General features: G+C 47.2%; 1 protein-coding gene across 2 annotated transcripts; it reads right to left on the reverse strand.

Annotated features, from left to right (window-relative positions):
* Nucleotides 1–8,616: 8,616 nt before the first annotated feature.
* Nucleotides 8,617–57,772, reverse strand: GYPC (glycophorin C (Gerbich blood group)). 2 transcript variants are annotated; one of them, XM_086366996.1, is made up of 4 exons: nucleotides 57,661–57,772; nucleotides 26,054–26,098; nucleotides 11,577–11,627; nucleotides 8,617–9,301 (listed from the first exon to the last, which is right to left on the reverse strand). In XM_086366996.1, the coding sequence occupies exons 1-4, from the start codon at nucleotides 57,695–57,697 to the stop codon at nucleotides 9,105–9,107; spliced, it is 330 nt and encodes a 109-aa protein (XP_086223122.1). In that variant the 5' UTR covers nucleotides 57,698–57,772; the 3' UTR covers nucleotides 8,617–9,104. The 2 variants fall into 2 exon arrangements, with proteins under 2 accessions (XP_086223122.1, XP_086223133.1); XM_086367007.1 differs by lacking the exon at nucleotides 26,054–26,098.
* Nucleotides 57,773–71,735: the final 13,963 nt, after the last annotated feature.

Raw genomic sequence — 71,735 nt, forward strand, 5'->3', positions numbered from 1 at the left:
AGAAGGTGAATGTAGAGCTCTTCCCTAAGTCTTTTTTGACTTAGAAAAAGAAGTCAATTTAGTTGAAAGATAAGAGTTGGCGAAAGTGTTTGGTTTGAAGTTAGAGACTGGGAGGTCTGCATACCTTGTCCTTGGAGATTTATCATGTTGGCAAGAGAGTCACTTTCATCACAGGACAACCTCAGAAACAGAGGCTGGCAAATTCCATCCAATCTCATTGCCAAGGCTCTGGATTTATGAATTCACCCATGAACTTGAGACTCCCCACAGTGTCTCCTCTGTTTGTGATAGCAAAGCAGCAAATATACCACACCTGCAGCTACCTCTCTCATATACATCTCCCTCATATACACCTCCATACAAAGAGGGGCAGAAAAGTCTTCTACGTTAAACTCCCTTAAGTGTCTCAAGAAGCAGAAGATGCTCTCTGGGAATTCCCTGTCTGTCCAGTGGTTGGGACTCTGTGCTTTCACTGGCTGGATTCCCTGATCAGGGAACTAGGATCCTACCAGCCATGCAACACAGTCAAAAAGAAGAAGTGGAAGCTGCTTTCTGATTTGCTGGTGAGAAGGGGGAGGTCTGAAGCACCAATACTTTGGCCACCTGATGCGAACAGCCAACTCATTGGGGAAAAACCCTGATGCTAGGAAAGCTTGAAGACAGAAGGAAAAGGGTATGGCAGAGGATGAGATGGTTGGAACGCACCACTGACTCAATGGACATGAACTTGGGCAAACTCTGGGAGATGGTAAAGGACAGTGAAACCTGGCATGCTGCAGTCCATAGGGTTGCAAAGAGTTGGACATGACTTGGTGACTGAACAACAACAACACAGGTGAAGGTCTAGTTATTTAGTTCATTGTTAGGGGATTGTGGATATGCACGTTTACTCAACAGATAGCATTTACTGAAACCCTCTGTCCCAGGCATGGGGTTAGGCAGTGCCTACCTAACTAGGAGATAGTTCTTAGTGGGCCTCTCTCATTTGTCACATCTTGTGAGTGAGGCACAGGCTGCCATTTGTTCTGGACAATCTTTGCAAGGACGTTTATAGAGCAAACAGCTTCAGAGGATGGAGATAGTGCCTCCCTCCAGAGTAGAGGGTGGGTATGCATATTGTCCATTTTAAGGGATTTAGCCCAGTATTTACATTCAGAACTTAATTCACTCGTGTGGACACACAGCTGTTTGGGACTACCCACATCGCCAGTCAGGACTTGGGGACAAAGAGAATGGATGTTCATGTCCTAGCTGTGTTCTAAGTGATGAAGCTCTTTGTCTCTGACCAAGGACTCCTATGCCTTCTGTCTGCACCTGCAGAGTTTTTATAGGCTGCCTCTTAACTCAAAAGAGGTAAAATTTCAGTGCCTTCGTGGTTGCCAAGAAGTTTATTTCCTTATTGAATTTTATATTCAAAACACCATAAAATTCAACTGTCTTTATCTTCATTTAATTCATTGAACAAAAACAGAGAAGTTAAGTAACTCTTCCTGGGTCACAGAGCTAGTTCATATCACAGGGGAGATTTTTGTTCAACTCTGTCTGATTCCAGAACCATATTCTCTCTGCAATGTGTGGAGCTAATACACAGCAAACATTGATTTGCCTGTAGTTTCACTGTGGCCCTAGGCCAGTTAAAATCCTGTTGGCACTTTAAATCACCCCTGTTGCCATGATGATAAAATATATGCAGCAAGAAGGCAAAGAATTGAGCAGCCTCTCCTCCAAAGGGACATAAACAAGATAAAACATCAGTTCCTCCCACTGCAGAAGAAGTTCTCTAATATTTACACAATTGGCTCCAAGCCTTGACCTACTGCCCTTTCTTCTAGGGAGCGGATGAGATCCATTTCCCACCGACAGGATGGGTTGAGTCATGTGAAATCCAGACTAAACACCAGTGTAGCTGGCTCGATGGGTGTGCTCAGGGTGCGGAATGTCTCGGCCCTTGGGCCGTGTCCAGACCTTGATATGAGCTTAGAACCCTTGTACATTTCCACAGTGCACTGTACTTGTGTCCTGTTGAATCTGCTCATTGCCACATCGCTATGATGGAGACTGACCTATTCCTTCATGGTTCTCTATTGCCCATGGGACAAAGGCCAGATTGCTTAGCCTGGGTCCGAAGGCCCTTGCTGATCCATTCTTGGTCTGCTGTATGATTGACCTAAGCCCCGCTTCCCCTTTGAAGCCATGCTATCCCCCAGGTGGAACCGGCCCCTCCCTACCTGGTGTCCACACTGTCTGTATCACTTCTCTTACAGCATCACTAACACTTTTCCATGTACACGTAGGTGCTTACCTCCTCCACCAAGCCATGTAGCCCTTGAGGCAGGACCTATTATATCCAGCTATGTCTCCCCCGCACTTTGATAGGTACCTCGTGCATGCTTGTAGGTTGCAGCTATACTCTCAGACTTACACATACACATATGATCCATCTGTCTCTGGGTCTGAAACATTATCATTAAATATGCTGATTTCAGAATTGAATACTTTTTAAAAGCACAAATCATCCAAGCAGGGAGGGTATGAATAACATGATGTCATCTAGCTGACCATTTTCCTCTTGATAAGAGTGACTTGGGTTCAAGCTTCTGGGGTGGTTGAGGTGTAGGTGAGGTGTGATGGGCCTGAAAACACTGACTGTCTCTATCTTGTTAATTATCCCACCCAGGACCAGCTCCCGTGGCTCAGAGCTGCTTCTGGCCTCAGCCAGTCCTCAGGAAGAATGAAGATGTTGACACAGGAGCCCAGGCCATGGCTGGCCATGCCCGTTGGGTGGCAGAGAGCTGGCCTGAGTGCCCCAACTCCCTGGCATTCCTGAATCCTGCTGCTGCCTGCTTTGCTCCCAGGAAGAGCACCTGCTGATTCGCCTCAGCCTGTGGAGGGCAGGACCTCCCTTTCCCAGCCTGCTGGTGAGACAGGCCTGTATTCAGATGCTTCCTTGGCTGTTAGAAGCTGTGTGACCTGCAGCAAGCCCTTCCTCAGTCTCCACAGGTGGAGAGAGAGGATGAGGCCATACTCCCGTGGTGTTATTGTGAGGATGAAGGAGGACTATGTGCAATGAAGCTAGGGTTCACACGGAGTATGAACCCTAGCTCTTCTAGCTCTCTCCTCCACCCTTCCAACACCCTTCTCTTCCTCCTTCTGACTGAACAGCCCTTGGAGACTTGGGGTGTGCATACTTTCTCTTATTTGCCATGATAACATCTATTGCAGGCCCAGTGCAAGGATGCTCCAGTCCCTCATAGGAGAAGGAATCAAAGATAAAGCAAGCACGCTCCCTGCCCAGTGGGAACACTATTCATTTGCACACCCATATGTATTGGATGTCACCTGCCCGTGCATGTGACCTTTCTCTCCCTAAATTGCTCTGTCCTTGTGTGGTTGCTTCACCTCTGCAGTCAACCTGTGACTGCTCCCTCCCAGATGGCATCTACACAGAGCCTCGTTGGCTAACCCAGCCTTGCAGCTTCCATGTCACTGACATAGGAGGACTGGGAACAATCTCTAAAAGAATGACATAACCCTTAAGGACACGACATAAACTGGTTAGAGCCAGGTAGCTCCAAGATGGTGGCAGATTTGACTTCTAGTTGACTGTGAACCTCATTATATGCTCATTGTAATACATTAGCTAAATGACACAGCCACAGGCATCATGACAGGTCTGAGGCTGACCATAAAAGGCCAAAAGGTGGGTGTTGGCCCAATTCCTGGAAATCTTTGCCTCTTTCCCAAAACAGTTGGAACAACCCTCCTATTCATTAACCTATGAAATTACCCAGCCCATAAAAACTAACTCCTCTATTTATGGGCCTCCCACCTTCTAAGGAGGGGCTTCCCAGGTGGGGCTAGTGGTAGAGAACCTGCCTGCCAATTCAGGAGACATAAGAGACACGGGTTTGACCTCTGGGTTGGGAGGATCCCCTGGAAGAGGGCGTGGCAACCCAATCCAGTATTCTTGCCTGGAGAATCCCATAGACAGAGGAGCCTGGTGGGCTATGGACCACCTGAGTCCACAGGGTCACAAAAAGTCAGAAATGCTGAAGGAACTTAGCACACACACACCTTTTAAGGTGGCCCATACTCTGTGGAGTGTATTTCTCCCAAGGCTGCTCTCACCTTTTGAGATGGACCATATTCTGTCTATGGGATGTGTATTTCTCTAAATAAATCCACTTCTTGCCTACCATGTTGTCTCTCACTGAATTCTTTCTGTGATGAGACATTAAGAACCTAAGCTTCATTAAGTTCTGAGACCATTGGGCTGGGGAGCAAGATGTTCTTCCATAAAGTTTTCCAGGACACTAGGTAGGCCAGGAGGATGAGGCTGAGGGGAGGGGATTGAGGAAATGAGGGGATAGGAACCCAGGTCCGATGGGCCAGTTCACGAAGTTGCAGTCAGTATAGGCTTCCTGGGGCTGTGGAATGAGGGGTGATGAGCATTCCTCTTCCACAGGCATCAGCCCTCATGGAGACCCAAGGGCTCATTTTTTCCCTGGAGCCTTTTTAAAGGAAGGCACTTCTGAAACTGAGCAGGACCCTGTGGGGTTCCTGAGCACAGATGCCTTTATGTGTCCCCCATTTCTTGTTTATAGGGAACACACTCCAGGCTCCATGACATTTCCTGAGTTCCAAAAAGCAGGTTCAAATAGTTACTGATCAGGGGAGGGAAGAAATGTGGTGACAAAGAAAGAGCAGCCAAGAGACAATAGTGCAGCCTTGGGGCAGGGTCCTGGTGCACCTCAAGGGATACACACAACAATATTTTTGAGCAGCAATATTTTGTTGAGCAGCAGCAGCAACTGTCTTGAATCATTTCTATAAAACTCCTCACTAAATCCCTCTGGATTGGGACACACAGTTTTCGAGGGCACAAGCCTGCTGTGTCCCCCTTTGCCTGGCAAAATAATAAAACTATTCTTTTCTGCTGCTGCTGCTAAGTCACTCAGTTGTGTCCGACTCTGTGCGACCCCAGAGACGGCAGCCCACCAGGCTCCCCCTTCCCTGGGATTCTCCAGGCAAGAACACTGGAGTGGGTTGCCATTTCCTTCTCCAATGCATGAAAGTGAAAAAATAAAGTGAAGTCGCTCAGTCGTGTCCGACTCCTAGCGACCCCATGGACTACAGCCTACCAGGCTCCTCCGTCCATGGGATTTTCCAGGCAAGAGTACTGGAGTGGGGCGCCATCGCCTTTTCTACTTCACCCAAATTTTGTCTCTGAGATTCAATCTGGCACTGGTGCACAGGGCCCAGGTTTTTGGCATCACTTGTATGTGTGGGCTCTGGGTGCTTTTTCTGTGCCCACTGAATGGTGATCTATGTTCACATTCTTTAAAGATGAGGCCATGTGCCCACATATTCTCAAAATCCTAAAGTGATGACACAACAGGAAGGGATATAAGAAGTCATTTAGTGTTTCCTAAAAGTGTTCTAAGGAATTCTTGGTCCACAGTTTGCAAGAGGTATTCTGGGAAGAAATGGGGTTTCTGGCCAAATATATTTGGGCAGTGCTGCCTGACTCTCCCCGCCTGTCATGCATAGGCTGGAATACTGGAGATGACAAGAGGACTTGCACTGGTTTAGCTTTCTTTAAATAGACTATTTTCCAAACCTATCTGTGCACAGAACAGCTTTTTGGTTTGGGCTATTTATAGCCACTTTGCCAAGGTGGTGTTTGGGACATGGATACAGCCAAACCCTTTATTATACAGAAGAGATGTGCAGGGCCAGTGAGCTTGGGTCACCCAGGGAAAGGCCTCAATTTCGGATCAAGTCTCTCCCATCTCTGCTTCTTTCTGTTGTGACTTCCAGCTTCCTTAGATGGTGGCCATTCCTGCCTGAGCTTGGGTCCCATTATTTCCCTAGGGAGAATCCTGCAAGATCTTTTTGCTGACTCCCTGTACAGATGACTCAGCCTTAAGAAACTTGAGCTCTGGGGAGTTCCTGGTTGCCTGGGCTGCAATCTTTTATCTTGGAGCTTCTAGTCTCTAAATGAGTGATTGCTGAGCTGCTGGGACTCTTAGAAAGACCCTCATGCAAGAGGATGGTTAGTAAGTTCACTTTAACTCATGGTTACTTCTGAGGAGCCACATCTACTTCTGCTTCATTGACTACCCTAAAGCCTTTGACTGTGTGGCTCACAAAACTATGGAAAATTCTTAAAGAGATGGGAATACCAGACCACCTTTACCTGTCTCCTGAGGAATCTGTATGCAGGTCAAGAAGCAGTAATTAGAACCAGACATGGGACAACTGACTGATTCAAAATTGGGAAAGGAGTACATCAAGGCTGTATATTGTCACCCTGCTTATTTAACTTCTATGCTGAGTACATCATGCGAAATGCCGGGCTAGATGAAGCACAAGCTGGAATCAGATTGCTGGGAGAAATATCAATGACCTCAGATACGCAGATGACATCACCCTTATGGCAGAAAGTGAAGAGGAACTAAACAGCCTCTTGATGAAGGTGAAAGGGGCAAATGAAAAAGCTGGCTTAAAACTCAACATTCATAAAACTAAGATCATGGCATCTGATCCCATCACTTCATGGCAAATAGATGGGGAAACAGTGGAAACAGTGACCGACTTTACCTTCTTGGGCTCCAAAATCACTGCAGATGGCGACTGCAGCCATGAAATTAAAAGATGCTTGCTCCTTGGAAGAAAACTTATGACCAACCTAGACAGCATATTAAAAAGCAGAGCATTACTTTGCAAAAAAATGTCCATCTAGTCAAAGTTATGGTATTTACAGTAGTCATGTATGGATGTGAGAGTTGGACCATAAAGAAAGCTGAGTAACAAAGAATTGATGCTTTTGAACCATGGTGTTGGAGAAGACTCTTGAGAGTTCCTTGGACTGCAAGGAGATCCAACCAGTCAATCCTAAAGGAAATCAATCCTGAATATTCATTGGAAGGACTGATGCTGAAGCTGAAGCTCCAATACTTTGGTCACCAGATTCGAAGAGGCTACTCAGTAGAAAAGACCCTAATGCTGGGAAAGATTAAGGGCGTGAGGAGAAGGGGACAACAGAGGACGAGATGGTTGGATGGCATCACCGACTCGATGGACATGAGTTTGAGCAAGCTCCAGGAGATGGTGAAAGACAGGGAAGCCTGGTGTGCCGCAGTCTGTGGGGTCGCTAAGAGTCAGAAATGACTGAGCGACTGAATAACAACAATGCTCATGAGGAACCATTGAGAAGTGATGCACTGAGGAACTTTCATTGACTGATACACACCAATTATATAAAATTACTTTTGAGCACCCAACACATTTGTTCCTGCCATTGACCCCGAGAGTCCACCAGGGAGGTCAAGTGAGTTGCTCAAGAACCCAGGACCAGGAAAAGAGTAGCCAGGTCCCAAACCCAGGGAACGGACACTCTGCCACCTGCACTCCAGCCACTGGAAGCCATCATCATCAATTGTTATCATGGGAAGGATGATGTGACACTGTGATTTATAATAAATATATATTTGGTCATTCAGATAACCAAAATGTATTTCTCATATATTTTGGTCTTTGTCCACTGTTCCTGGCTTAGAGCTCCCCAAACCCTCAGAATTTCTTAAGTGTTGAGAGTGATAAAGGTGTCTTTTGTTGGTTGAATAAGGTGACTTTTGGAAGCCCCTAAGGTTGTAGGCTGGTTGCCAGGGGAACCAACCATACAATTAGAGGTTTGTAACTTTTAGTATCACCCCCTTGATTTCTGGAATGGGAATGTGTCTCAAGGTTGATGGTCAGTCACCACTGATGGATTTTTTAAAATCTATGGTCAATGGACTTTTTAAAATTGAAGTTTAGTTGATTTACAATGTTTTGTTAATTTCTGCTGTACAGTAAAATGATTCAGTTTTATATATATATATATACATTCTTTTTCATATTCTTTTCCATTATGGTTTATCATAGGATAGTGAATATAGTTTCCTGTGCTATTATGAGGATCTTGTTACTTATCCATCCTATATAATAGTTTGCAATGTGGGTTCAGTAACCTTTTATAATAAATCAGTAATCTGAGTAAATCATGGGTAAACTGATTTTCCCAAGTTCTGTGAGCCCTTCTAGCACATTAATGGAACCCAGGGAGGGAGTGGTTGGCACCTCCAGTTTGTAGCCGGCTGGTGGGAAGCACAGGTGACATCTGAGATGAGGGTGATCCTGTAGGACTGAGTCCTTTACCTGTGAAGTCTGATTCCATCTCTGGGTAGACAGTGTCAAAATTGAGTTGAGTTGCCTGTTGCTGTGGGGAAGCCTTTCCCACACATGTTGGAATTGGGCTTGGGAATGCTTTTCTGATGAGTTTCACTCATATTTTTAGTAGGTCCATTCTTTGTAATACTAGGAATTTGGGAACCAACACTTCAGCCAGTGCCATGGGGTATTTCTAGAGGGACACTGCACCCCTATATTTGTTTCCTGAAGCTGTGCTCATGTGGGGAAGATGCCTGCTGGTCACTGGTCCCTCCCTCCCTCATGGGGCCCAGAAGCCACCTCTATAGACTGTTCTCTGACGCCTGCCCGGTGGAGCCCAGAGCTGTGTCCCAGCATCAGCTCATGGAGTTCATCAGAGAATACAACAATCACAGTCATGTCTTTTGACTCTGAATGCTCTGTTACATTTCAAATTTATTTCCAATCAGAGCTGCATCTACGGGAGACAAAGGTGCCTTGGAGCTCTGGCACCTGCTGTTCCCCCCAAATGTCAAGGGCTGACGTTTGATACCATTGTCCCCAGTCAGCATGATGACAACTCACTCCTTGCTCCCCCAGGCCACCACCCCACTCACACCCAGCGAGGACTTCCACCCCCACGCAGGTGGTAACCTGTACAGCCCAGGAGGACTCAGACCTCCTCCGTCCGGCTGAGCACCCTTGGGTCCTGGGAGAGGACTCTCCAGCTGGATTCCTCCTTCGATCCTTGCCCCCACGCCGGGTGGCACACGGTGTCCCAGGTGAGGTGCGTGTCTTGGGCTGTAGGGGGCGCTCGAGGGCTGCCCAGTGCTGCAGGTGATGGGGCAGGTGGTGGGGCTCTCTTTCCTGGACTGGGAGGCATGGGGGGAGCTGAGTCCTGGTAAAGTCCTTCAGATAAAGTACTCCTTTTTGCTGTTGCCACCGTTGTCCTGGAAGGACGGGTCGTCCTGCAGGGCCACGTCCGCGCTCTCGGCGAACTCCGTGCCCTTGGCCTCGTTGGTGTGGTATGTGCCCTTGTGCCGGTACATGTAGTGCAGCATGAGCAGGAGGAGGCCGACCAGCACGAAGGCCATAGCCGCGATCACGCCTGAAGGAGGGGAAGCACACAACTCAGTGTGGGGGGCAGGGGCTGGACTGGGGTGCGGGCGGGGCAGGCATGCCCACAGGGGTGTGCCAGGACAGACATGCTGCTGGACAAACACCAAGCCTAGACAGGCTGACTCCTTCCTGCCTTACTGTTGCCCTGCCAAGTGCACTTGCCCCTCCCCATGCCCGTCTAAGTGACCCCTGACTTCCCCACTCCCTCCACTCAGCACCCTCAGACTGAGGCTGGAATCATCTCAGAACTGACCCTGTTCTGAGGCCCTCCTGGTCCACTGAGGAAGGCAGACCTCCAAGCATCATCCACAGAATTCAACTCATGCTTTTGCCTAAAACTGAGAAGTTCATGGGACTTGAAACTTTTAATTTTAAATAAGTTTAATTCCAAAGAATTAGGTATTTTACATATAGATATTAAAAGAGTGAAAAATTTTATTTTATAAAGTCACGCTCGTTTTGTAAAACCTGGCAAATATAGAGAAATATAAATGGAAATGAAAATGTCCTTAATCCTTCTACTCAGAAATCACCAGTTAACAACCTGATGTTTTCCCCTTCCAAAAAGCATTCATGTTTAATCAAAGTTCTCCTTCAATCTTCAGATGAATGCATGCGTGCTGTCACTTTAGTCGTGTCTGACTCTATGTAACTCAATGGACCATAGCCTGCCAGGCTCCTCTGTCCGTGGGATTCTCCAGGCAATAACACTGGAGTGGGTTGCCATGCCCTTCTCCAGAGGATCCTCCCGACTCAGGGATTGAACCTGCGTCTATCTCCTGCATTGGCAGGCGGGTTCTTTACCACTAGTACCTCATATGAATGGCCCCCTCTAAAACTCTGTGACACTTTGGTATTAAGAACTTGCAATCATTTTCAAACTCTTCTTACCGGAGTCCATCTGGCTGATTTGTAATTCTCCAAACACTTTTTATTTGACCGTTTTTCCATGTCTTTGCAAATGTTCTGTCTGCTGAAAATATTTTCCCCTCTTATCTTCCTGGTAAACTTGGATGCTCCCTTCTGAATCATGAGTCTCTACCACTTCCTCTAAGATTATCCTTTCCCTGCAGAGTGCATCACTCCATCCCTCAGTATTTCTCTTATACTTTACCAATCTGAGCTTTCTCAGTTTTAAAAGCTGGACAGTCCCAACCGGGCATGGGACTTAAAGTGCATGGTGTTGGGAAGACCAGTTGAACTGGCTGTCCTCTGGGTAGGAGGAAGGAGAGGAGGCGAGGGCTGTCCACAGGGTTGGGGGCAGGTTGGGTGAAATGTGGTCTGTGCTCCTCAGCCCAGTCCAGTTCCCCTATGCTCCTGGGAGGCAGGTTCTGCGGCAGGGGTCTGGTGGTGCAGTGCCTGGGCTGGTCAGAAGGACCAGGTCACTCAGGGTCTTGGAGAGAGAGGATGAGTGGGAAGGATGGAAGAGTTAGGGTAGGATTAATGGGTGGCACTCTCACAACTTGGGAAGGGGTTCAAGCTCAGGTGTTTGCTTTAAAGTGCAGAAGAAACTCTCTGCCTTGACTTAGAAGGTAGGTTTACTGAGGGAGGGGCTGGTGGAGAATACGTATAGGCTATAGCTGAAGCCAGTCTCAGCTTTGTGGTACAATTTCCTCAACTTCCCGTTGCCGTTAGGCATTCCTGTCTGCATGATGTGAATGATATTATCTAAAAAAAAGAAGGTTCAGCTGTCCAGTGAGTAGGAGAACACCAGAGTGATTGTCTGCTTTTATCTATTTATATTTAATCATGAAGTTCCCTGAGATATGAATGAACTATGGGAGATGTGTGAATCTCAGGACACCAAAAGCTGTATCTCACAGACTTAGTGGGTCCTGAAACAGTTTGGGGTCATAGCCATGACCAACAAGGGCCAGTATGGGGTTCAAAGCAAGGCTGGGGCAGGCTTAGAATGGAGGGACAGGAGTGTAAGACATCGGAAGGAAGAGTGTGGCTGGAGGGAGCTGGGGAAGAAGTCAGGAGCCTTGGTCAGCCCCTCAAGCCCACCCAGCCCTGCACATTCCTCACTGGAGTGGCTGTCCCTCCAGACTCCAACCCTGTGGATCTAGGGCCTGACAGGCCCTGATTCGGCTGTATTGGCCCCTCGTCCACCAGGATGCTGTGTTGGACATTCTTACAGAGACCGAGTCCCTGGCCCACCTTCTAACCACCTTTGAGGGAAGGAAGTTGAGGCCATGGCAGGCCCTCCCGTGAGTCTTTCCTCTGACTCTCCTGCCTACTTGCAGGGCCCCAGGACCGCATACCTGCAATGACAGCGATGTTGATCTCACTCGAGGCCATCCCCGGGTTGGGCTCTGTAGACAGAACAGAAGAGCCTGAGATGAGAAAGGATGGCTACCCACACCCTGCAATGTCTCCAATGAGCTTATACCCTCTGCTCGCAGGTGCACTGGCCCAGGGTGCACAGGAAACTGCATGGTACATGGACAGGCCTCTGGCTGGGAGCACAGAGCAGGGCCCAGGCTCTGCTTGGCTGCTGACCATTGCTGGAGAGCGCTGTGTGAACCCTAGGGCTGTCAGACACCATTATGGCATCTCCAGGACGTGAGGGACCCCTGCTGCATCCCTATCGCCCCTCTGACCTAGAGCTCTCCCTGTACCTGCTCACCAGACACCTGTGCAGGGTGTGATGACAGGTCCAGTTGTGTTTAGTGCAGCATCACCTGCCCCTGCAGGCCTTAGCTTTTCTCGTGATGATGGTAAAAACAGACCACGTGTGGGGTGTCCGCATATGTCAGTTGTTGGTTTAGCTGCTGTCCATCTAGTATACCATGTGCATGGTGTACTGGGGGCTTCCCAAGTGGTGCAGTGGGAAAGAGTCTGCCTGCTAATGCAGGAGATGAACAGGAGATGAGGAGGATGAACAGGAGATGAACAGGAGATTTGATCCCTGGGTTGGGAAGATCCCCTGCAGGAGGAAATGGCAACCCAGTCCAGTATTCTTGCCTGGAGAATGCCATGGATAGGAGCCTGGAGGGCTACAGTCATGGGGTTGCAAAGCATAGGACATGACTGAGCGACAGCACCACCGCTTTTATTATCCCATTTCACAGGTGGGCCACTGAGGCTCAGAGAGTGATGTGCCCACCATCACATAGCTTGTCGGTGGTCAGGCTTGAGACCGGGACTTAGTCTGCCTTCTCTGAGGGGCCCTGTGTCTCATCTCTCTTGAAGATGCCCCTCCCAGAGATCCCTGTCTGAGACCCTACACAGGCCTCTGCATTCTTCTTCTATGGGAGAGGCACTCTGTGGGACTATCTAAGTTACTGAGTGTGTTTTTCCAAAGCTCAGTGATCTAGACAGAAGGCTAGGATGTGCAGGAGAGCAGGAACCTCCCCTCTGGGAGATGGGTGAGAGGAAGGATTTATTAGAGCATGGAAACTTCAGTGTTCACATGGAAATCCCATTGTCCCATTACAAGGGTGCCTCCTATTAAAACAGAGAAGAATGCTTCATAATAGTCATTTCCATTCAGAGAGTCACTTTAATTATAGTGTGATGAGGTCATTCTCCCCAGCGAAGCTGCCAGATGCCTCTTTATGATAAGAAGCTGGCTGGTGGTGGGAGGAAGTGGGGGTTCCAGGTTTGAGGCCCCCAGAGGAGGGAGGGTCAGGCTGAGGGCTCTGGGGCCAGCATAGAGCCTGGAGGTGGGGGAGAGGAGAAAACAAAGCCTCAAGTCAGCAAAAAGACAGAGCAGGTGTCAGGCACAAGACAGAGCAGCAGGAGGCACAGACAAGGGAAGGTCAAGTGGATGCTGGACACCTCAATCCAGGGTGATCAAATGCAGCTTGGGACTTAGTATCTAGCACATCAGTTCAGTTCAGTTCAGTCACTCAGTTGTGTCCGACTCTTTGCGACCCCATGATTCACAGCACGCCAGGCCTCCCTGTCCATCACCAGCTCCTGGAGTTCATCCAGACTCATGTCCATCGAGTCAGTGATGCCATCCAGCCATCTCATCCTCTGTCGTCCCCTTCTCCTCCTGCCCCCAATCCCTCCCAGCATCAGAGTCTTTTCCAATGAGTCAACTCTTTGCATGAGGTGGCCAAAGTACTGGAATTTCAGCTTCAGCATCATTCCCTCCAAAGAAATCCCAGGGCTGATCTCCTTCAGAATGGACTGGTTGGATCTCGTTGCAGTCCAAGGGACTCTCAAGAGTCTTCTCCAACACCACAGTTCAAAGGCATCAATTCTTCGGTGCTCAGCCTTCTTCACAGTCCAACTCTCACATCCATACGTGACCACAGGAAAAACCATAGCCTTGACTAGATGGACCTTTGTTGGCAAAGTAATGTCTGCTTTTGAATATGCTATCTAGGTTGGTCATAACTTTCCTTCCAAGGAGTAAGCGTCTTTTAATTTCATGGCTGCAGTCACCATCTGCAGTGATTTTGGAGCTCCCAAAAATAAAGTCTGACACTGTTTCCATTGTTTCCCCATCCATTTCCCATGAAGTGATGGGACTGGATGCCATAATCTTCATTTTCTGAATGTTGAGCTTTAAGCCAACTTTTTCACTGTCTACTTTCATTTTCATCAAGAGGCTTTTTAGTTCCTCTTCACTTTCTGCTATAAGCGTGGTGTCATCTGCATATCTGAGGTTATTGATATTTCTCCCAGCAATCTTGATTCCAGCTTGTGTTTCCTCCAGTCCAGCGTCTCGTGATGTACTCTGCATATAAGTTAAATAAGCAGGGTGACAATATACAGCCTTGATGTACTCCTTTTCCTATTTGGAACCAGTCTGTTGTTCCATGTCTAGTTCATAGTAGGCATTTAATAAACATTTACTGAATGCATGATTCCTAGGATAAAAGCATGCATACAAATGAATGCATTTAGAGGCCAGCATTCTAGAACTTCCTAGATTACTGAGCCCCTCAGAGTTAAGTAAGAAAGGACAGAACCTTCCTTAAGTCAGCATGGATGGGTATAGAAGCTCAAATACCCAAGATTGCTGTGAGGAATTTTCCAGGTGAAGGCAAGCCTTTCTTAAGTCAAATTTGTCCAATGCAGCCAGGATTAGAAAGGACTGTTATTTCTCTTTTAAAAACAATTGGCAATTGCTTGCCATTTGCCAGGTACCATTCTTAACACTTAAGGTATTTTAATTCAAATAGTCCCAGCGACAATCCCATTCAGTACTAGTTACTATTATTCCCTTATCACAGATTTGGAAGCTAAGCTCCAGAAAAGTGTAACTGATTTCCCTGGGTTGGAGTCTCTCCTGTGTGTGCCTGAGCAGCCTCGGGTCGGCACACTTAACCCTGCAGGTCCTGCCCAATGATGAGCCTAGGTGAGCTGGGTGAGGACCAGAGGTAAGGGCTTGGATCACTTGAGGGTGAATTTCTTGGCTTATGTGTAGAGACCAGATATTAATTTGTTCAAGTCACACCATGTGACTGACTCCATGGTAGTGACACTTCAGCCTGGCCAGACCTGCCACATAGGTCAGAACAGGCATAGAAGAAGATGCCTGGGCATGTCTGGGAAGGTGCGGATGGTGTAAGATGGTGGTTCTCAAAGTGTGGTCCCTAAAACAACAGGATTTCCTGGTAGCCTGTTAGAAATGCACATTCCTGGGCTCTACATTTTTGTACCAGAAATGCTGGAGTTGGGGCCCAGGTGATTCTGACGCACATTCAGGGTTGAGAACTGCTGGTGTAAGAGAAGGGTTTCCAGAAAGGGTTTATCAAGATGGGTTTATGAAGGATGAATAGGAGTTTGCTGCACAGACAAGAGTATAAGCATTCCAGGCAGAGAGCTTAGCCCCTATAACAATGCTCACTTCTCTCTAGTTCTCAGTTTTCTCCCCAAATAACTGCTTGCCATCCATGGCACCAAGGGTCCTAAAACCTGGGCTTTGATCTCTTGCCTCTGGAGATGCTTCAGTGAGAGTCACTGGCTACACCACCCTGTGCTGTTTCAGCTGGCAGCAAGGACATGGGATATCTGCAGAAGGCTAGTTGGAATAAGCTCAGACCCTGTGCAGGAAGTTGACAGGTTAGTATGCAACTGGATTAAGAGCCTGGAATGAAAGGTCACACATTGCTGAGGTTCAAGGGTACATATGAGCTTGGAATTACGGTCACTGTGAGCTCAGGATCTGGGATGGGGGTTGATGGGTAACTTAAGGTAGCAGGGTGGGGTGTTTATGGCAAAGCAAAATGTTATTTATGGTCAGATGTGGGTCTGAGATCGGAAGCAGACAACAGTCTAGTCCTGAGACTGGACAAGTATGAGTGGCCTCCCCGCTTTCTGTAGAGACCCAAAGTACCCTGTGTTTTTCCTTCCTAGCTCTCCTTGAGACTGCAACACCCTCACCAGAGATGAGGGGCTTCCCTGGTGGCTGAGCAGTAAAGAATACTCCTGCCAGTGCAGGAGATGTGGATTCAATCTCTGAGTTGGGAAGATCCCCTGGAGAAGGAAATGGCAACCTGCTCCAGTATTCATGCCTGGGAAATTCCAAGAACAGAGGAGCCTGAGGACTACAGTCCATAGGGTCGCAAAGAGTCAGACGACTGACCAACTAACACACGTATGTGGTACCTAGCTCAGAATAGGTATTTATCAGTTGTAGCCACTGGCTTGATTCTGAGTCTTATTGTTGATATTACTCTGGGTCCATCACCTTCAGCTGGGATACTGTTTAGGGAGCTCTGACTTCTTGTGCACACACACACCGTGAGCATATTGATCTGAGTCACAGTGTAAAGTGGGTTTCTTACTGAGGGTATCATTCACCATGATGTTTACAGACCGTGATTTAGACAACTAAAGAGTCTCTTGATGAGGATGAAAGAGGAGAGTGAAAAAGCTGGCTTAAAATTCAACATATAAAAAACTAAGATCATGGCATCTGATCCCATCACTTCATGGCAAATAGATGGGGAAAAAGTGGAAAGAGTGACAGATTTTATTTTCTTGGACTTGAAAATCACTGCAGATGGTGACTACAGCCATGGAATTAAAAGATGTTTGCTCCTTGGAATGAAAGCTATGACAAACCTAAACAATGTATTAAAAAGCAGAGCTATCACTTTGCCAACAAAAGGTGCATATAGTCAAAGCTATGATTTTTCCAGTAGTCGTGTATGGATGTGAGAGCTAGACCATAAAGAAGGCTGAGTGCCAGAGAATTGATGCTTTTGAATTGTGGTACTGGAGAAGATTCTTGAGAGTCCCTTGAAGTGCAAGGAGATCAAGCCAACCAATCCTAAAGGAGATCAAATCAATCAATTCTAAAGGACATCAACCCTGAATGTTCATTGGATGGACTTATGCTGAAGCTGAAGCTCCAGTACTTTGGCCACCTAAATCAAAGAGGTGACTCACTGGAAAAGACCCAGATGCTGGAAACGACTGAGGGGAGGAGGAGAAGGGGGTGACTGAGGATGAGATGGTTGGATGGCATTACTGACCCAATGAACATGAATTTGAGCAAACTTCGAGAGATAGTGAAGGACAGGGAAGCCTGGAGTGCTGCAGTACATGGAGTCACAAAGAGTTAGACACGACTTAGCAACTAAACAACAATGACAGAAAAGAATAAACTAAACCCTTTTTTCTATAGTGTCGGGTTCAAGGGCAGCCTGATCAAGAGATCAAGCGAGAAGCTGACAGAAGGAGAACAAAGTACGGCTGATTTCTACTTCACTTGCATCATACCTGTGAAAGCTCTTGTGGGTGGGTGATGGCTGAGGAATGGCCAAGCAGTCTGATACCTCTGGGCTTCTGAACCCTCTGTGTGGTCACCCAGCTGCAGAACTTGCCAGAGGGGGGCCAGGTCAAGGGTGGGGACATCAGGTGTTTCCTGTAGCTGTGGATCCAGAGAGGAAGGGAAGGGCTGCTCCTGCCCCAGCTCTCATGTGGGGATGTCACCACCTCCCATGGAGGTGGGGTATGGGGGTAGGTGCCAGGGGAGGCTGATGCTCCAGTGAATCTTGGGAATTTTCAGGGGTGGGCACAATATTCTAGGACTAGAGAAGTGCTGACACAGGTCCTGGGGGTTCAGCCTTGGGGTGGGGGGTGGGGATCAGGGGGAGGATGTCTTAGTAGGCAGAAGGCCCTGGGTGAAGTTGCCTCTTAGCTCTGAACAGCAAGCCAGCAAAAAGGAAGCCTTTGCCCCTTTTTGTGAATTACAGATAATAAAATGCATGCCCAGAGAGCTCAAGTAAGAGGTCAAAGTCTCACAGATGGAAGGAGCAGCGCCTGTGTTGTAACCTGGGATGCCACAGCTCTAAAATGTGTTCTCTCCTCAGCGCCAGCTGCTGAAGTTGGAAATGGCCTTGCTCCTGCACTATATGTCATTTGGCTGCAGCCAACTCCCTGCTGATTTCCCAGGTCTGCAGGGTGGTCAGTCGCCTGTCCCCTGGTCGAAGGCAGCAGCCCTGGGGGGCAGCAGGGTGTAGAGGTGCTGCTCCTCCACGTAGGCGACATTCTCCGTTCCACCTGGCAGCTTGGACACAACTAACAGGACACAGCCTTAAGCAGCAGCTGGATTCTCAGGGGTCTAGTAGTGTTTCTCAGATGTCGCAATGCTTAGGCACTGGCCCCAGAGACACAAGTTGACCCTCCTGTCACCAGCAAGGGCCTCACTTTTCTTGTATTTTCCGATAAAGCTGTGCTGGGAAGTTCTTTTTCCTGCAAGGCTCGGTCTTCCTACCTCCCCACCCACTTCTAATGATTTTTCCTCCTGCTTCAGAGGTCCTGGAAGAAGCACCCCATTCCTGTTTCCCATTGCCCACCTGGTCCAGCCAAGAAAAGAATTCGCACACAGGGCGGAGGACTCTGGGAAAAGGAAGATTATTTTAGTCTTAGAATCCTGAAGGGAAACTCGGTGTGTCACGAAGTCTTGGGTGAATTCAAGCCATGACAACGGTGTGGATGTCAGAAATGCAGTGGCAGCCACGTCTGTTGCTTGATGGTATTGGGTCAGAAAAGTCACTTTACCCAGCGAATCCAGGGGAAGGGGGCAATGGCTTTGTGTGAGTCTGACTTGGGTCCAGGGGAGGGACAGGAACCTTTGTGGCTATAGATAATTCTCCTTTGCTTGCACTGGAGTTTCTCCTTCCTTTTCTACATTCTGGCCTCAAAGGCCTGATGCAAGTAAAGTAGAAATTAGCTGACAACTGATGTTTACTAACTGACTTTCCTTTGGGGTAATAAAAAGGTCAAAGACATTTATTTTTCTTTGGTCTGTTGTTAATCTTGCTCTGAAAGGGTGTAGTCTCAAGCTAAAGCACTCCAAGGAAAGAAATGGATAGCTTGTTATACAATTTCTGTTTCTTGCAAACCAGCATTTGCCCAGCCCCAGGCTTCATGGTATGTGGAAAGGATGAGATCTGTCCCCAAGACACTTATGACATGGTTGAGACCAGATACATTTATGTGAAAGTTAGACCCTGTGTCTTCGAGTGTCAATATGAGCAATAAAGACGTGCCTCGGAAACAGAGTCACAGATGCAGAGAAAAAACTTATGGTTGCCAAGGGGGAAGATGGGGGAGGGGAAATGGGGAGAAGGAAACATTGGGAGATTAGGATTGACTGGAGTGGGGTGCCGTTGCCTTCTCCAATTAGGATTGACACACACACATTATTATATATAAAACTGATAACTGATAAGAATCTACTGCATAGCACAGGCAACTTGACTCAACATTCTGTAATGACTGTAAGGGAAAGGAATCTGAAAAAGAGTGAATATTTGTATATGCATAACTGATTCACTTTGTTGTATACCTGAAACTAATACCACACTGTAAATCAATGATACTCCAATAAAAATTAATAATAAAATAAAAGATGTGCCTGGGGCTGCTCTAGAGGGAACTCAACCATCAGACTCAGCCCCAGGATGCCCAGGTTCTAGGACAGTGAGGAAACTCAGGATTTTGTTTATTCGTTCTTTCCTTTGGCAAACTCTCTTTAGCACCTACTACATCCCAGCAATGTGGCAGAGAGTTAGGGCAAGGTCCCTGCCTTCAAGGAACAGATCTTACAGTAGAGACAAGGATGTCTATGGGAAACTTCAGAAAGGGTAATTCTCTGGGTTCTCATGAAGGCTTTATAGAGGAGGTGGTCCCCAAGACTGGCCTTCTGAGACGCTGAGTGGGCAATGCCAGCAGCGGTGGTAAGAGAAGGATGCAAATGGAAAGGTTGTGATGGGAGGTGACACAGGAGGATCTCCAGGTGGGTCTACCTGTTGGGATACCTGGTCGTCATGGGTCAGGGTCTGGGCTCCCAGGAGCTGCTGGTTGTATGCTGGAGGAGGGGAGTTATCTGCCTGCAACTGCCAGCAGGTCACCCTTCCTATCTGTGCAGAGAGCCTGTGTCCACTTACCCCCCAGATCAAATTCTAAGGACAAAGTACCTGGGCAGGTAAGGCCCACGTGAATCTGATGTGCCTTGGTGAGAATGTGTCTGCTAGTCTCAAGGTCAAAATGATTGCCCTCATGGTCCCTTGTGTTCAGGTCAGTTCAGTCTCTCAGTCGTGTCCAACTCTTTGCGACCCATGACTGCAGAACACCAGACTTCCCTGTCCGTTACCAACTACCGGAATCTACTCAGACTCAACCATCTCATTCTCTATCATCCCCTTCTCCTCCCACCTTCAATCTTTCTCAGCATCAGGGTCTTTCCTAATGAGTCGGTTCTTCAAATCAAGTGGCCAAGTATTGGAGTTTCAGCTTCAGCATCAGTCCTTCCAATGACTATTCAGGACTGATTTCCTTGAGGATGGACTGATTGGATCTCCTTGCAGTCCAAGGAACTCTCAAGAGTCTTCTCCAACACCACAGTTCAAAAGCATCAATTCTTCAGTGCTCAGTTTTCTTTATAGTCCAACTCTCACATCCATACATGACTACTGGAAAAACCATAGCTTTGACTAGACAGACCTTTGTTGGTAAAGTAATGTCTCTGCTTTTTAATATGCTGCCTAGGTTGGTCATAGCTTTTCTTCCAAGGAGCAAGTGTCTTTTAATTTCATGGCTGCAGTCACCATCTGCAGTCCCTTGTGTGTCGCCTTATAAATAATCTCCCCAATCCCAGGGCAGCCAAATCGCCGTGCAATGTCATCACATTGCTCTGAAACCCCATCCAAAGATTCAGCCTTATTTGCCTCCTCCTGGCTGTGATCCAGCTTTCCCTGTTGCCCCGGTGCCTGCTTATACTGTATAAAAACAGGGACAGGTGTCTGGTGGGTACCGAAGCCTTGCATGCTGCAACACACCAGCCATATCACTACACATGGGTGAAGCACTGGGACTTGGGATGGGGAGAAGAGAGGTGGGCTCCCTACTCTGGAGAATAGAGCCATTCCTGACATTGATAAACTGGCAGATAAGGGAGCTGGAAAGGGGGTCTTCGTGCCTCTGGATCCTTACTCAGGGAGTTTTCATATCCAGGCATTGCTATTTGAGGGATGTGCTCAATAGAGGGGAACTGAAAGTTGAGGATGCTGTAACTCACAGCCCAGAGTATCTGCTTTCCTCCAGCTATATTTCCCTGCTATTATTCCTGAGGTTTTTTTTTTTTTTTAATACAGTCTTATTCCAATACAGAAGTCACCACTGTCCATACGTGGATGTTCCTCTGAAAGAGGGGCCTCGTCAGCTTTGGGTTGTGTGGAGTTTGGGATTTATTAAGAGGGCAGTAAATAGCCTCAAGGCACACTCAAGGAACCACTCTTTCCTCTCCACACCCTACCCTTCTTCCTCCTGAAGATCTGAGGATTTCTAAGAAAATGGAATTCAAAAGAGACCGGAAGAAGGGGAGGAAAAGATCCCAGTCTGGCTGCTGTGTGTGGTCCTGGGGAGGAGCCTGGAACTTGGTCTCCATCTGCTGCTTGGGCGGGGGCAGGGCCAGAGAAGTGTCTGGTCTAGAATCTCAGATAAGACAACACTAATACCACCAAAAAGAGCTCAGAAGGTTTGCTCTTTGTGGCAGAGCAGCTGGTGTTGAAACAGCTGGTGTGGCTTTAGCACACTGGAAAAGGAGAGAGGAGAACCAACCATATTATTAATATATGCATATTGTTGTTCAGTTGTGTCTGACTCTTTGCGACCCCATGGACTGCCACACACCAGGCTTCCCAGTCCTTCACCATCTTCTGGAGCTTGCTCAAACTCACGCCCATTGAGGCAGTGATGCCATCCAACCATCTCATTCTCTGTCGTTCCCTTCTCCTGCCTTTAATCTTTTCCAGTATCAGGGTCTTTTCCAATGAGTTGGCTCGTCACAGCAGGTGGCCAAAGTATTGGAGTTTCAGCATCAGCATCAGTCCTTCCAATGAATATTTAGGATTGCTTTCCTTTAGGATTGACTGGTTTGATCACCTTGCAGTCCAAGGGACTCTCAAGAGTCTTCTCCAACACCACAATATATTGGCTGCACCTCATCCGCATGATGGAATCTTAGTTCTCCAGCCAAGGATGGATTCCCCACCCACTCCCAGCCCCACTGCAGTAGAAGCCAGATTTTTAACTAACAGATCACCATGGAAGTCCTTTTTTTTGGTCCTCAACTATAATATTTATTTATTGTTAGGACTTCCCTGGTGGCTCAGACGGTAAAGCGTCTGTCTACAATGTTGGAGACCTGGGTTCGAGCCCTGGGTTGGGAAGATCCCCTGGAGAAGGAAATGGAATTCCACTCCAGTACTATTGCCTGGAAAATCCCATGGACAGAGGAGCCTGGTAGGCTACAGTCTATGGGGTTGCAAAGAGTCGGACACGACTGAGTGACTTCATTTTCATAATATTTATAGGCTTCCCAGGTAGCGCTAGTGGTAAAGAATCTGCCTGCCAATGCAGGAGACACAAGAGATGCGGGTTCCATCCCTGGGTTGGGAAGATACCCTGGAGAAGGGCATGGCAACCCCCTTCAGTATTTTTGCCTGGGAAATCCCATGGACAGAAGAGCCTAGTGGACTACAGTCCACGGGGTCACAAGAGTCAGACGCAACTTGGCGACTAAAGCACTACCATACATACATACATATATGTATACACACACACACACATATATATACATACACATATACATACATATATACACACACTTATACATACATATACATATGTATGTATGTATATACTATTTAAGTTCTGATTTGCACAAGTCCCTTCATCAAGCCCAGTGATCTTCATGTTGAAAGAAGAGAAGGTGGATTCTGTCTGACAGAGAGACAGGGTCCCTGCTCTGACCAAGGTCAGGATCAGGCTCCAGAGCCCAGCAGCAATTGGAAGGAATTTGCCGAGTTGTGGATAAAGAGGGAACAGATAAATGTACTCACCATACACTGAGTACAAGAAACAAGGCCCTAAAGAGGGGAGGCAGTAAATACCCTTAGGAATTGTACTAGTCTCCTCAAATGGTATGGTACTCCACCCTTCTCATCTCGAGGGATGATGACACCTGTGGTGTAGGAAAGAATTTTGGAGGCAAGCCCCTCCATGTCTCATAGCCCCCTTTACTTATCTGTAACACAGAGATAGTAAATCCCCAGCCTAAAAGACTGACAGCTGAGGCCCTGGTTCTCACAGTTGAGTGTCCATGGGAAGTGCCTGGGGCAGGGGATTTGTCACACCCCAACTCCGTGGGTCACTGCCCCCACCACCCAGATTCTGATCAGCAGGGCCGGGTTGGACCTGAAAGCCCGCATTTCTCACCTGTGCAGGTGATGCTGCTCTAGTCCAGGGGCTTCCCTCTGCAAACCACTGAACTCATGACCGTAAGTGCTACTGACAGCGCACGAGGCTCTGTTCAAACACTGTTACAGTCCTTTGACAGGGGGACGGGGGGTGGGGGGCTGGGACCCTCTCAGCAATGCAAACAAGCAGCTACAGCCACAGCTGCCTGGGCTACAGCCTCAGCGCCCTTTCTTTCAGGACCAGCTGATGGAGCTGGAGACCTGGCACAGTGACACAGTCTGAGCATTTGTCACCTCTGCTGGCTCCCCTGCCTGTCTGGGCAAGGGGACAGGGGACAATGTACCGAGGTCTGGTCGCTACGCATACCCTCTGACCAATGACCAGGGAGGAGGCTGCAGCGTTGTTCTCTGGAAATTCTGGAAGGTCCTCAGCTGGCCCTGGATGCCCATGTGTGCCCTGAGTGAGCGTGGTGACACCCAGGGAAGGAATGAGAGCCAAGGCTGATTCAGCTAAGTACACCCGGGCCCCGATGATGTAGCGGGCAAGGGCTTCTCCAGAGAAAGTTGTCAGGGGCACCAAAATGTCAAAGCAAGTGGGTTCTTGGAGATGCTCTGAGGAGCCAGAAAGTGACTGTGTGTCTCAATTAGCATGGCCTGGCTTCCCAACTCCCCACTCCCCCAGAGCCAGCTGGAGCCCGAAAGGCTCTGGACCTACTTTTTCCAGCCCTAGCTACATCTAGCCATGGGGATGATGAGGGTGCAAGAAAGCCCCACCTGCTAGATGGGAGCCCCCTGGGTACCTGTGAGCTGAGCATGATGACCTGGCATGGAGTGGACAGGGGACAACATGAAGGGTGGTCCCACAGGGTGACGTGAGCCCCCACTCACCACCTAGACCACCTTGGGGAGTGCCGCAGCCTCTCCAACCCATTTCCTTGGTGTTGGTTGCAATGGTGCTGCTCTGTAGTCACCATCCATAGACCTCTTATGAGTTAGACTAGCTATTTGAGTATCACTTATTATCCTTGTCCACAGTGTTGACACAGATTCAGTCAAAGTGGGGTTCTCACAGTGCCTCAGGATTTAATGAATCATGCCTGTGCAATGAAGTCTCCATAAAAATCTTAAAAGGAGAGATTTCAGAGAGCTTCCAGGTTGGTGAAGCAGAATGCCTCCATGTGCCGCCATGCTGGGTTCCAAACGCACAGAGGACTGAAGTTCCTTTGTTTGGGAACTTGCCCTGTGAATCTCTTCACTGGCTGTTGATCCCTTCCTTGTCTTCCTCTTTACCCTGGGGAGGCTGACCCTACTCTGCATCTCCCGAGCTTCCAGGCAGCTGCTTTCCATTTAAGTTGGGAGATGGCAGCAGGAAACTGCAGTTTTGGAGGACAGAGAGGGATGGTTATGTTTTCTTTGCTGCCTCCATGATGACGGCTCTTAACCAGATGATCTTCCTTTTACAACTTCCGCTGTTTAACTCCAAACACACCATCCCCACCCTTGCTCCATCAGCCTCTTTTACTATGGCTGAGAGAGACTAACAAGACCAGATTTACATGGCAGCGCTTGATCTCCTGCTGAAGCTTGAGCTCTTAACCACTTGAAACTGAATCTGCTTCTTTTCAAGAACAGAACAACTTCACGCAATGGAAGAAGTGGGTTGCCAACTCAGAAAACCAGGGGCTGAACTACTTTTGTTCTAGATACCAGTATATAGAATAATGCACTATTTTAAACTTGTTGTGAAGAAAAATTAAGAATGTACTTTATAAAACATAAAGCGCTACAAAAATTTTCATTATATTTCATGTATTTACACGCTATTATCTAAAATATATGCTGTCTAGATTGCTCAAAAAATGTGGGATTCTCAAAAATGGGTACCTTTCCTTCTCTCACACCTTCTTTGGTAAATATATCACCCCAAATATCAAACTCCATTTCTAGTCATTGATCCTGGAGAAATCACCTGAAACAGCAACAAAAATTCATGTTTGGCAAAGTATATTGCCATTGGGTTTAAGATGGAAAATAAGAGAGGACTAGCTAAATGTTTTGCGTCAAGAAATTGGTCCTGTAAATTATGATACATCCACAGGACAGACAGTTCTGCCTCACTTACTGAGGGACACATGGGAATTCTTAGTGACAGGGGGAAACGCTCATAGTATGATTTAATGGAGAGGAACAAGACTCTAAATATAAACTATGTTAAACATTCTAGAAAAGAGTCAGTAAAAGGAAAGAAAGGAAATACACTTTCTTGAGATGGTAGCTTTTGGGGCGTTATAGGTTAGGGGGTAGGTTTTGGGGGTATCGTTTTCTCCTAATATATAGATTTCACACACAACCTTATCCACATATATGTTCATGCATGCACCTGCAGCTGTATCACTGAGCTCCCTGGGCTGATGCAAGTGCTTCTCTAAGTCACGGTCCCCAGCCTTCACTGGTGGTGACGGTTATGCCCCAGCCAGGGCCAAGCACATGGATAGTGAGTGGATCCAGTTATGATGGGGAAGACAGCTCTATAAGGAGCAGCTGAACTGTGGAGGCCCAGGGAATGGGCCAGCGATGCTCCTCCCAGCCCTGATTTCAGGCTGGGGGACCAATGTGGGGACCAAGGACCTGACCTCTCCAGCTTAGAAAAGAGCAGAGGCCAGGGTTATAAAGCCTCTCTTTGCTGGGGGGTGGGGGAGAAACATCTGGCTGCTCTGAAGATTTATCTGAAGATTTATCTCCTCCCGCAGATCCGGCAAAAGCAGAACCAGGCCCCCCTGCCCCCCACCCCCACCCCGTGGCTCTGTGTGGCCAGTGTTTGTTCTCCCATTCACACCCTGAGGTTGCTGCTATTATGTGTCTGCCTGGCCTGTGAGTTAGATTTGGTCATAGACTTTCTTATCACAGGAAAGTCAGGCAGTAGGTGGAAGAACTTCCGTATCCTCACTTCTCCTTTCCTCCCCCTTTCTGAAGACAGTGTGGCCCCATGGGGAGGATCAGGGGCATCCATGGACCACCTTGGGCGTGTGAGGACCTAAAGACCCAGATGTAGAGGGAGCACTCACCTGGGGACCAAAGGGGAATCTCCATCACTGCTGCCGTCTCTGTCCCTGTAGAAACAATGGCATGAGACAGGTGTGGGCATCCTTATTTTAGAAATGTGGAGAGTGAGCCCAGGGAACTCCTGGATCTTATCCAAGGCCTCGCAGCTAGAGAGCAGCAGGGCCAAGACCCCAGCCCAGCTAGGCCCTGGCTCTCCCCCTGCCCCAGCGGCACTCAGAATGCCTCTCTCCTACCCCGACATCACCACCACCAGCAGCAAAGGCAAGGTATTTGGTTGGCTAAAAAGTTCCTTCAGGTTCCCGCTATACTCTAGCTCCACTCCCCCCAGTGACTATTGTCTCTCTTCCCACTCGAAAGCCCTCCTTTCTAGATATGTATAATGATATAATCACCACCACTTAGGGGCTCACTTTATAAGTTCGTATATTGGTGCAATTTCTCAGGAGAACCACTGAATTGGATGCAACAATGCCCATCACTTTTCAGTGGGGCAAACTACAACCCGCCTGAGGTCACACAACAGCAACATGGGGGGTGGGAAAGGGGTCTGATTCCAAAGCTTCTGCCAGAACCATCCCTTCAGAGAAGGTTCACTGAGGGCCCATCACATTCCCTTTATTAGAGGCTGAAGGTCTAACAGTGAACTGCGCTAAGACCCTCCCTTGGGGTTTTCTTTTCCATTCTAGGGTAGGGAGAGACAATAGGGAGTTAAAAATAGGGATTCAAGATTTACGGCCAGGGAGGTGATAAATCCTGAAGACACAAAAAAGGGGGAAAGGGAAAAAGAATAACTGAGGAGGTGATCAGGGAGGTCACCCAGAGGAGGCAACTTTTGGGCTGTGCTAGACTAAATGCTTTTGTCCCCTCCACCCCCCACCCTCCCCTGCTGCTGCTACTGCTGCTAAGTCACTTCAGTCCTGTCCGACTCTGTGTGACCCCATAGACGGCAGCCCACCAGGCTCCCTCGTCCCTGGGATTCTCCAGGCAAGAACACTGGAGTGGGTTGCCATTTCCTTCTCCAATGCATGAAAGTGAAAAGTCAAAATGAAGTCGCTCAGTCGTGTCCGACCCTCAGCGACCCCATGGACTGCAGCCTATCAGGCTCCTCATTCCATGGGATTTTCCAGGCAGGAGTACTAGAGTGGGATGCCATTGCCACCCTCCCCACCCCTACCCAATTTCATATGTTGAAACCTAACCTCCAGTGTGGTGGAATTAGGAGGCCATTGGAAGGTGACTAGGTCATGAAGGTGGAGTCCTCGTGAATGGGATTAGTGCCATTATAAAACAGACCCCAGAGGGCTCCCTCAGTCCTTCTGCCACTTGAGGACACAGAGAGAAAATGCCTGGCTATGAACCAGGAGGTGGCCCCCACCAGACATCAGACCTGCTGGCACTTTGATCTTGAACTTACTTCTCAGTGCCCAGAACTGTCAGAAATACATATCTGTTGCTTTAGCCCAGATATGTGGTAGCAACTGAACAACAACAACTGTGGCCTTCATTATAGTAGCCACAAAGGACTAATGCAGGCCGAAATACTGGAGCCTGTGAGCCCTACAGACATTGGAATGAGGAATATCTCAAGGAGACACTCGCCAGGCAATGTGTTCCCAGGTGAGCCAGGGACCATGTGGCCACTGCAGAGTGAGTGAGGGCCAGAGTGCTAGGAGGTGCAGTGATGACAGGACAGGTTGGACCCCGCAGCACTCGGTGAGGGGTGGGAGGCCAGAGCAGGGGTCCAGCAGGAGCCATATGAACTGTGTATGAGAGAGAATTATCATTTCAACTGCTGTGCTGAGGACAGACCCTGAGTAAAGATGGGAGAGGCTGCAGCCATGGTTTAGGCAAGCGCCTGGATAAGAACCATGGTGCCACAGGTGATGAGGGATAGAGACATTTGGGGTGTATCTGGAATGTGGGGCAAATAAAACTTGCCAATGGATTAGATGTGGAGTGTGCAAAGAAAGAAAGAAAGAAAAAAGAGTCAGACTTTTGGCCTGAGCAGGGAGGATGGAGTTTACTACAAGGGGCGTGTGGTGTGGGGCAGGGAGGGGGGCAGAAATCAGCGCTAGATGAGGATGTGTTAAGCTCGGGGATGTATTAGATGTGAAGCACAGGTGCAGGGCAGGCCATCGGAGAGAGGAGTCTGGAGCTCGGGGAAAGGTGAGGGCTGAAGGTGTAGCTGGAGGTAGGGGGTTGCTCCAGCATCATGACGGTGCTCACAGACATGGGCTGGGGCCACATCCCAGCAAATGTAGATTAAGGAGAGGAGCCAGAACTGAGCCCTGGGCCTTGGACTCATGTGGCAGCACTGGAGCCCAGGACGAAGCAGGCAGTGAGCCAGGAGAAGCCCGGGGTGAGGGGCGAGCCATACCTGGGAGACTGGGCCAGGCTCCCCTGCAGTGGCTGGGCAGCCCTGTCACGACTTTCCTCCTGCTCAGTCTATGGCTGCCCTGTGCTCCCCAGGGCCTGAGTGTGTATGAGACTCCACATCCCCACACACGATAAATGTCACCACTGAGACCTCCCCTCTCTCACCTGCATCACAAAATTGGCCCCTGCCAGCAGGTCACCCCTGACAGCAACACTGTTCTGCAAACTGAAGAAAAGATAAAGCTCCCTTCTTCACACCTTGTCTCCCTCCCACTCCTGGGCCCTTCCTCTGCTCCCCCTTATAGCAAAACTCCTCAAAAGGATTTCTATACCTTCTTTTGATGTTTCAGAGGTTTCTTTTTCAGTGAGATAAGCCTCCCTCATAATTGGTGCTTGGGGGGAAAACAAGTGGAGGGTGGAAATGGACAGAGAGAGGTGGGGGCTTGTTGAACAGAGAATTTGGATTGGGGATCACAGCACTGAGTAGGGGGGACCAGTCAATCTGGTGTGTGTGTGTGTGTGTGAATAGGGGGTGCTCTTAGCCTGGCTTGAGTTCAGCTGCACAGGAGGGGGAAGAGCTATATTTACTGATCTAAACATGGGCCAGTAGGAGTAAAGGAGAAAAGGTTAAGAGAGTTCACATGTTCATTCAACAAAATTCATCTGGGGACACAGCAGCAAAAACGAAGAAAAACAGCTGAAATTCTTTTTCTGGAGTTTACATTCAAGGGAAAGGATACAAATAATACAAAGGAGAAAAACACAAGCTATGGAGTATACTAGACAGTGTGAAGACAAAAAAAAAGGACAAGGACCATGAGTAGGAGTTACAAATTTGAGTAAGTGTGGCCAGGGAGAGGTGGCATTTGACTACGACCTGAAGGGGGTATGGGAAAAGATATCCAGTGGAGATCTGGAGAAGAGTATCTCAGACAGCAGGAACAGCAGGCGCAAAGGCCCGGGGTGGGAGCAGCTCCAGTGTATTTAAGGACAAGCCAGAAGGCCAATGTGGCTGGAGTGGAGTGAGCCTGGGATGAGCTGTAGGAGATGCAGTCAGAGAAATAACAGCAGAGGATAATGGAGGGGCTAGAGAGCCCTGGACGAGCTTCAGTTCTTACTCTGAGGTATACAGGGGCCATAGAAGGATTTGGAGCAGAAGAGTACTGTGAACTGATTGTCATGCTGTCAGGATGGCTCTGGCCACTGTTCAGAGGAACGGGACCAGGCAGGGGCCATGGTACAGTTCAGAGAACCAAGGATGCTGGCTTGAACTTCAGTGGGAGAGATGAGAGGTGATGGGTTCAGAACGTATTTTCTAGGAGGTCTGATTATGGGCTGTGGAGCCTAAGATGCTCGGCGGGGAAGTGAGTAGATGGAAGGTGATGGGCAGGGGAAGTGGTCAGGTACTGGATTCAAGATGCCCACTTGTCTGAGGAATTGCTGGAGTGAAGATGTGGAATCAGCAGAGGCCTGAGCTGTTGGAGATCAGGCCGCTTGAAATGAAGACTTTGGAAGTGCCCTGTGAATGTTTTATTCTGGTTATGACTGCAGGAGCTGATGCCAAAAGGCGGGAATTGAGGTTAATGGGGTGTGTGTGTGTGTGTGTGGACAGCTCACGGAATGATGCTGGTGAGACAGCTGAGATTCTGAGAGAGACAGCAGATGTCTGCTTGGAGGAGGAGAGCATGATGTGTATGTTCAGGAAGGAAGGAACAACAGCGTCTCCTGTTTCCACACTGTGCCCAGTTGTAAAGCCAGGTGTCTGCTGCAAGGGAGGGGAGGCGTATTCAGCCGGGTTGGGGTAGGAGGCTGGGTGGTGCAGCCTTTGGTCCCTGTGTTCTGAGCTGTCAGGGAGATGAAGGGATCTGGGGGCAGGGATAACTGGAAGGCCTGGGCGTCCAGGCATTTGTGTGCCTTCTTTCCCTGCAGCTGCTTTTCTCTGTCACATCGTTCAGTCCCCAGGTTGGACCTACTGGTGATTCAAGGGCTAACATCCCTGGCATCAAGACCACAGGGGCATGAGAAGCTGAGTGGTCTGTCCCTCCCCATTGTCTCGGTGTTGGGGATCAGCAAGCCACATCTGGTCCTTTTGTTGTACAGTGGGACAGGTCCACACCCCACTGCCTGACATTTCAGAACCTCTGGACTCTCCCAGGCCTCCTTTCAGGAACAAATCCTCTAAATTTATCCTTTATGGTTTCTCGTGTGTGGTGGACTGGTTGGCTGGAAGGAAGTTCCTGGGGATGGAGATGCTGTAGTACTCCTGCTTAGCTATGAAGTTCAGGTCATGTCACCTCCTCTGAGAAGCCTTCCCTGATTTCTGCATCGGGCTCATCTGCTGCTTCCTTTATTCCTTCAGGAGCTGCAACCTTTCTCATAAATATTTTAGGCTGTGCAGCCCATATATGGTCTCTGTTGCATATTCTTCTTTGTTTTATCGGTTTTCCTGCTTTTTCAAACAATCCTTTAAAAACATGTAAACCCTTCTTAGCTAAACAGGCCACAGGCTGGGTTTAGTCTGAAGGCTGTAGTTTGCTGAACAACTTGTTCAAATCATTACTAAAATGCTTTGTGGTCATCCATCTCTACACTCATTTTTGAGCTATAATGAGGGAGGATTGTATTTGACCCCTCACTATCTGACACAATGTTGGGTTGTTGGATGAATAAGTGATGTTGCATAAAATATCCTCTGACATGTCCCAACTGACTTTTTTATCATTATTTTTTCCACACACCTGCCTCTCACATGTTAAATAAATAATCTCTCTGAGAGTCTCCAAGTGAGCCATTAAACAGTCGTCACTTCACAGAGGTACACAAAGCTCCCAGCGATATTAATGGCTCTCATTTATTAAGTTCCTGGTTTGTAGTAGATCATTGTAAGGTGAAGCTGACATCTTGTGTGTGTGTGCAGTGCATGCACGTATGCCTGTTCATCTGTACATACGTGCATACGTTCACGTGGTCACCCATGTGGTTCAAGTACTGGCCACTTGGCCTCTGTGCGGGCCATAGTCATGCTGACATGCCTTTCATGGTCCCTGCTCTCCAGCTAGATCACGTGTGCTAAGCCTTACCACTTCTCCAAGGACTTAATTCACTTAAGAAATCATATAATTGCATTTTCAGCACAATTAGGTACCTAATTACATGGCTAAATGTCCTCGATCAGACTGCATGTGTAAATGATGATGATGTAGTTAGCCACGCTTTGTTACTGGGTTCCATAAGTTGGAGAACAGGAGACAGAAAATGCTTTTCTCTTCCCTTTGTGAGCTTTGACAGGCAGGATCCACAGAGACCCATGTCAGGCCTGGAAAGTGAAAAGGATGGTGGCAAGAGGTGGTAGGGTGTGCTGCCCTGGGATCTGGTCAAAGCCTCAGGGAGAGCCTGTCAGATGAAGGAGTGGGGTGCTTGCATTCTACAGACAGACACTAGTACTTCCTCCAGGATGTACTAAGGGGATCCAGAGTGAAACAGAGATACAGGACTTTGAATTCATGAACTCAAAAGGTGAAGATGGAGGGAATGATCCTTGAGGAAGGAAAGCATGTTCCCCCTCCACTCCCTGGAATTCTTCTCTTCCTCCCAAGCCAGGGAGGAGGCTGCATCAAGGGACTCTGCCTTCTCCTTACCCTGGGTGGAGGCATGCTGGGCTCATTATTGCTACGTGTGCAATGGGGTCTGAGGGTATTTGTGAGGATGACATGAGATGATGCATATGATGGTATCTGCACACACTCACAGATGAGTCTGGGCACAATACATGTTAGCTGATACTGTGAGTAATAACACTGTAGATTTTTTTCCCTACTGGAATAGTGTTTGAAAAGCATGCTAGGAAAGAGAGGGTGCATTCTGATCTAAATACTGGGAATGTGTTGCTCGAAGTGGTGGTAAAGAGAAAGGAGAATGCACATCAGAAAACTGCTCTTTACAAAAACTGTCTGAAAGTGTTTCAAGGGAGCACCTTGTAGGTGAAGGGAGGGTGGATTGCAATAGACGGTCATGAATCCTGGCTCCTCCACTTTAACTATCTCCAACCCTCAACTCACTGATCTGTAGAGAAGGATGCACCTGTATGGTTCCCAGGAGAATTGTATCCAACATATGACAGCTCTTCCTATCATTCCCACCTTTTTGAGAATAGCTCCTTCTCCTGTCTCTCTCTCTCTCTCTCTCTCACACACACACACACACACACATACTTGGCTTCTGGATGTAGGGTGTCTCTGGGAGCAGAACAGGGGACCAGTTCTTGTGACTTGGGGGGCAGGGAGTGTTTGTTTGTCTCCTGGAATACTTGGGCTTCCTGAGCATGTCCACTGTGCTGTTAGTACTCTTTTTGTCCTCTGGCTATCAGGGCAGGAAAGGGGCTTCAGGAAGTCATCAGCTCATCTCTTCAGTTTGCATCAGGCAATGGAGCTAAGAAGTTGCCTGGCTCTAGTTCAAGCCCCTGCACAGTCTTTGTGCTTGGGAAGGAAAAGCCATTTTTCTTCACTGCTCCCACCCCACCACCCCTTTGTCCCACCCTCCCTCTGGTTTCCTCCCTGATGAAGACACTTTACAATCCATCACCCTGACACACTCCTGCTCTGTCTTTCCAGCATCTCTCTCCCTTAAAGGTCTTGTGATTTATGTTTCACTCACATTAATCTTTTAAAAGCAAAGAAGTCATAAACACACACATAACTCTTCCTCCTGTCAGTTGAAATCCCATGACACAAATCAACTGCCATCTAAATTAAATGTTTCTTTCACAGAAAGTGATAAATGCCCTGGAAACCTAATCAAATAAAGCCAACAAACTTAAACTTTGTTTCACTTCAGAATTTTGTAGGTGGTTTATTTAAAGTCCCACAACTGGTTAATGTCTAATGACCAACAGGAAGGGTGAATTTCACTCTCCTGTTATTTTAATGCAGCTAATATAAACAGAAAGGATTGTCCATATAGCCTAATCAGGGATCTCAGCACCTCAAAATTGGGTTTGAAATCTAACACATATTAGGGGGTTAAGGGAAAGTATAAACACAATTTACTATTCTTTGGACAGGTGTACCGATTTCTTAAGCAAACCAAGTAGAGAGAGCAAAAATAGAGTTAGCAAAATAGGCATTAGCTATCTACAGAGTTGGATCTATTCGAGTAATCAGGATTAGGGAGGGACTGCCGGATAAGCCAGATGGTCTAAGACAATGTAGATTTGAATACTTTTATCCTTTTTAGTATGAATGACTTTACATTAAAACAAATGCAATGTTTAATTTTATACCTCCTATTTGGAATAGGAAAAGGAAGGGAAAAATATCAATGACTAAATTCAGTACATGTTTTTAGTTTATTTTCCTCTCTTCCTTTTCCTTGTCTTATTACATCTTCCACCATCACTATCCCATTTGATATCATTAATAAACTTTATCACTCATCTGCTTGGTGAGTAATGAGTAATGAAGAGTCTTAAAGGTGAGGTTAGATAAACTGAGTCTTCTCCTGTAGGCAATGAGCAGATGAGAGATTATAGAAAATTTCTAGAAAGTTTGTAGTACAGCAGTGGAGAGGAAAGTCTTCTCTCTTCTCAGTTTAGAAGAGCCCTTTGGAGCTACCAAGAAAGGATCAGCAGGACTGAGAAAGAGGAAAGAGACCAACAGGACTGAGAGTAATGGATGTGGGGAAGGAGGTATAGTTGTGAGGCGGGGGTTCCAGGAAGGCACACTTGACAGTGCTGGGAGTCTTGAAGGTTAGAGAGTCTGAGGTTCTGGAAGGAGTGTGGTTAGTAGTTAAGAAGACATGTGTGTTGGGAGTGCTATAAGCAGTATGAATAAGGATTTATTGTTTTGTATTTAAGTATATCCAGTCATTGAATAACTTCCACAATTGCATCACTTAAAATATTAAAAATTAATTAGCTTCAGATTTTCAAATTTATATAAAAATAGGTTTTTGACCTGCTGTGGGAGGCGTCCATGAACTAGATGGAAAGGATGAATAAGAAGGAAATCTCAAAAGCTTCCCTAAAAATGTTTTTAAGAGTGGGAATGCTTCATATACTCAGAGTCTTTGCAGTTAGGGACCTGGCCTGGGGCTTGAGACAGTGGGCTTGCTCAGAGCAGCAGGAGCCTCTGGCTCATGGTCCTCAACTCTGACTGGACAGTAGCATCTCATGAGAGCCTTTGAAAAGCACTCATGTTCTGATAAAATGCAGGATGCTAGTTAAATTCGACTTCTAGATAAATAGCAACACAATTTTTAGTATGTCCCAAATAATACATGCCAGCTCCACGGACTGTTCAGTTCTTTTGTCAACTTAACAGATCCACTGTGAGTTCCCTAATAGGGATCCACCCAGAGGAGACCACTGGGAGATCCCAGGCCTAAATGCAGAGTGACAGCCACAAGCCAGTCCAAATTCCCACATTGCCATCTCACACATTCACATCGTTCCTGTCCCATGTCAGCCCCTTGTAGGTCACATGAACTCCAATTATATTTTGCACCCCCAGGCTCTGGCTCTTGCTGTGCCCTCTGCCTGGAATGTCCACTCCACCTGGCTTATCTGGTGAATGTCCACACATCAATCCACACTGGTCCAATGCCACCTGTAGAGGGTATCTGTTCTGACCTTCTGGAAGGAAGTGACCTTCTGTTTCCATGGACAGACTCATCAAACACATCAAAGAACTCTGGGGCACAGTGAGGGCTCTGGCATCTTCCCTTTGGTGTCTGATATTTTGCCAGGTGACCTACACATGGTAGATGACCATCTATGTGATCATCAAAAGCTTACTGAGTGAAAGCTCCTCCCAGCAGTGCAGTGAAACACAGCAGGAAATTTATCCAGATATGTAGTTACAAAAGCAGGAGTTGGCAGTGATCGCAAAACACAATGTATCAAGCATCTACTAGCTGCTAGGTGTGAAGACCATCTCTCTTGCCTTTATCACTACAGAGAACATTTATACATGCTGGTCCTCTGGCTCTCAGGATTACACATGAGGCTTTGACTGATTCCAGGGGAGAGATTTGAGGAGTCCTGCTGTTTCTTCCGTAGACACAGCTCATGAGAGCAGCCACCCTGGCTGGTCCTATTGCTCTGCCCCTCAGCCTGCCTTTTCTCTGGCCTTGAGTAGTTGTCAGCCTCAGTCTGGGAAAGATAGTTTCTTGATATATCAGGTTCCTCTAGTTCCTCTAGTCTCAGTTCTCCAGCTTGGTGTCCATCTCAGGGCAGACCACCTGTGTGGTCCTGTTTTAGGGACTAAGAGTCAGGAGCTGCTGCTCCTCTTGGCTGTGCTGTCAACCCTTTTAAAAAATGTATTATTTATTTGGCTGTATCAGGTCTTAGTTGTGGCATATGGACTCTCAAGCTGTGACCCCCAGGCTCCAGAGTGTGTGGGCTCAGTAGCTGTGGCACACAGGCTTAGTTGCTCTGAGACATGTGGAATTTTAGCTCATCGACTAGGGAATGAACCCATGTCCCCTGTGTTACAAGGTGGATTCTTAACCACTGGACCACCAGTGAAATCCCCATGAGGTTTGCTTTGACAGCATTCTTGCAGGTCATCTGAGAACAGGCTGTACCCCTCTGCACCCACCCTGCAGGCCTCTTCGGTAGCTGCACATCCAGTCACTGGCCCAGGATGCCAAGTGACCCTGTAGAACCTGCCTGCATGGAAGCCTGCTGTCTCTGCTTGTCTTGGAGGGATCTTCAACCTCATATGTATCCATGTACCTAAACACCTGGAGCAGGGGGCAGCCAGCAGATCAGCTGGGCTCCTGCTACTGCTTTTTATGAGTCTGCTCTGTGCTGGGGATTCACTCACATTATTTCACACTCAAGATGCTTCTCATTCAAAACCTTTCTCATGGGACAGCCACAAATCACGAGTAGCTCTCATGAACTGAACTCCTGCAAACAACCTTGCCAGACTGGAGTTTCCATCCCTCCTTTAAATATAAAAAGACTGGAGCTTAGAGACAGTGTCCAAGGACAGAGCCAGGATTCAAACCCAGACTGAGGCTCTACGGTTGACCTTGCTGCTAGGCCCTGGCCCTGTCTCGCAGTGTAGGGCAAAGCCTGGTGGTGGAACCCTGGTGACCAGTGGAGGCAAGATGCCCTCCACCTGTGAAATCCTGGGTGCTCCCAGCAGGGCACTGGACATAGGGATGACCAACCCATTTTAAAAATGGGACAAATAAGGTCAGAAAGGCCAAGTCACTTTTCTTTTTACATATATGCTTATTACAGGAAAGGTATTTTTCTTAAAGAAATTTTTTTTTTTAGTTGGAGGATATTTGCTTTACAATGTTGTGTTGACTTCTGTCATATAACAATGCAAACTAGTCATAATTATATATATGTATGCCCTCCCACGTGAGCCTCCCTCCCCACTCCCATGCCACCCCTCTAGGTCATCACAGAGCTCCAGGCTGGGCTCCCTGTGTTATACAGCAGCTTCCCACGAGCTGTCTGCTTTACACATGATAGCGTATGTCAATGCTACCCTCCCAATTCGTCCCACTCTCTCTCTTCCTCGCTGTGTCAAGTCCATTCTCTATGTCTGTGTCTCCATTCCTTCCCTGCAAATAGGTTCATCGGCACTATTCTTCTAGATTCCATATGGCCAAGTCACTTTTCACAAAACAGTCAGCTACCCAGTCTGTCCTACCTCAAGGACAGGAAATTTAACATTGACCCAAGCTTAAAGGAAAAGAAGTTAATGTTTGAAGGTAGAATTTCTGTCTTCAAATGGGGTGTGTGGGGGGCGGTGGGGTGGGGGGATGAGCTCTTTGATCTCCTTCAAACCAGAGCTCCCAGGAAGGGGGCAGACAGCCTGAGCTTTTGGGTCTGGCAAACCTACTTCAAACGTGATCACGCCACATTAGACCAAACGCCTTAACACCTCCCCTTCCCCAGCCTTGGGGTGTCTTATCCAGGACTAGGAACAGTAGGGCCTCACAGGGAAGGGCTCAAACCACACACTTGATCCCGATATGTGCCTGGGAGGAGCCAGCTCCCACTGTCCTGTCAGAGCCTCCTAGGGTCCTTTGTCCCATCAGCCTCATGGCCAAACCTCTGTCCCCAGTGGCTTCCTATCAGGTCCTCTTGCCTGTGGTCACCGGGAGTCAGCTCTAGTGCCTAAGAAAGTAAAGAAGCTTCCTGGGTCTGGCAACCCCCACTTCTGATGGGTCAGGCCCTGAGGGCAGGTTGAGAAAGCAGCTGGTGAGCTGGGCCCAGGCCCATTTTATCAGCACCAGGCCCGCCCAGTGCTGGCACCAGATCCACTGCTGCTGTCTGATAAGAGGCTCCGCTCTGCTTTCTTGAAACCATCTGGAGCTTATCAGAGGCAGACCTGGGTGAAGGAGCCATTTCCATCAGCGTGAATAAAGGAAGGGAAGAAAAAAAACCCGGGAGAAATAGAATGCCTTTGCATGCAGACACAGTCAGGCTATACGCCTGATGCTGGTGCAAGGCAGATTCACATGAATAAAGGAAGGGAAGAAAAAAAACCCGGGAGAAATTGAACGCCTTTGCATGCAGACACAGTCAGGCTATATGTCTGATGCTGGTGCAAGGCAGATTCGCGTGAATAAAGGAAGGGAAGAAAAAAAACCCGGGAGAAATAGAACACCTTTGCAAGCAGACACAGTCAGGCTATACGCCAGATGCTGGTGCAAGGCAGATTCACAGGCACAGGCAACCCCACTCAGAAGCCAGCGGGACCTAAGCTGAAAGCAAAGAGGATGGCTCCCTGATAGTGCTGCCGGCCATGTCTCCTGTGGTGTGTGTGTGTGTGTGTGTCTCGGTGGTGGTGGTTTGGTGGCTTAGTCACTAAGTCATGTCCAACCCTTGTGACCGCATGGACTGTAACCTGCTAGGCTCCTCTGTCCATGGGATTCTCCAGGCAAGAATACGGGAGTGGGTTGCCATTTCCTTCTCCAAGTGTTGGGGATGCAAACCAGGTTCAAGTGTGAAGCATTTATCCTCTTAGATTTTAATTTTTTATTGAAGACTAGTTGATTTACAATGCTGTGTTAGTTTCAGGTATATAGAACAGTGATTCAGTTACATATATAAATGTGTGTATGTGTGTACACACACACACACACACACACACACACGCATATACGAGCTTCCTAGGTGGCACTAGCGGTAAAGAACTTGCCTGCCAATGCAGGCGACATAAGACACATCGGTTCGTTCCGTGGTTTGGGAAGATCCCCTGGAGGAGGGCATGGCAACCCACTCCAGTATTCGTGCCTGGAGAATTCCATGGACAGAGGAGCCTGTGGGGAACAGTCGCAAAGAATCAGACATGACTGAAGTGACTTAGCATACACGTAAGCAGTGTGTATATATTAATCTTATATTAATCCCCAACTTCTAATTTATCCCTCCTTCCTTTCCCATTTGGTAACCATACATTTGTTTTCTGTCTGTGGGTCGATTTTTGTTTTGTAAATAAATTCATTTATATCTTTGTTTTTAGATTCCACATGTAAGCAATATCATATGGTAATAGTCTTTGTCTTACTTCAGTTAGTGTGATAATCTCTCGGTCCATCCATGCTGCTGCAAATGGTATTATTTTATACTGTTAATGGCTGAGTAAAAAATGTCCCCTAGGTTCATAGCACAAAAAGCACTCAGCATCATGGAGGAGGATACTGCCTGCCAGTAGGTGAGCCTGTGGTGTGCAGACATTATGGAATTGAGTGACAGCTGGACTGTGGGGTTGGCTCTTCTATTTGCTATTGGTGTGGCCTTGGTACAGTCATTTGTCCCTTTTACAGGAACACTTAGGGTACTGAGTTTTGTGAGGACCCCAGACCCTTCATTTAAGTGGTGTCTAAGAGCACTCCCCTCCCTGGTGGGCATGGACAGCCTGCCTGGCCCCTTGGCTTAGAGAGATCTCAGGGGAGGCTGACCCTCCCTTCACACCCTCTGGCCTGTCCCAGGCTGCAGGGAGAACCAGGAAAGATGAGAAACATGTCCATGCATTGGTATATGCGAGAGGTTCCAAGTACAAAGGGTGCTCGGGTGACCCGAAGCCTAGCATGCCTGTCCCCGTGGAGATGAAAAGCCAGTCACTTGAAGAGCACCTGGATTCACGTGCAGGGATGATATTATCTGAGGGCAGGAGGCAGCCAGGATGAGCTCCTGAGCCATATTTAATTGGCCCCCATCACTTAACCGGATGGTTTCCGGGGCAGCTCAGCAGATTAAACACAACAGTGTGTAAACAAAAAGCAGACGAAACCTCAACCTCTGTCCCCGCCTAATGAACCTGGCTGCTAGTGGGACTTGCCTCCGTGAGCAGTTGCATTAATTTGTGCCTCTTATATGGGGGTGCAGAGAGACTCAAGTGGTAGAATCCTGGCTTCTAAGCTGAGCTGCAGGAGCCCACACTGGTCTCATCACCCTTCTGATATCAGGGAGATGGAGCCTGTGTTTCTAGGCTGCTCTTTCACTCCACCAGGGACTCAAGCACACATGTGCACACAGGCAGAGGTCAGGTTTCAGAAGCCTCGCTGGAATTGATGGTTGCGTCTTCTGTGTGAAGCTTCCGGGTTAGGCTGAGGGTGTTGTGGGGACCACCTTTCCCAGGCAGGTGGCAGCTTGGACCCCAGGAGTCTTGGGCCTGAGAGCACCCTTGTCCACATCCTTTCCTGATTCTCTTCTCCACCCCTGCTGCGCCAGACCCTGCAGCCCTGGGGACTGCTCTGTGCCTTCTGCTGGACTGTTTCCCCAGGGCTTACGTGGACCCAGAGCTGGGAGGGAGATGGCAATGTCCCCCTCTCTGGCCCTGCATGGGGTTCTGTCCCACATTGTAACACTCCTAGCTGGTCCCCGAGAGTCCTGAGTGCCTGTGAGGGCAGGTGCCAGGAACCTCATACCCATATTCATTTCCTGTAGAGCTCATCATGGCCCTGCAGAAAAACTCCACCCAGAAGATGCAACCAGTAATTTCAGAGAGGCTCTGAAAGCCAGCCTCTGTGGGTGTGTGTATGTGTGTGTACGTGCGCATGCGTGCGCACACGCACATGTGGGCCTGCAACTAAGGCATCTTTCAGGACATTGGAGAACAAATGGCAACGCACTCCAGTACTCTTGCCTGGGAAATCCCATGGACAGAGGAGCCCGGTGGGGTATAGTCCGTGGGGTCTCAAAAGAATCAGACATGACTGAGCACACACACATAAACACAAATGGGGTGCCTGGTGAAGGCCTCCGTCACCACTGCACCTCAGGCATCACTTAGGAGTTCTCTGCCATCCTCTTCTCTCCTTCTCAGCCCCCAGTACGTGTAACAGCTGACTCAGAACCTTGCTAGAGCCTTAGCAGAGATGCTGAGGGGCTCCTCACTCGGGATGAGAAACCTTCTGGCAGGGAAAATTCAGGAAGGTGGTAGAATTCCAGCTGCTACAAGGGGTGCTGGGAGACAGTCCCATTGGCCCTGTGCTGCCTTACCTGTCTGACTTCATCTCCTAGTCACCACTTCCCACTCCTCTCCCCGTTGCACTGCCTCCTATCAGTTCCTCGATCAGGCCAAGCCTGGTCCTACTGCAGGACCTCTGCATGTGCTGTGCTCTGCCTCTTGTGCCTCCTCTCAGATATTCAATCCCATGTTTGACTCCCTGGCTTCCTTTAGGTCTTTCTCAAATATCAACTTCCCCAGTGAAGATTCTCTGCCCACTCTCTTTAGAATGGCACCACCTCTTGTCCCTTGGGCCTCTCTCCTTTCCTGGCTTGATCTTCCTCCCCACACTTAGCGTCATCTGACTTATTGAGCACTCTACCTGCAGGTCTTGTGTCCGTCACCACTGAAATGTAAGCTCTCTTTTTGGATGACTGTTGGTTTGTGCACTGTGAAATCCCCAGGGCCTGACGCACAGTGGGTGCTCAAAACACACTCATGGGCTGGGCTAAAAAGCTTGCTAATGCCGGTGGCAGAGGCAGAGTAGGAGTGTAGACTCAGGGAATCTGTTGTTGAACTCAGGGTCCACTATCTCATAACTGGTGAAATGTGGACATACTTTTTCCTCTGAGTCAACATATCCAATCTGAAAAGAGGGATAATAACCTCCTGAGATGGGGAAAGATGTCATTAAGTTGGGTAAAGAAAATGTGGTACTTATATACAATGGAATATTACTCAGCCATTAAAAGAATGAAATGATGCCATTTGTAGCAACGTGGATGGGTCTAGAGAGTGGCATACTGAAGTAAGAGAAAGAGAACTAGCATATGATATTGCTTAAATGTGGAATTAAAAAAATGATACAAAGGAACTTATTTACAAAGCAGAAACAGACTCACAGACTTTGAGAACCAACTTATGGTTATCAGAGGGGAATGGTTAGCAGGAGGGATAGACTAGAAGTGTGGAGTTGACATGTACACATTGTTTCATTTAAAATGGACAACCAACAAGGACCTACTATATAGCACAGGAACTCTGCTCAATATTATATAACAATCCAAATGGGAAAAGAATTTGAAAAAGAACAGGTAAGTGTATAACTGAATCACTCTGCTGTACACCTGAAACTAACATATCATTGCTAATTAACCATATGCCAATATAAAATAAAAAGTTAAAAAAAGAAAAACAAAACCAGGTTCAGAACAACGCTCCTAGCCCAATGCCTGCTTGGGCCCTTCTGAGAAGCCCTGCTTTCTGAACGAGATGGGAGAGCTGTCTGGTCCAGGCACAGCCTGTCTGATGTTTGGCTCTTTTTCCTATACCTGCCCAGTTGGGGTGAGGATTTTCTGCAAGGCAGTAGGAGAGCCCCAGCTGCCTATGTTTATGGGGGCGGGGGTGGACAGGTGACAAGAAGGCAAAAGAAGGTAAAAGCCACAAGAGGGACAAGCTTCCCTTGGCAGCTTGGGTGGATCAGGTCACAGGAATGAGTCATTCCATCTTCACCCAGGTAAGCCAGGCCTGGCCTGATGGGCCTCCCTGGCTGCTACCTGGTCCCTAGCCTCGGCTGCAGGTCTTTCTTCTGTGGCTTCTCATCCATCCATGAGGCTATGGCTTCCCCCAGAGAGAAGTGCAGTGGGGCCAGGTGGGCTCCAGGGCTAGGATTCAAGCCACTGGAGATGCTCCTGTTGGTTTAAGACAGCAGTTGGGAAACTTTTTTTGAGGAAGGGCCACACACTAAATAGTCTGTACACCATGTGGTCTCTGCTACAACTCTGCTGTTGTCCCTTGAAGGAAGTTTGTTTATACAAACGAATGGGTGCAGCTGTGTTCCAATAAAGTGAAAGTGAAAGTCGCTCAGTTGTGTCCAGCTCTTTGCGACCCATGAACTATACAGTCCATGGAATTCTCCAGGACAGAATACTGGAGTGGGTAGCCTTTCCCTTCTCCGGGGGATCTTCCCAATCCAGGAATCGAAACGGGGTCTCCTGCATTGCAGGCAGATTCTTTACCAGCTGAGCTACCAAAGAAGCCCATTCCAATAAAACTTCATTTGTAAAAACAGGCATCCTATGGGCCTTAGTCTGCAAACCCTTGGCTTAAGTCTCTGTGTCACTGAGCCTCTCTCTTCCCCCTCATGCTAATATTTGCATTGTGGTAGCTCAGTGCTAGGCCTGGGCCTTTCCTACATCTCATTTAAAGTGCCCATGAGGATGGAGCCTTGAGTGGCTAAGCTGCATCTTGAACCCAGGTCTGACATGTTTGCAGCCTTTCAAATGGCCACCCTCTGCTCATTTTTTCTTGGGGAGGGCCCTGCTCAAAGGAGCAAGGAGAACCATAGAGAGGCCACAGGCAGAAAGCAGGGCAGTGAGAGGTGCAAGCTGAAAGATCATTAGCTGTAAGAACACAGGACACCATCCACTGCTATGGCCACTTTGCACAGATTACAGAGTCTGGCTGCACCCATGGCTCACTGTGCCCTGAACACTCCATAAGTATGACAGGATGCAAGCACCGGGGCCATGGAGGCCAGAGAGGGTGAGTCACCAACTCAAGTTCACCTACACTGGTTATTGGTGGGGTTAAAACAGGGGCTGATGACATGGTATGAGAGTGGCAGGTCCCACCTCTGATTTAAATCTTGCACAGGTTCAAGGCCATCTCTGCAGTGAAGGCTATGGCCTGCCCTCTCTGACTGGAGTCTGTGCAGCTCCCCTGGCCAATTGCACTGATTAGAGAGGCCTCATCACAGAGGGACCTTCCAGGGAATCTTGAGTCCTGAGATGTCAGGTTCCAGACCAGAACAAATTGCTTATTCAAGTGGTCACAGCCTGGCTACACTAAGGGCTTGCTCCAGGGAGGCCTGAGGAAGTCTGGAAAGCATTTGTACAAGGGTTCCTGAGTGGAGCTGCTTGGCTCAGGAGATGTCTGGAACCAAGGCCGAGGAGAATGACCGTCCTCTGTTCATTTCTTCTTAGAGGAGGGCCCCACTCAAGGGAGCTCAAAGGAGGACCTTGGAGACCCCAGGCAGAAAGCAGGGCAGTGAGCGGTCAACCTTTTATCTGCGTTTATCTGCATAGACAGTCAGGCCTCTGTTTCTAGAGCCCCAGGGCAATGAGGGCAGGAACCCAGATAATTGTGCCTCTGGGTGGTGTGACCCTATGGCTTTTACCAAAGGAACAGAGGACAGTGAACAGTTGGCCAGAGACCAAAGCCTCAGGAAATAAACAGCCCAGAAACACAGTCTCACAGGGTGTCTGAACTTTGGAGGAAAACCATAGATTTCATCTGTCTCCGACTGCAATGTCTTCAAAGCTGTATTCTGACTTTCTATAGCATTATGTGCCTTTTCAGTGAGTGACAAATGTCATTTCACTCGAATGAGTTCTTTAAAAATAGCATGTTCCAGAAGATCTTTTCAGAAGCTCCAAGAATCTTAAATAGGAAATGACCTAGGAGTAGCGACCAATGCCTGATATAAATGAGCGCAGTTAAAAAGCGCATTGGAACCAACCTTCTTTCACTCCTGTGAAAGAGAATTTTGTTCTCTTTTGAAACCCTCCACTGTCTACACATACAAATGGTGATACTGAGCAGGGCTGAAAAGATGGCCTTGGGGTTGGAGCACCTGGGTTCAAATCACAGCCCTGCTGCTCCCAGCCTGTCCTTCATCCAGAGGAAGGAGGCACCATCCACAGACCCATCTCACAGAGAAGGACGGTGACAAGGAAAGAATACTTTGAACCAACATTTGCTCAGCACGTGTGACACATCAGATCATCTACGCTCACAGCAGGTACCCCACACACTTGCACTATTTTCTGTATTTTAACATTCTTTCAACTTGTCTAAACTTCAGTCATTCCCTGAGTTAGAACATTCTCAACAATGAACGTTGGTCTGTGAACTAAAATATTGCCTGCCACATCAGTAAGCAAAGGATGTTGCAGCCATCAAGCCATCTCATCAGAGTCGCTCAGATAGTAAGCCCCGAGGGAACTTAGGATGGAAGCAGGATATCTGCCATCCAGCACTCTGCTGTGCAGCTACCCCTCTGAGACCCAGATGAGAAAGCACAGGCTACTGGCCCCACATAGCTAAGGTGCATATCAAAGAAATTAATTCAGTGAACCTAGATTATTGCATCTTCCCAGACACAGAAAAGTACTGAATTCATGAACTTAAGATGTCTAGTTTTCTTTGATAAACAGTAATCTTTTGATTACTTGATGTTCCAACTACTCGGTCTTTTGTTGCAAAAACTTCTATATATCCTGGCTTTCCCTTTGCCTCTTTGGAGCAGTCTTTCAGAGCTATCTAAGAGGCTGCATCTTGGGTTTAAGTCCTCAGATTTATCCACCAAATAAAACATAATTCTCAACTTTTAGGCTGTGAGTTGATAAGTTCTTCAAGGACAAAGTCTTAATTCAACAAAATTAAGTTAAGGAGAAATACACCATAATTTAATATTAGCTATCAGTGTTAAGTAATTTTAGATAGCAATTTATATTTGAGAAGTTAAGTTAGTCTTTAAATTGCTAGATATCTATTTAGCTATGAAGAATCAGAAGAAGACACAGGCAATTCAATCTGGAACCTGAATTCAGTTGCTAAGAAATTTCTCAGTAAGGGGTTTGGATGCTTTTTATTCCTGTCATGATGTGTGTTCTGCTGCACCAAGAAGTCCAATGATGCTCTGAGGACAGGGATCTTGTCTAGACTTTTTATTATCTTCTCCTGCATCCCTAGGGCAGGGCGGATACATAGAAGTCTTCAAGTTTCTGTTGATGAACCAGGGGTGTACATGGTCGTTAGTAAACATTTGTGGATAAATTGCTTCCCTAATGGAACCATCTATCTATTGGATTGGCCAAAAAGTTCATTTGGGTTTAAAAACCTGAAAGAAATTTTTGGCTGACCCAATAGTTTCTAACTATTAAGATTTCTTCACAGAGACTCGAAGTTTGATAAGAACCTTTCTTGTGGATTAATTGGTAAAGTGATGGACAGCTGGGTGTATGCTGCAGTCTGGCTGTAGGCAAATAATTTAACCACGTATGTTCATGCATGCCAAGTTGCTTCAGTTGTGTCCGATTCTTTGTGACCCCAGACTGCAGCCTGCCAGGCTCTTCTGTCCATGGGATTCTCCAGGCAAGTTTACTGGAGTGAGTTGCCATGCCCTCCTCAATTTAACCACAGTGAGAGTATTTTATGTGATGAAAATGTCTAATACGGAAGGACCCTCCAAAAGCCCCAAAACATCATCACTGACGACAAATAGTAATAAGACCTCAGGTGGCCATTCTGACGCACCAGCCAGGAGACTGAAAACTGGGTTACTGAACCCCCGGTGTCCAGCCATGACTTGAGAGTGACAATCACAAGGGGGTCCTGGAGTGGAGTTGCCAGGCCACCAGCTCCACTATACAGATGGGCTTTTTATCTCTTTCATATTTCCAGACTTCATCTCACAATTCATTTTATAGAAATGTCATTTCTCCTGAAAATAATTGCAATGGAGATTTGTAGCTGTGACATTATTTTTTAATGTGTGTATTTTTGGGGGGTGGGGACCCCAGGTGGGGAGCCATTGCTTTTGGAGATTCAGGGATGGATGGCCTTCATTCTTTTTGGTGACTCTATAGTCCCAGCATCAGCTCCTCAAAGTCATTACATCATCCTGTCCCCACTTAAGAACCTAATGAGTGAATTTCTGTGGCAAAAACAGTACGTTCCCAAGGGAATCAGAGACACGCACCCCACTTTGCTCCACATACTACATCTGGTTGTGTAACCCTCCGAATATTTCTTTTTTTTTTTTTTTTTATATAGAAAAATAAAATTAACCCGTTCAGCGGCATCGACAATGCCATGGCCGGTTCGGCTGGGCTTGTTTCTGCTCCGGGACTGCTCTGGCTACGGGCTCCCGCCGCGCTGCAGCTCCCTGGACTGTCCTGGCGTCTAGCTTGCCTCAGCCTCCACGCCTCAGGCTCGTCTCCTCAGCACCGCCCCACTCCCCGCGCGCGCGACTCTCCTCCGAACATTTCTGAGCTTCACTTTATTCACCTACCAGAGAAGGCAAGTAGTGCCTCCTTTTTTTCTTTATTTTTTAAAATTGAAGTATAGTTGATTACAATGTTGTGTTAATCACAACTGGTATAGCAAAGTAATTCAGTTATATATGCATACCTTTTAAAATATTCTTTTTCATTCTAGTTTACCATAAGATATTGAATATAGTTCTCTGTGCTATACAATAGGAGAACAGACTGCTGGTTGCAAGGGCGAGAGGGATGGAGGGGAGATGGAGTGGGAAGTTGAGGTAAGCATATGTAGGCTTCTATATACAGAATGGATAAACAAAAAGTAGTGACTCCTGAATGAAGAAAGGAAATAGATTTGAGAGTGCCTAGAGCAGCAGCAGCAGCAAAGAAGAACACGTAGTGCTGGAATGGTCCCACGGCTGGTGATATTTCAACAAAAGACAACTCTGCCAACGCAGGGGTGGGTCTGTGGTGGAGGCATTCCAGGAATTGGCCAGGAATTGGTGGGGGCATTATTCTCTCTGCGTGCCCTTGCAGTGACCCTGAGAGGCAGATGCCCACTGCCTCCCTGAGGAAGAGTAGGACCTGTGTGTGGGTTGGCCTCAGCTGGTACAATCGTCACAGCCCAGCCCTCACAGGCCACAGGGAACATTTCATCAGCAGCTGCTCGGCTGCCAGGTGGGGGTTCATTGAGGAGGGCAAAGCCAGCACAACTGGCCCCATGTGGGGTGGATAAAGAAAGGCCTTTCCTTCCAAAGCAGGAGAGTAAACTCAGGGACACATGGAGACGAGCAGACCACTGGACTGCCAGGGTCATGGGCAACCCCTCCCAGCATGCCATCTGCCACATCCCAGAGGCAGACGGATACACCAGGCTGGCAGCCAGACAGCGCCAGTGATGCCCTGTGAGGCCCTGTTTGAACCTCAGTTTCCATGTTTCTAAGCTTGAATTAATAAAATCTACATCTGGGGAGATGGTGAAGGACAGGGAAGCCTGACGTGCTGCAGTCCATGGGGTCACAAAGAGTCGGACACGACTGAGTGACTGAAAAACAACATCTGGGTAACATCTTCCGGTTGAACAGGATACCCTGTGTATCCCCCCTGGGCGTGACCAACTGCACTCCCCACCCTGCCTCTGCACCTGTGCTGAGATCCACCATCCACAGTGATCAGTATGAGTCCAGCAGGCTTTTCATGGCTGCCCACCTTGGCCCCTCACTGGGTGGACTCCTTACATTGAGGTCCTCCATCTGTATCTCTGCCCAGTCTCTTTATGAACTGCCTTCCTCCTGTCACCTGGCTATCCCGTAGGTATCTGAAAGTCACCTCTGCTTAGAGAGACTCTTCCCACACCCTTCTTGATTTTTTATGTATAATTTTACAATGACCACGAATTGCTTCTTTCACAGTGAAACAGGACAAAACTTTTAAACTTTGACATGAAGAACAACAGCCTAATTTCATGGCTGAAAAAGGCAAGAGGATAAGAGAAATACAGAGATGGAGATACAGAGATAGGACTTCCCTGACAGTCCAGTGGCACGGGTTCGATCCGTGATTGAGGAAATAAATTTTTTTGCGCCGTCAAAGTTTTTTTTTTTTTTTTTTTAAAGGGAGTATTCTGGGTATCCTCAAGCATTTCCTTTTGATTCTGGCAATCTCCCAGGGTAGAGGCAAAGAGCAGGCATGGGGGAGCCACGGCAGCAGCCCAGGAGCTCTGCCTTTGTTGGGTGGGCAAAGACTGCTGGGGAGTGGGAGAGTGGGAGGATTTGACATGGAAGCCCTGCAGAGGAGGGTCAGGGCTGTGGGCACTGGGCAGGGACCAGTGGGCACCAGGCCCTGGGGCCCGGATGGGCTGAACCAGGGGGCCTTTGTGGGCCTAGGCGCTCTGTCTTCCTGGGTCCTTTCTCCCCACCCCCCATATTAACAATCATTTTAGAGGGGACATTGATATAAAGACAAATACAAGGTTTAGTCTTAAAAGTTCATTTTCCCCTTTTGATTGCAAAAGAAACACCTTTTTCTGTGGTTCTCTAAAAGCTCTAAGTGCTGTGCCTAATGTGTGAGGCGGCCCTGGCTGAGTCCCTCGTAGAAACACCTGCTGTGCATGAGCGAGGGGTTGGTGGCTCTCGGCAACTCACATTGCCTCTTGAGTTTCTATATCATCACATGCAAAATGGAGATAAAATAATCACCGTAGGGCTGCTAGAGGGTGAAATGAGATAACTTAAGCAGAGTGCAGCAAATTTTTTATGCTCTGAGTCAGGGAGACAGTTGGTCAGGACAGTTTATAGAATTTGTGGAAAAGAGGGAAAAAAGAGACTGTAAAAATTGAAAAAAAAAAAAAAAGACAATTCGGGATTTTCAGCCAAAGCAGAACTGAATTCACTAAATTGAGAACTTTGGCAGAAGCTGAAGGAAAGTTATTCAAATGACAAGTCAGTCCCAGGGCACAACCAAAGGAGAGAAGGCTCAGCTTCCTCGCAGGAGTTCAAGTGTGGGTTGGAGGCCGGAAGTGGTGAGAAGGGGGCCCACCCAGGAGAGAGGGGACACCAGCTCTGCACCCACCCAGTGCAAACATCAAGGGAAAGACACTGAGAGGTGGAGCAGCTGCAGGCCAGGTGGGAGGGAAGGAGCCCCATGTGCACGCAGGTTGGGGTGCACAAGGAAGGCTGGGAGGGGCAAGGCATCGGGCTGAGCTAGAGGCCATTGTGGGCCAGTGAGGGGCAGGGCTAACACAGGACAGGGAAGATGCAGGTGAATATGGGACCAACAGCACTCTCTGTGCAGATCAGACTTGTTTACACTGGTTGGCCCTTCACATCTCCCCATCCCTCCACCCACCCATCCATCCATCCCTCTCCCTCCATCCACCCACCCATCTCTTCCATCCATCCCTCCATCCATTCGTTCATGTATGATTTTAAGGAGCCTACTCTTCCTCAAGACAGCCAAGACTCTTATTGTTAAGCAGGCAGTGAAGCTGAGGGAGCAAGGGTTGTTCTCCTCGGATGCTAGCTAAGAAGACTAAGCTGCAGAGGGTAAAAGGTTGGTTCAAAGTCACACAGCTGGTGGGAGAGAACACATGCTGTCTGCCCCACCTCGCCCACTCTGTGATATATACTGAAAGAACAGACCCCTTGGAGGAAGCTGTCCTAGCACAGAAGGGCACAGTATCCCAGAGCTATTGCAAAATTGACTTCTATGCTAGGTCTGAGGGCTTCATCTGGAGCCCTAGGACCAGGGCAGACTTTGCCTCCTGTCTTTGGTATTATTTTCAGTGGCCAATGAGCAAACAGGGAGAGGAGCCGTACAGTGGAAAGTGAGCCAGAACTCACTGAGGACACCGTAAAGCACTCAGGCAGAGACAGTGATAAATGCAGACCAGGCTTTATATCAGGAGTTTTACCCACGAGCTGAGAACAAAGGGGCCAGCACTATGTTCAAGGTCACGGTCAAGTCAGAGCCGATCCACATTCAAACCCAAAGCCTGAACTCTAAAGCTGGTCTTCTAACCTCCTTGTCACTAGACAATTGAAGCCAAGTGTATTTGCACTAAATGGCTTCACAAGGTATAGCAGAGGGACCTGAGCTTGAACTCCCTACTTGCTGAAGGCTGTGTGTATGGTGAGCATCCCAAGAAAAAGGACCTTTCACAGCTGGGGACTTTGCTGTCCAGTGAACACAGAGGTCACAGATAGGAACCCAGCACAAAAGGCAGATAAGCAGGACGATTTATCTAGTTTTGATCTGGCAAACCACAATCCCCTTCACTGTAAGACATGGCTGAAATACGTGTCCACAGCTACATATAAAACAAGAAGACTCTCCATTCCAGGGTTCAAGGGGGATGTGCCCGGGCCCAGGGTCAGCTGGTAGGTGCATACTTGAACTCTCATAAAAGTGTGCATTGTATGAAGGAGAAGGGGGTTGGGGGTCCCAGCCTGTGCTCCCTGCAAGTGACGTGCCAGTCAGTCCATTACAGTGGAGATAAAATACCTACATTATGTGTGCAGTGAGATGATGGGGCATCCTTGTCCAGAGCATGTTCCTCCCTGCTGCTGCTGCTGCTAAGTCACTTCAGTCGTGTCCGACTTTGTGCAACCCCATAGACAGCAGCCCACCAGGCTTCCCCGTCCCTGGGATTCTCCAGGCAAGAACACTGGAGTGGGTTGCCATTTCCTTCTCCAATGCAGGAAAGTGAAAAGTGAAAGTGAAGTCGCTCAGTCATGTCCGACTCTTCTCGACCCCATGGACTGCAGTCCACCAGGCTCCTCTGTCCGTGGGATTGTCTAGGCAAAAGTACTGGAGTGGGGTGCCATTGCCTTCTCTGATGTTCCTCCCAAAGGCCTCTAATTCAAGGCTCCTTTCCTCAGAGACCCAGCAAGGGTCACAGGTGTGTCCACTGAGCAGCAGAGAGTATACTAGCCACAATGCTTTGGCAATAAGAGAAGGGAGGTGTGGCAGATACAAGACAGACTATAATAAAAGTGTCATAAAGAGTTACTTATCACAGTCATTTTAAATTTCCAGTGTGGTAATTCCCATATCTCTCACGTCTGGTTCTGGTGCTGGCTCTATATCTTCAAATTGTGTGTTTTGTCTTCTTGTATGTCTTGTAATTTTTCTTGGCAGCCAGATGTGATATATTGGGTAAAATGACCTATTGGGATTGGGTGGTGAAGGGTAGGGAAAGGGGAGCACCCTATGGTCTAAAGAGGTCTATCCTTTAGTGAGCCTGTCTCTCTGGACTGTGAACTTCATAAGTGTCCCTCAGTGTTTTTCTCTCCTTGCAGGTGGGCACAGAAGGCTAGCATGGGCTAGAGGTGGGAATTTCCCTTCCTCTAGGTCAGTTAGGGAGAAGGCAATGGCACCCCACTCCAGTACTCTTGCCTGGAAAATCCCACGGGAGGAGGAGCCTGGTAGGCTGCACTCCATGGGGTCACTAAGAGTCGGACACGACTGAGCGACTTCACTTTCACTTTTCATTTTAATGCAATGGAGAAGGAAGTGGCAACCCACTCCAGTGTTCTTGCCTGGAGAATCCCAGGGACCGGGGAGCCTGGTGGGCTGCCGTCTATGGGGTCGCACAGAGTTGGACATGACTGAAGCGACTGAGCAGCAGCAGGTCAGTTCGGGAGAAGACGATGGCAACCCACTCCAGTACTCTTGCCTGGAAAATCCCACGGGTGGAGAAGCCTGGTAGGCTGCACTCCATGGGGTCTCTAGGAGTCGGACACGACTGAGGGACTTCACTTTCACTTTTCATTTTCATGCATTGGAGAAGGAAATGGCAACCCACTCCAGTGTTCTTGCCTGGAGAACCTCAGGGATGGAGGAGCCTGGTAGGCTGCCGTCTATGGGGTCACACAGAGTCGGACACGACTGAAGCGACTTGGCAGCAGCAGCAGGTAAGTTAGGCTCTGACAGTATCATATCAGATCAGGCTCTGGTTAATTTCCCTGAGGCCAGACCTTGTTAAGAACAGGTGCACTTATCCCCTCCTTCCTGCTGGAAACTCAAGATGACTTTTCTCTGATATTTACTTCGGTCACCTGGTCAAACTCCAGATAGTGGATATCACCATATTGTGTGTGCAGGGGTGGGGTGGGGCTCTCAATGACTGGGCCTCTACCTTTAGGGTTTTTAACTCACAGAGTTATCCACACTGGTTTAGCTGCTAAGTCATGTCCGACTCTTGTGACCCCATGGACTGTAGCCTGTCAGGCTCCTCTGTCCGTGGGATTCTCCAGGCAAGAATATTGGAGTAGGTTGCCATTTCCTTCTCCACACTTGAGTCTTGAGCAATTTATCAATCCTAAAGAGTCATGAATGAGAGCTGGAAAAGATGTTGGGCCAAGAGGATGGGCAGACTTCAGAGCAGGAAGGTGGGCAGCCAGTGATGCTCTGATACAGATCACAGGGCGAGACAGGCCAGTGGCTGTCTTTGACCACAGGGAACCAGCACACAGGCTCTCCAGTGGCCGGAAGGAGTGTGAGGGGAGTTGTGTAAGGTTCAGCCTGTGAAGGAGCCCAGCGTCTTGAGCTCATGCTCCCGCTGGCCTGAGAGAAAGAACGGACGCTTGACAATATCTGCCTTCAGCTAAGATTTTGCACACTAACATTTGTTCTGGAAGGATGTACCCAAATTAAAGTTTATAACGACTAAGGGCAGGAAGTGGTGTTCCCACAGAAGTTCAGCTTATGTAATGCTCTGAAGGAAACCCTGAGCAAAGGTGGGGAGGGCAGGTGGGGGAGCAGAGGAGGCGAAAATGAAATACCAATCAGTGAATGCAGAGTAGAAGAGTTTGGTGGTGATGCCCGGGGCCCATTAGCATGTTCTTAGAATTGGTTTGGGTTTGACTTTCTGTCCGCTGCAATGTATTATTTACAGATGCCCAAGTTCTAGATTAGGACCCATTGAGCAGATGATTTTAAAAGGTGTTTTTGGACCTTCGAATGGACATGGGCTCAGGAGTGTTGGCCCCTGGGTGGTCTGTGTAGTCACCTGTTCGTGTCTGAGTTGCTGGCTGAGCACTTTCCTGAGCTAGGCACCAAGTGGTAGGGGGCAGTTGGGGTCACAGAGCTTCTTAGAAGTCAGAATTCCTGAAAATGTGACAGACCCAGAAATTCCTCAGGCTGCAAAGTGTCCTCAGGGCCCCAGTGAGTGGTTTTCTAGTGTCAGGAGGTTCCCAGGGAGGCCTTAACTGACCAGCAGGTATAGGTGTGTGTATAGGGGGCAGTACCCAGAGAGCCTGGAGGCCTGAAGCAGGCAGGTGTGAGGGTGTAGCTGGAGGGACAGGTCAGTCCAGGCAGGAGGAAGGACCCTAGGGAATGTCCCACGCTGGCTGTGGAGGGCAGCAGCTGGCCCAGTGTGGGTCAGGCCTGACCACACAGAAGGGGTGATGGCAAGCAGTGGTAGACTGAGGTTGGACCACAGGCCTGCATGAAAAGCTATGGTGTGGTTGGCAGGTTTTAAGCATCTGTGCAAAGGCACAGCCCTGGTTTCCTGGGCATGGTTCTCATTGCCTGTGGGAGGCAAAAGGCCCTGCCTGGCACACATGGGCAGCAGGCCCACATGCACCCTAATGCCGCACTCAGGTTAGCCTCTGTTGGCTCTGGGGTCTCATAGCCTGTGTCCATAGCCTGGCTGTATCCTGGGGACCAGGAAGCCCTGAGGATCATCATTCCCCAGCCTCCAGTGTTTCATCTGCAAAACAGGGAAGAATATGCCTGTGAGGCCAGGCAGTGGAGGAATGACCCGGGCAAGGCTGGACCATGGGCCTAGGCATATAGGTACCGACATTGCTTCTGTTACATTATCAAAAGCAAACTCAGCTGCTCTCTGCTAGGGAGACTGGAGATGATTAGCACCTGCAGGCCAGGTTTGCTAAATTCTGTTAACAACAACATCTGCCAATACCACATCACTGGGCACAGTGCCAGACCCTTATTCTCTTGTTCATCACACTATTCCCAAGAAGTAGCTGTTGACAGATGAGAAAACTGAAGCTCCGAGGTCTCCTATATCTCCTCAAAGTCAGTAAGTGTTGGGGATGGTATCCAATCAAGTCTGACTCCCCAGCACAGCACTTGTGGGGCTTAGGTCCACCCTCTCACTCACCATGAGAGACAGCACACTTCATTTAACTTCTGGGGCATATTTCCTCACTGGGGGTAGGGAACCTGCTAGGAAGTGGGCAAAGGCCATACAAGGTACTTCTCAGCAAAAGAAACACAGTACCTAACAGAAGTGCAAAAGCACGTGTAATTACAGAGGCACATTCAAAAGTGAGAACATGGGTCACACATCAGATTGGGCAAGATAAAAACCACACAGTGTGAGTGAGGATGCGGGGAAACACCATTTTCATTGGCTGTCAGAAAGTGTTAGAAATTCATGTAACCTTTTGAAGGGCATTTTTCAGTATCTAAAAACATTTCACATGTATATACTTTTTGTCCAAATTAAATTCTGAGGGAAAGTATCCTAAATGTACATAAACATATGCAAATGAAACCCTACTTACAAGGGTTGTCATGGCAGCACTGTGTCTGGTTAAAAAAAGAAATCAAGACTGTACACAACCCAAATGTCCATTTTTGGAGGAATTGGTTAAATAACCCATTCATATTCATACTATGCAGCCCCAAGAAGGATGGATCTGTATATGGTGATAAAGTATACTCTGTAAAATATGGTCTTATGAAGAAAAAAAAAAAGATGAAGTAGAATACATGTTTCATTTGTAAATGAAAAAGCAATTGTAGAGATATACAATACTTCTAGAAAGTTTCTCATAAATCTATAAAGTCCCTGCTCTGGAGGTGGGAAGAAATTCTATTATAAACTCTTCAAACATTGTTTAAATTTTCTTGTTTTGTTTGTAGCTTGTGCTTAAGAGTGCCTAAGGGCTTGTGCTTAGGTGTTGTGTTTGCTCACCCTTTGGAAGGTGTTTAGGTTGGGGTCTCAGAAGGGCATTTGATGGGCTATATACCTGCCACTCAAAGAGGCAAACTGACTTGAGTTGCCAGCTTCTCCTTGCTGGTGAAGGGCCTCTCTCTCCCCATAGTAGATGGGCTGGTGAGCTCCCACTGCAAGCACAAGACGCCTCTTACCCCACATTCCTATTTCCCTGGAGGCACTGCAAGTCCCCAGAAATAACTGGCCAACTCTGGGCACCCTTGGAAGGTCCAGTTGCTGGCTGTGCCAAAGCCATGTGACTCCCAAAAGCCACGGATATCTGGAGGGGTTGAGCAACAGCTCTGATGGAATGTCATTTGGCACTGAACACAATCCTCCCTGCTTTTGCCAAAGGTAGCGCATTCTATATAAAGCTGCCAGACCTGGCCATCTCCTCACTGAGCCTGATCCTCCCCATCAAGGGCAAGGCGATTGATTTCTGCACATAACTCCTCCGCAATAATTGTGGCCTTTGGGTTTATGCACCCAGTTGGATAGCGGGGGCCTGGCTGGGAGGGAGCAGCAGGTCCTCTCCATTGTAATATCTGGTTCTGGGGGTGGGGTAGTGACGTAAACTGAGACAGGAAGGATATAGACACATCCTGCCTGAACTAGCAGCGGTGGTGAGAAATAGAGCTCCACGGTTCTCCCACGGCAGAGATCCTGCCAGAAAGTAAATCCTAAGGTTAATCTGGAATGGTATGCAAGTAAGGGCTGCATCTCCATCAGTTCTGGAAGAGAAGTGTTTGCAGTCATTGGTCAAGGGTCAAGGTCTGAAACCTGAATCCTGGAGAACCACTGTAGAGGGGCAGGGTGAGTGGATGGGTTGGGGGAGGGCAAGGCTCCCTGAGCATGCCCATCTTCTCTAGACTGGAAGGATTATAGGCCCGCACTTCCTTGGTACCTGAATTAGAAAAATCACAGTGCCCTGTCCCCTCAACACTGGCCCCGAGACACACATACACACTAAATAGTATCTGATTCACACAAACACACACTCACTAGTGTCTGACTCACACTCACAGACACATACACAAAGGTAAACACTAACTCACAGGAGCTCATGGATCCTCAGTATGATACAGATGCTGGACATTCATTAAGCGCTTAACATGTGTTCATCTCTATGCTGAGCCACTGAACTCTCACAATCCAAACAGGCATACTATCCTATTATTCCCACAAAGAATGATGAAACTGCAGCTAAGGGAGGTTGGCTGGCCTCAGGTTCCTGTAATAAGTTGCACACATGGTCCAAAAGCAGGCAGGGACGAACTGGGAGCACCTCATGGGCACACACATGGCCATGTACACAGAGAGGCACATGGTGGACAAAGACAGACCCAGTGGCTCTCGCCCAGGCTCAAGAAAGAAACAAATGGAGTGTGTCTCCAGTACCCATAATCATGACCCTATTAACTACTAAATGTATTACATTATAGACTCAGTCTCCTCTCTGACAGTTTCTAAGAATCAGACCTAGCCAGGGTAGGGAGGAGTGATCAACACTTTTTTTTTTTTTTTTTTTTTTTGGTCTGTTTGCTTGTTTATTTTTTAAATGAAAATTTAATGTTTATTGCAAAAGCCCAATGGCGGGGGAGGGGGTGATGTTGGGGGAGGCCCAGTAACATTTCAGAACATTGCTTTTGAAAATCACAAAGAATCCCTGCGGGATTTCCTGTCCTAAGAAAGCATGTGCCGGTTTTAAAAAGAAAGAAAACAGGCTCTGAAGAATTGTAACCGCCCAAACGGTCAAGGCAAGCCGAGCCGATCCCTGCAACATCTGCGTGTGGCTGGTTCCCGCCCGCCTGGGAGAAGAGAGGAGTCGGGAGTTAGCAGAGTTAACTCCGAGTTTCTCAGAACTCGCCTCCACCTTCCTGCCGGCGCAGTCCCGAAAACAACTTGTGCTTTCTCTGCGCTGCTTACCGATCTGTCTCTCCCTCTTCATTCTCTCAGGGGAAAAGTTCTGGCCACAGGGCACTTCCCCACCACCACACAAAGAAACAGAAAGCCAGCGGGTGGCCGCGGGGACGGAGGTGGCCTCTCTAGGCCCGGGGCGCGCAGAGCCCGCGCACCAGACTCGGGGGACAACGACCCCGCGATGCGCAGGGCGCTGCGACGCCCGGGTTCCCGCGATGTTCGGTGACGCGGTCCTGTGGGTCCCTCGCCCACCAGGAGGCCGGGCGGCAGCCAGAGTCCCTGGGTTCCTTGGCCACAGTTCGGGCTTGCCCCCCCCCCGCCCCCACCGCCCCCTCGGTACCCGTCCCCCCCTCGCCCCTCCTCCGGCGGGTACTCACCTTGCTGGGTCGTGGTCAGCGGCAGCGGAGTGCTCATCGCTGACCGGTGCGGGGCACGGCCAGGGGGACCGTGGCAAGGGTCGCGATCGGCCGCTCCTGACCCTCAGCAGCCGGAGGAAGCGGCACCTGTGTCACACTCCTCGGCGCGGACCGAGGGGAGGGGCTCCGGCCAGAGATAGGCAGACTTCATTTAGTTTTTTCTGCAGACTTGGCTGATGGGGTTCCCACCCATTTTTTTTTTTTTAAACACATACACCCGCCCACTTCTGAACTCTTCTGTGCTCTGACTTTCCTGCGCGAGAATCACATTTTTCTAACTAGTTTCTGTTTCTATCTGCAGCTAACAGATAGAGGTTGTGTTTGAGAATTACCCTGTGTGTGGGCTGAAAAGCGCCCAGACGTGACAAGATGGGCTTCCCGGATGGCCTTCCCCGCCGCCACGGTCCGGGACGGTGACCAAATAGAACCAGACTTACGTTGGAGCCTTGGCGGATCCTATGAGGCCTCTCAGAGCCGCGGAGCCTTTGTGGCCTGGGGAGAGTTCCTGGCCTCCTCGTGCCTTAGGGCAACTGCCCCAATCCATGGGCTTATGTTTGGGAAAGATTCCTAGAAAAAAGGGTGCTAAGACCCTGTGACTTGTTTGAATCACCTTTGTCTGAGGCTTTCAGACAGAGTGGAGTGTTTGGAGAATTCACTTTATTAGGCAATTAAAAACTCTACAGGGATTTTGACACTCTGGTTAAATGAACTCTACCCATCTCAACCAAAAAGAATGTTGTGTAATATATAGCATTATATTCTCTTCACCTCGCAGAGAGAAAGGTAGGGAGCTTCAGAACACGTCACCTGTATTTTAAATCCCTGTCCAAGGAAACACCCTGGCCTTCTCCTGTCTTTTCTGTGGGGTTTTCACTGCTGTTTACCTGACAGTCCTCATCTCTGCTGCAATTTCAGGGCACCTTTCCAGCAGTCTGTGCAATGTGTGTGCAGTTGGGATTACCATCCAGATTGAACACAACTCAAGACTGCCCCCTGGAGGTGTGCAATGCAGATGCTCTGCCCCGTTTCTCCCAGCCTAAACCACTCCAGGTGTCCTTACTAGAGCTGCCTGTTTGACACAGTGGAAAGTATTTCTAATTCTCTTTAGTTAGATAGTGTTTATACCTGCTACTAAGTTACTTCAGTCGTGTCCAACTCTGTGCGACCCCATAGATGGCAGCCCACCAGGCTCCCCTGTCCCTGGGATTCTCCAGGCAAGAACACTGGAGTGGGTTGCCATTTCCTTCTCCAATTCAGGAAAGTGAAAAGTGAAAGTGTAGTCGCTCAGTCACGTCAGACTCTTCGCAACCCCATGGACTGCAGCCCACCAGGTTCCTCTGTCCATGGGATTTTTCAGGCAAGAGTACTGGAGTGGGTTGCTCATAGGTTATAGAGCTTTAATCAAAATTCCACACTCAACATGTCTTATGGTGACGAGAAGTGAACTCTTCACAGAATGTCTTTGGCCAGGTGTGGAAAATTTTAGTCTCAGTTTCCCTATCTGTAAAATGGATACAAGAACAATTACATTCCAGGTTTTAAAGAGGCAATGTCTACTTAATGACAGTGGGACAAAAAAGGCATTTAACAGAAGCTGGCAGTGATTACTGTAACAGTTTAACATTTTATTTTGTAATGCATGTAGGTTCATGTTGGATAATAGCATCGCCTGTGTTCAGTTCAGTCAGTTCGGTTCAGTCGCTTAGTCGTGTCCGACTCTTTGCAACCCCATGAATCACAGCACGCCAGGCCTCCCTGTCCATCACCAACTCCCAGAGTTCACTCAGACTCACATCCATCGAGTCAGTGATGCCATCCAGCCATCTCATCCTCTGTCGTCCCCTTCTCCTCCTGCCCCCAATCCCTCCCAGCAGCGGAGTCTTTTCCAATGAGTCAACTCTTCGCATGAGGTGGCCAAAGTACTGGAGTTTCAGCTTTAGCATCATTCCTTCCAAAGAAATCCCAGGGCTGATCTCCTTCAGAAGAGACTGGTTCAATCTCCTTGCAGTCCAAGGGACTCTCAAGAGTCTTCTCCAACACCACAGTTTAAAAGCATCAATTCTTCAGCACTCAGCCTTCTTCACAGTCCAACTCTCACATCCATACATGACCACTGGAAAAACCATAGCCTTGACTAGACAGACCTTTGTTGGCAAAGTAATGTCTCTGCTTTTGAATATGCTATCTAGGTTGGTCATAACTTTCCTTCCAAGGAGTAAGCATCTTTTAATTTCATGGCTGCAGTCACCATCTGCAGTGATTTTGGAGCCCCAAAAAATAAAGTCTGACACTGTTTCCACTGTTTTGCCATCTATTTCCCATGAAGTGATGCGTGTGCTAAGTGTGCTAAGTCGCTTCAGTTGTCCGACTCTGTGTGACCCCATAGACGGCAGCCCACCAGACTCCTCTGTCCCTGGGATTCTTCAGGCAAGAATACTGGAGTGGGTTGCCATTTCCTTCTCCAATGCATGAAAGTGAAAAGTGAAAGTGAAGTCGCTCAGTCATGTCCGACTCTTAGCGACCCCATGGACTGGAGCCTGCCAGGCTCCTCCGTCCATGAGTATTCATAAATAAAGCAACTGTAGTTATTTGAATGGCAGCTGGGGAATTGAAGCCAAAGACCAGCCAGGTAAGCAAAGACTGAATCCCGAGGTCTTTGCACCTTGCTAATGGGAGGACATCACCAGATGGTCAACACCGAAATCAGATTGATTATATTCTTTGCAGCCAAAGATGGAGAAGCTCTATACAGTCAGCAAAAACAAAACCAGGAGCTGACTGTGGCTCAGATCATGAACTCCGTATGAAATTGAAGAAAGTAGGGAAAACCACTAGACCATTCAGCTATGACCTAAATCAAATCCCTTGTGATTATACAATGGAAGTGAGAAATAGATTTAAGGGACTAGATCTGATAAATAGAGTCCCTGATTAACTATGGATTGAGGTTCGTGACATTGTACAGGAGACAGGGATCAAGACCATCCCCATGGAAAAGAAATGCAAAAAAGCAAAATGGCTGTCTGGTGAGGCCTTACAAATAGCTGTAAAAAGAAGAGAAGTGAAAAGCAAAGGAGAAAAGGAAAGATATAAGCATATGAATACAGAGTTCCAAAGAATAGCAAGAAGAGATAAGAAAGCCTTCTTCAGCAATCAATGCAAAGAAATAGAGGAAAATAACAAAATGGGAAAGACTAGGGATCTCTTCAAGAAAATTAGAGACACCAAGGGAACATGTCATGCAAAGATGGGCTCGATAAAGGACATAAATGGTATAGACCTAACAGAAGCAGAAGATATCAAGAAGAGGTGGCAAGAATACACAGAAGAACTATACAAAAAAGATCTTCAAGACCAAGATAATCACGATGGTGTGATAACTGACCTAGAGCCAGACATCCTGGAATGTGAAGTCAAGTGGGCCTTAGAAAGCATCGCTACGAACAAAGCTAGTGGAGGTGGTAGAATTCCAGGGGAGCTATTTCAAATCCTGAAAGATGATGCTGTGAAAGTGCTACACTCAATATGCCTGAAAATTTGGAAAACTCAGCAGTGGCCACAGGACTGGAAAAGGTCAGTTTTCATTCCAATCCCAAAGAAAGGCAATGCCAAAGAATGCTCAAACTACTGCACAATTGCACTCATCTCACACGCTAGTAAAGTAATGCTCAAAATTCTCCAAGCCAGGCTTCAGCAATACGTGAACTATGAACTCCCAGATGTTCAAGCTGGTTTTAGAATAGGCAGAGGAACCAGAGATCAAATTGCCAACATCCACTGGATCATCGAAAAAGCAAGAGAATTCCAGAAAAACATCTATGTCTGCTTTATTGACTATGACAAAGGCTTTGACTGTGTGGATCACAATAAACTGTGGAAAATTCTGAAAGAGATGGGAATACCAGACTACCTGACCTGCCTCTTGAGAAACCTGTATGCAGGTCAGGAAGCAACAGTTAGAACTGGACATGGAACAACAGACTTGTTCCAAATAGGAAAAGGTGTACGTCAAGGCTGTATATTGTCACCCTGCTTATTTAACTTATATGCAGAGTATATCATGAGAAACACTGGGCTGGAAGCCGCACAAGCGGGAATCAAGATTGCCGGGAGAAATATCAATAACCTCAGATATGCAGATGACACCACCCTTATGGCAGAAAGTGAAGAGGAACTCAAAAGCCTCTTGATGAAAGTGAAAGTGGAGAGTGAAAAAGTTGGCTTAAAGCTCAACATTCAGAAAACGAAGATCATGGCATCTGGTCCCATCGCTTCATGGGAAATAGATGGGGAAACAGTGGAAACAGTGTCAGACTTTATTTTTTGGGCTCCAAAATCACTGTAGATGGTGACTGCAGCCATGAAATTAAAAGACGCTTACTCCTTGGAAGGAAAGTTATGACCAACCTAGATAGCATATTCAAAAGCAGAGACATTGCTTTGCCAACAAATGTCCGTCTAGTCAAGGCTATGGTTTTTCTAGTGGTCATGTATGGATGTGAGAGTTGGACTGTGAAGAAAACTGAGCACCGAAGAATTGATGCTTTTAAACTGTGGTGTTGGAGAAGACTCTTGAGAGTCCCTTGGACTGCAAGGAGATCCAACCAGTCCATTCTGAAGGAGATCAGCCCTGGGATTTCTTTGGAAGGAATGATGCTAAAGCTGAAACTCCAGTACTTTGGCCACCTCATGCGAAGAGTTGACTCATTGGAAAAGACTCTGCTGCTGGGAAGGATTGGGGGCAGGAGGAGAAGGGGACGACAGAGGATGAGATGGCTGGATGGCATCACTGACTCGATGGATGTGAGTCTGAGTGAACTCTGGGAGTTGGTGATGGACAGGGAGGCCTGGCGTGCTGTGATTCATGGGGTCACAAAGAGTCGGACCTGACTGAGAGACTGAACTGAAGTGAACTGAATGGGAAGACGTCCCAGAACCTCACTTACAGAAGGCATGGCACCCCACTCCAGTACTGTTGCCCGGAAAATCCCATGGATGGAGGAGCCTGGTAGGCTGCAGTACATGGGTCACTAAGAGTCAGACACGACTGAGCGACTTCACTTTCACTTTCCACTTTCATGCATTGGAGAAGGATATGGCAACCCACTCCAGTGTTCTTGCTTGGAGAATCCCATGGATGGAGAAGTCTGGTAGGCTGCAGTCCATGGCGTCGCACAGAGTCGGACACGACTGAAGCGACTTAGCAGCAGCAGTCTTTGGACATAAGACTAAAATTTGCTTAATTAATGTCTTAATGAAAGTGAAGTTGCTCTGTTGTGTCTGACTCTGCGACTCCATGTACTGTAACCTACCTAGCTCCTCCGTCCATGGGATTTTCCAGGCGAGAGTACTGAGTGGGTTGCCAGGTAGGAAACGTTAAAAGCACCGAAAAAATGCCACAAATTCCTTATGGACAGGAAGCCCAAAACTAAGTAACTAAACAACTGAACAACAAGAGTAGAAAACTGAACAAACTATTCAGATGAGATACAAGAACAAAGTAGCGTTCTAAAACATCTTGGCTCTTTAGGGTTTTCTATGTAGAGGATCATGTCGTCTGCAAACAGTGAGAGTTTTACTTCTTCTTTTCCAATCTGGATTCCTTTTATTTCTTTTTCTGCTCAGATTGCTGTGGCCAAAACTTCCAAAACTATGTTGAATAGTAGTGGTGAAAGTGGGCACCCTTGTCTTGTTCCTGACTTTAGAGGAAATGCTTTCAATTTTTCACCATTGAGGATAATGTTTGCTGTGGGTTTTTCATATATAGCTTTTATTATGTTGAGGTGTGTTCCTTCTATTCCTGCTTTCTGGAGAGTTTTTAATCATAAATGGATGTTGAATTTTGTCAAAGGCTTTCTCTGCATCTATTGAGATAATCATATGGCTTTTATTTTTCAATTTGTTAATGTGGTGTATTACATTGATTTGTGGATATTGAGGAAGCCTTGCATCCCTGGGATAAAGCCCACTTGGTCATGGTGTATGATCTTTTTAATATGTTGTTGTATTCTGATTGCTAGAATTTTGTTAAGGATTTTTGCATCTATGTTCATCAGTGATATTGGCCTGTAGTTTTCTTTTTTTGTGGCATCTTTGTCAGGTTTTGGTATTAAGGTGATGGTGGGAGGGGGGGTTCAGGATGGGGAATACGTGTATACCTGTGGTTGGATTCATGTTGATGTATGGAAAAACCAATACAATATTGTAAAGTAATTAGCCTCGAATTAAAATAAAAAAATTTAAATTAAAACAAACAACTAAAATATCTCGGCTCCATCCTTAAGGAGAGAATGTCACTGCACCCTGGGCTACCAAGGAGCTGAGGCTTTGGGACTCCATCTGGTTTTGTGCCTTTACTGCCTTCTAGCTGGGTAAAACTTAGCATTTTACTTGACTTCTCTGAGCCTCATATTTCTCATCTCTGAAATTGTGGAGATCTGCAAAGCTTGGTTGTTATGAGTGATACATTAGCTAGTTAATCATGAAACAGACAATATGATGTCTTACTCAGCACATAGGAGTTAAAGTTACCTGTTTCCTTCTCCTTCACTGGAACACTTGGTTTATGGTAAGGACCCCAGGCAAATCTGAAAAGAAGGTAAATAGTATTTAATAGTCCATGGGATCTCAAAGAGTGGGACATGACTGAGTGACTAAGCACACAGCACAGTATTTAATAGTCAGTGGTTCAGCTAACAGGGACATATTTGATATTTTAGAAGATTTAACCATGAAAGTACCTACTATTAAAGAAATGAGGACTATTTTAAAAAGATAAAATAATTATATGAGACATTAGATAATATGGCAAGAGTCTGACATTAAATCACAGAAATGCATTACTAGTGTGTCTTAATGTGTTAGATATTTATTAATGAGGTAAAAAGCTCAGCTCTGTCTTGAAACAATAAAGCAGTTCTCATCTCACTTAATCCCCATGAATACCTTCAAACAGGGTATTGTCAAGGGCCCATTTTATTTTATTTTTAAATTAGTTTTTTATTGGTGTATGGTTGCTTTACATTGTTGTGTAGGTTTCTACTGTACAGCACAGTGAATCAGCTATACACATACATATATCCCCTATTTTTTGGATTTCCTTCCCATTTAGGGCGCGACAGGGCAGTGGGTAGAGTTCCCTGTGCTGTACAGTAGGTTCTTACTAGTTATCTGTTTTATCCAAAGTATCAATAGTACATATATGTCAATCTCAATCTCCCAGTTCATCCCTAGCCCCTTTCCCTCCTGAAGGACACATTTTAAAGGTAAGAAAACTGAGGTTGGGAACAGTGACAAAAATTTGATCACGGCAGTAGAACCAGGATTGAGTCTCAGCCCTGGAAGACTCTAATGCATGTAGGACAGGGTTGGTGTAACCCTCCTACAACCCTCCAAGGGATAAGAGGGTGCAATGGAGGCCATGTTGGGGATTTCCTCTTCCTTCTAAGCACCATACAAGGTAGGAGTTGCCCACAGGAGGTGTACCCCTGCCTGCTTTATCCCCACCCCAGACTAACATGCACTTGCTGCTGGTCCCGTTCTTAGGAGAGGGCTATGAGTTCTTAGAGGCAGATGTGGACAGATTTTACTTGAGGCCTTTAATTTTTTAATTTAAATGAATTTCTAATAAAAAGTTTAAAAATTCTAATAAAAGGTTTACCCTTCATCAAAGGAATGGATGCTCTTTGTGTAAAAAAGCTAAATGGAAAGGAAAAAACAATCAAACCCAATTCGAACAACTGCTCGTAAGCTCTGGTATCTGTCATGTATCAGTTACTCAGTCATGTCCGACTCTTTGTGACCCCACAGGCTGTAGCCTGCCAGGCTCCTCTGTCCATTGGATTTTTCAGGCGAGAATATTGGAGTGGGTTGCCATTTTCCTCCTCCAGGGGATCTTTCCAACCCAGGAATTGAGCAGGTGTCTCCTGTGTCTCCTGCATTGCAGGCAAATTCTTTACCTGTTGAGACATCAGAGAAGCCCTAATTTCTGGACGTGAAGGTATTTTTATTTCTAGCCTCTTTTTGAGGTGGGGGGCATCTGTGGACCTTTGTTTTGTACTACTGAGATTTTCCTGACTAAAATTTCCCAGGTGGCAATCGTGGTACAGAACCTGACTGCCAATGCAGGAGATGTAAGAGGTGCAGGTTTGATCCGGGATTGGGAAGATCCCCTGGAGGAGAGCATGGCAACCCACTCCAGTATTCTTACCTGGAGAATCCCATGGGCAGAGGAACCTGGAGGGCTTACAGGCCATAGGGTGACAAAGAGTCAGACACTGCCAGTGACTTAGCACACAGCACACGTGTAATTTTGAGTGCTGAGTTTTCACTCCCAAACATTATGTCACAACCATTTTTCCATTTAGAAATATGAAAGAATTTTAATTCATTTTAATTACTAAGTTATTTCCCTTTCTTTGTTAACCACTGCTGTCATAAGCCCTGTGAACATAAATATCTTCATTTCATGTATTTTTCTCTCTTGGCTAGTATTCCACAAGTGGAATTACTGAATCAAAGAGTCAGAGTGTATTTAAGGCTTTTGATATATTCATGAGCTGTGCCTATAACAATTTGTATTCTCCCCAGTCAAGAGTGCCAGTGCTCATCTCATTAAGAATTAAGCACTAGATTTTAAATCATTCTGTAGATTCTGTAGATGAGAAACATGTGTTTATCTGCGTTTGCATTTTCTTGATGACTTGTGAGGTTGAATATGCTGTCATAGGCACATTTACAAATTATGTGTTCTTTTAGGTGAGTATATTTTTCATGCTATTTCCAAATTCAGAGAGGGAGCTAATGTTTTTCTTATTGATTATCTGAACTCTTAACACACAAAAGGCAGCATTACTTTTTCATGTATATAGCAAATATTGTCTTCCTGGGTTTTTTTCTGGTTCTTCCTCATCGGCATAGAAATAGTTTGACTTAGCTGATGGATAAGTTGGCAACTTATCAGGAAAGCAGACTGTGGCTCTGTATATTTTAAGAGTAGTGGAGAGAAGGGATTTGGTTCAGTAATGCTGCCACAAGTTGTGAGTATTGAGGAGCGTGGAGAGCAGGGTGGAAAAGGCAGTGCACAGGGAGGCACAGACAGACCTAGGGCAGTACACCCCCCACCACACACACTTCCCCAGTAAACCCACTCCTTCTCCAGTAGCACACAGGACTTTCCAAGGAGGAGTTTTGGTGAGGAGGTATGAAGTCTGAGGGGGAGGGAACCTGATGTTGGTTGCTGATGCTGAGCTGCTAGCCCACTTTGATCTAGACTTTGCTGAAGGCTGGCCCTCAGCTTGCCAGGCAGAGGAGGGTACCCCAAGTTCAAAGTTAGTGAGACTGTGAGACCTCGAACCACAGTCCATGCCCCTGACTTACAGGGCACCTCATCCAAGGGCAGATCTTGAAGCACCCATAATGGTCTGTCTCTGACAGTTTGTAAACTGAACCTAGGGGAAATGGACTGCATAGAAACCCAGCAGAAACATCAGGTAGTCTGAGATAGTTTGAGGCTACCATAGGCAAAAATCTCATGCAGCGGGGTACAGCTCTAATGTTAATCTATTAGGAGCTAGGATTGAAATGAGCCAGGAAGCTTCATGCTGGGAAGAAAAACAAACAAACAAAAACCAAACAGAAGCAAAATAAATAAACAAACCCGAAACCAACCAACCAAAGAAACCAAACAAACAGGAAGAGCACAGAGAAATGTGGGGGTGGAGCTGGCTTGAATCTTAGAAGAGCCTGGGTAAAGGGCACAGCCTGGAGCTCAGCCTGGGTGGTTCCCACACAGTGGGGAATCTGTGAATTTTCAGGGAAACACATCCCCGGAAGGCATAGGATTATGTAGATGGAGACAATTTCCTGAAGGCAAAGGATGTGCCAGACCTGATGCTACTTTGAGGACTCTCATATGTGATTATTGCGAATGTCACAGTGTCCTTACAAGGCAGGAGATGCTTTATTTTTGTTTGTTTTTCCTTTCCATCTTCTTCATTTTACAAGAGGGGAAACTGGGCACCAGAGAGGTGAAGTAACTGCTGAGGTTCACACAACTACTCAGTGCAGGCTCTGCTGTGGGGGAAGGGCTGTCAGTTCACTCTCCTTAGGACCCTTCCCGCTCAGCCTGTGTTCCTTGGCGATTCACTGGTTTCCCGCTCAGCTTGATAGGGTTATTCATACCTGAGGCAAGAGGCAAAAAGTTGCTGGACGAATTTCCACTGGGTCCCCTCAGAACACAGGGAAATAGAATTTTCCAGCATTTAGTGAATTACAAAGTTCCAGGGAGCCCTTTTTGGGTTACATACCTTTCCTCTGGATTTAAGTCTGGATATCTTAGTGAAGTCTTAGTGAAGTCGCTCAGTTGTGTCCGACTCTTTGCGACCCTATGGACTGTAGCCTACCAGGCTCCTCTGTCCATGGGATTTTCCAGGCAATAGTCCTGGAGTGGATTGCCGTTTCCTTCTCCAGGGGATCTTCCCAATCCAGGGATGGAACCTGGGTCTCCTGCATTGTAGACAGATGCTTTACCGTCTGAGCCACCAGGGAAGTCTGGATATAACTGAACTAAAAAATGGCTTCTCCAGCTGCTCCCAGCTGAACTCTTGGCCCAACAAAGGAAGAGTCAGCTTGCTCCTCTTTTACTGTCTTGGGCTCAAGACGAGGGAGGGATTCTGGGCTTGGGGTCTGTGACTGGCAAGACGGAGTGGTGATTCTATTTGCTGTGAGCCCCACTTATTTCATGCCAGAGCAATGTCACTAGCAAGGAAGGACCAGGATTGGGAATGTGGTGATAATGACTTCTCATTCGTGGGTCACCACTTGCCCCTTTGCCAAGTGTCTTTGACTCCAAGGTTTTCTCATGTGCTAAGTGGGGTTAATGATGCCTCCATCTGGTGTGCTTCTAGGGAGCTGTTGCAGGACCCCCTTGGAACCTCACACATTCATTAAGATGATAAGGTACAGGCTTCACAGCACTGTAGAAAAAGTTTAGAATATCATGTGAAATAAACACACACAGACATAAATGTGTGTCATGATCTCCACCAGATATAATTGGTCCACCTCCAGATGATAATGGTCATGGCAAGGCCATGTGGATGTGAGTGACTATTTCTTTCCTTTATAAGTTTCTGCAGGGGGGTGGCTCTACACAATAAAATTAGTGTATTTCATACTCTCACTTTCGATAGCCCATTACAATTATATGAAAGGAACAATAAAAGAAATTGGTTTCCATTTTGCAAAAAGTCAGACATGACTTAGCGACTGAACAACAGTAACAACAAACTATTATAAACAGAATGAATAAATAACAAGGTCCTATTATATAGCATATGGAACTATATTCAGTATCCTGTAGTAAATCTTAATGGAAAAGAACATGAAAATAATGTATGTATATACATAGGGCTTCTCCTGATGGCTCAGTGGTAAAGAATCTGCCTGCAACGCAGGAACTGCAAGTGATGCAAGTTTGATCCCTGGGTTGGGAAGATCCCCTAGAGGAGGGCATGGCAACCCACTCAAGTATTCTTGCCTGGAGAATCCCATGAACAGAGGCACTTGGCAAGTCTGGCAGGCTACAATCCATAGAGACACAAAGAGTTGGATATGACTGAAGAGATTTAGCATGCATGCATACGTGTATATATATATATATATATATATATACACACACACACACACATGCGTATACATATATATATATATATACATAATGGAAAATCTTAATGGAAAATAATATGAAAATAATATATATACAAATATATATATACATATAATCTTAATGGAAAAGAATATGTAAAGAATGTATATTATATGGCTTCCCTGGTGGCTCAGTGGTAAAGCATCCACCTGCCACAGCAGGAGACACAGGTTCAATCCCTGGATCAGGAATATCCCCTGGATAAGGAAATGGCAGCCCACTCCAGTATTTTTGCCTGGGAAATCCCATGATCAGAGGAACATGATGGGTTACAGTCCATGGGGTTACAAAGAGTCACGCACAACTGAACACACACACACACACACACATATATAACCGAATCTCTTTTCTGTACACTAGAAATGAATACAACATTATAAACCAACTGTACTTCAATAAAAATAAAAAAAATTAACTTCCAAAGGGAAGATGCTTTAAGGGGATCCTTCAGCACGTAAGAGATTTCAATAACTGTGGGAAAAATGGATAGGGTGTGAAGCCTGCTAAGTAGAGGAAATAGGGAAACAAAGGCTCCAGCTCTGGGGGAGGCCGGTGGGTTAGCCATGGGGAGTGCGTGGGGTGGGGAGGGTCGACTAAGTCTTTCGGAGACACAGAGGTTTAGGCTCAGTGTCAGCAGTTGAACAGTGGGAGTTAGAAGTGGGGGTGATGGCAAGGAGATGTGTTGAAGATTTGGGGTGGAGGAAACTCCCCTCTCCCATCTTTTGGGAACAAAATGCCAGCCCCCCACCCCCCACCCCCAGACAAAAACAAGTGGATGTACTTAGGAAAATTAAGAAAACTTTTAAGTGAACCAAGGCTGCTAGTGTGGGAAGGAGCTTTTTTCAGCAAAACTCTCCTCTTTCTGGGATTTGGGAGCACAGAGCCTGTCAGAAAATTCCTCTTCCACATACTCTAAAGCAGAGATGGTGTAATTCAGAAACATGGATCTTCCAGTCAGATTTTTCCTCCCAAAGAAAGGCTGATTAGGAAACAGATGGATTCAGACAATAAAAGAGGAAGTTCTTAACAACTCTTTAGAATAGTCAGCCTGGTCTTTCATTTTTAAATGTTGATAGACAACAGTATATGACAATCAAGTCACATACAAGAACCAAAACATGGGAGAAAAAGGCCAAGTCGAAAAGAAAAATAAAGAAAAGACAGAAACTAATGTCAGTTAAAGAAACAGAAAAAATAAGAAAGTAACTTAAAGTGAAGAAAAAAAAGCAGAATTATAATATGCTCAAAGATTTGGGAAAATATTAAAACTATAAAATAAGAATAATGTGCTATGAAAAAGGAAAAGCAAATAACCAGAAAGAATTCTTGGAAATTAACAATATGCTGGCTGAAGTGAAAAATTCAATGAAAGAGTTGAAAGTTAAAACTAAAGTTAAAGAAAGTTAAATCTATACTTGGGGCAAAACAAAAGAAAAAAACATGAGAGATGACCAAAGAGGTCCAACTAGAATTAATTTCTAGAAGAGGGAACAGAGAAGATGGAAGTGGGGAAAATACATGTAAATTACAAGGACACAAAGAAGGGAGGAGGAAATAGTTCGGAGCTCAATCAAGAATGTGGGTCTTCAGACTGGAAGGGATGAATTTTAAAAATGCATATATCTCTGTTATATAGCTTCAGAGCAACAATGCTGAAGAGGAATTTTTAACAGCTTTCAGAGCCCAGGGGGTGGAGGGTGGGCAGCAGGGGCACATTCTATAGAAGAATAAAATCAGACTGGCATCAGAACTCACATCACTAGTACAGGACGCTAGAAGACTGTAAGGCAGTGCTTTCCAAGTTCAGGGAGTGGAGATGCCTTTGAACCTTTCATCCTGCTACTGACTGAAAGAGCAATTGGACTGTGAGAGAAGAATAAACATATCTATGGATACACACAGACTCAAAACATTTAGCTCTTAAAACACAGAAGAAAGCTCTTGGAGGATAAAATTTGCCGGAGCAAGGGAGGATACCAATGCAGAGGAGCCCTGGGATCCAGGCAACAGTTGGTGTGGCTGGAAGGCAGGGAAGTTCAGGGGTGTTTCTTTCCTTCTGGGGGTCGGTGAACCTCAGAAGGGGTGATTCTATAGACGACAAGATGCCTGATTGTCTGGATACACCTGAAAATATGGTGAGAGTGCATACATAGCTTCTCCACATGTTAAAAAACATTGTTGGCTATAACCCTAGGAAAACAAACAAAAATCTTCACAAATAAGTCATGGCCCAAATATGAAGCCAACTAAAATATGGCATCACTTGGGGCCATTTGTGGAGAGTGAGAAAAGATCACTCATTTTGCCACAAGTCTGGGGAGACTCTCTT

This window comes from Bos grunniens, chromosome 2, assembly GCF_055505025.1.
Source record: "Bos grunniens cultivar Pamir isolate PY7600 chromosome 2, Bosgru_T2T1.0, whole genome shotgun sequence".
In the NCBI taxonomy this organism is placed as follows: domain Eukaryota; kingdom Metazoa; phylum Chordata; class Mammalia; order Artiodactyla; family Bovidae; genus Bos; species Bos grunniens.

Excerpts from the sequence above, each read along its gene's own strand:
- GYPC (XM_086366996.1), bottom strand. The coding sequence starts at position 57,697 with ATGAGCACTCCGCTGCCGCTGACCACGACCCAGCAAG. Across the intron at positions 11,628-26,053 it reads GATTCCCCTTTGGTCCCCAG|AGCCCAACCCGGGGATGGCC; the intron begins GTGAGTGCTCCC and ends TTCTGTCTACAG. Across the intron at positions 9,302-11,576 it reads CAACATCGCTGTCATTGCAG|GCGTGATCGCGGCTATGGCC; the intron begins GTATGCGGTCCT and ends CCCCTCCTTCAG.